General features: G+C 39.2%; 4 protein-coding genes across 7 annotated transcripts; 3 read left to right on the forward strand and 1 right to left on the reverse strand.

The window, feature by feature from the left end:
• The first annotated feature begins 10,582 nt into the window (after positions 1–10,582).
• Positions 10,583–15,028, forward strand: LOC104235768 (F-box protein PP2-A15-like). Of its 2 annotated transcripts, XM_070165351.1 has the most exons (4): positions 10,583–11,129; positions 12,024–12,138; positions 14,246–14,546; positions 14,610–15,028. In XM_070165351.1, the coding sequence occupies exons 1-4, from the start codon at positions 10,817–10,819 to the stop codon at positions 14,700–14,702; spliced, it is 822 nt and encodes a 273-aa protein (XP_070021452.1). In that variant the 5' UTR covers positions 10,583–10,816; the 3' UTR covers positions 14,703–15,028. The 2 variants fall into 2 exon arrangements, with proteins under 2 accessions (XP_070021452.1, XP_070021451.1); XM_070165350.1 differs by having other exon boundaries at positions 10,584–11,129; positions 14,246–15,028.
• A 1,525-nt stretch (positions 15,029–16,553) lies between these two features.
• On the reverse strand, positions 16,554–20,144 carry LOC104235770 (large ribosomal subunit protein eL24-like). Its single transcript, XM_009789582.2, has 5 exons — positions 20,075–20,144; positions 18,430–18,505; positions 18,201–18,302; positions 17,770–17,918; positions 16,554–16,951 (listed from the first exon to the last, which is right to left on the reverse strand). The coding sequence occupies exons 1-5, from the start codon at positions 20,083–20,085 to the stop codon at positions 16,795–16,797; spliced, it is 495 nt and encodes a 164-aa protein (XP_009787884.1). The 5' UTR covers positions 20,086–20,144; the 3' UTR covers positions 16,554–16,794.
• Positions 20,145–25,479: 5,335 nt separating this feature from the next.
• On the forward strand, positions 25,480–30,126 carry LOC104235771 (uncharacterized). Of its 2 annotated transcripts, XM_009789583.2 has the most exons (4): positions 25,480–25,989; positions 26,704–27,624; positions 29,529–29,576; positions 29,658–30,126. In XM_009789583.2, the coding sequence occupies exons 1-4, from the start codon at positions 25,762–25,764 to the stop codon at positions 30,021–30,023; spliced, it is 1,563 nt and encodes a 520-aa protein (XP_009787885.2). In that variant the 5' UTR covers positions 25,480–25,761; the 3' UTR covers positions 30,024–30,126. The 2 variants fall into 2 exon arrangements, with proteins under 2 accessions (XP_009787885.2, XP_070021177.1); XM_070165076.1 differs by having other exon boundaries at positions 29,529–30,126.
• A 2,120-nt stretch (positions 30,127–32,246) lies between these two features.
• On the forward strand, positions 32,247–41,182 carry LOC104235772 (probable glycosyltransferase At5g03795). Of its 2 annotated transcripts, XM_070165376.1 has the most exons (4): positions 32,247–32,656; positions 33,334–33,679; positions 34,213–34,788; positions 41,076–41,182. In XM_070165376.1, the coding sequence occupies exons 1-4, from the start codon at positions 32,295–32,297 to the stop codon at positions 41,166–41,168; spliced, it is 1,377 nt and encodes a 458-aa protein (XP_070021477.1). In that variant the 5' UTR covers positions 32,247–32,294; the 3' UTR covers positions 41,169–41,182. The 2 variants fall into 2 exon arrangements, with proteins under 2 accessions (XP_070021477.1, XP_009787886.1); XM_009789584.2 differs by lacking the exon at positions 41,076–41,182 and having other exon boundaries at positions 34,213–35,364.
• The last annotated feature ends 30,088 nt before the right edge of the window (positions 41,183–71,270 follow it).

The following is a 71,270-nucleotide window of genomic DNA, read 5'->3' on the forward strand; positions in this document are numbered from 1 at the left end:
GCATTTTCTGCTAAAAAATGCCTGGCAATTCTTCTCGCGACAATCTTCCTGCCGCTGATCCGGTACCGGAGAGTTCTATTCAAGTCACCGGAGGGGCAGATGTGGCAGAGGATGAGGAGATTCCCTCAGTGGTTGAGATATTACCTCGCCTAGGGAGAGAGGCGACTGACTTCAGTTTTAGCGGAGGGGCAGAACCGGAACCTGTCCCCTCCGTCATGAGGGAAAGGGGGATTGTAGAGTTGAAAGAAAGGTGGGGAATCCCCAATTACGTCAATATGCGGCCGGTGGAGGGGAACGACATAGTTCACTTCGACCGTCTAGAGTACTGTGTGTTCTAAGCCTACCCCTTTATGGTAGGGTACACACTTCCTCTTCCCATGTTGGTGGTGGATTTTTTCCGTTTCTACGAAGTGTGCCCCGCCCAACTTTCGCCTTATTTGTATAAGTTATTCCTTATGCTGCTCAAGTATGCGGAACTTGTCGGTCATGAGGTCACTTTGGACCATATGCTCAGCATCTTTGCTCCTCAACTGATCCGCGGTTCGATGATTCACATGTGTCCTCAGGGGTCGAGGAGTCTGGTGGTGAATATGGACAATAGGACCAACCGTCGTTTCTACGAGAACTACTTTTATGTGAGGACCGAACACATTGTGGCGAACCTAACGGGATTCCCTGAGAGATGGAACTTCGCACGTAAGTCTGCATCTTTAGTTAGTGAAATGTTCGACTGTTTTTTGCGAGTACTAAATTGTCTCGTCTTTGCAGCTGAGAGATTGCCCCCGCCTCCTGTCGAAGGGATTTGTGAATGAGTGGAGGCCATTCTTCCTCATATAGAGGGAATTCGCACATGGTCGACCTTTCATGAGAGGTTTGGATGCAGGCCCCTTACAGGTGAGATGACGCCTTTATCTACTGGTCTCTTTTTTTTTATTAGCCTCTTATGCATCGTTCGTCGTTGCTAGGGTGGGTGTGGAGAGCAAGGGCTCTTCAGCTAGCTTTTCGCTAGCCGGCCGCATCTGCTCTCCCTATCGCAATATCCACTGTACGACCTTCGTCGAGGGCTGCTTCAATTGAATCTTCAGCCTTGGTTACTCCAGCGAGGGCTGCTTCCCAGGACAAGGTCCCGACCAATGTCGTTCGCCCAACGGATGAGTCACCATCTACTGGAGAGGAAGAGGGCCCATCGAAGAGATGTAGAGTAGAGTTTAAGACGGCGCCCCCAACAGTAATTCATCTAGATGACTCTCCCCTGACGGGCTCCGAAGAGGGTGTTACTGCGGCTCCTCCCATATGGACGGAGCAAACCGTTGGAGTTGTTGGTGCCCGCGATCATCAATCAAAAACTCCTGCTGTCGTCTTGGCTCAATCAGAAGTCTCTGCTGTTGTTGATGATCAACACCTTGTCGCGGTAGAGAACTAGACCTCTGGGGTTGCTGTTGTGATTTCAGACGTGCCTTCATCTTCTGCAATGGGTCGTGCTTCCTCTTCAGTAGCAGAAAGGGGAAAAGATGTGGTGATTGATGACTATGAGTCTGAGTCAGACCTGGACCCCGATGATGTTAGGATGTTTGAGGAGAGTCTCACTCATTCAGTGGTTAATGCGGGGGGACTCGGCCTGTATTCTTCAGATCCCTTCCGGCGTTAATCTCTTGGAGGAGGGGGAAGATCTGGTACCGCAATTCAGCCTGTTATGCTCCGAAGCTAAGAACGAGTCCCTTCGGGATGTTCCCGATGCTGAGTTGAGGGTCGAGGTAGCCATCATGGGCTTAAGGGCACGTTACATTTTGTTTTCGCTTTATGCTTTCACCCTTTTCGAAAGTACTAGTTTAACCCCGTCTTTACGTTTTCCAGACATGCATGGTGGAAGTGGAAAGCATTCGCAGGGCCAACATTCGGGCAAGGGTTTACTTGAAAATGCTGGAGAAATACCGTCGCTACCATTACAGGTGTCGCGATATGCATGAGTGGTTGGGGACGGATCCCCATAATCGGGCTCTTGGTGAGGAGTTGGAGAAAAGAGATCAGGAATTGATGCAGGCCATCGCAGCAAGAGCGAACTCGAGGATCAACTTCGCATTAAGGACGAGGAGCTCGAGTTGGGTAAGGGGATCACAGCGAAGTGTGAGCATTTGTAGGGTAGGTTGAGGTCGATCCAGTCAGAGATGGACCAGAACTTGGTCAAGGTCGAGGCGATGAGCTCGGAGTGGATGAGAAAATTAACCGCGACTGAGAGCAAAGTCGATGGATTGGAAAACACTGAGAGTACCTTTTCCGAGGCTTTGGCGAGTGCGACGACCTTGGAGAACACCATCCGCGTACTCCAATCCGAACAGGAGTCAGAGAGAGCGATAGCTACCCTCAAGGAGGTGAGGCTCGAGGAGTGCATTTGGCGTGATTGATCAAGGGCATCAGTTCTGGGAGATCGGGGCGCAGCTCTGGAGGCAGAAAATGAGCAATTACAGGCTCAGGTTCAGTCATCTTCCGCTGCCGTTCCTCGCCAAATGCATGAGCTCTGGGTTTATGATGAAGCCCAGCGGGACATATATAAGAGTTTGTGGGAGGCAGGCACCGTGGCTGAGGCTGCTTATGAAGAAGCGCGAGCGAAAGCTCGGGAGGCTCGCATTAACTATGGATATGACGCGGCGACACCCGAAGCTAATGGGGATGCGGATGATGGTAATGGAGAACCTCTTGGAGACGGTGATGATAGTGGTGATGGTGACGGAGGTGATGACGCCGAATGAAGAATGTTGTCCTTTGTTTTTATTTTCATTTTGTTTGTCGACTGTCAATTGTTCATTTTCTTTGGTTAGCCTGGGCCATATGTAAGCGACGGTAGCCCACACTATGACTTTGCATAAATAAAAGTTCTTTTATTTGCTATTTTCCTTATACTTCACTTTTTATTTCAATTGTTCATGGTTTTGGTGCAAGATAGGGACTCGTCTGACGAGTCCCGGTTTTCCTTTTCTTTCGGTGGTTGTCGACCTTTAGGGGTGTCATTTCGAACTTATCAATATGTCGGGCCATCGTCGTTCGATTGAGGTCAAACCCTTCTCTTTTTTGGCGAAGGCCCTTGACCTTGAAGGGTGTTATTTCGAATCTTATCGAAATAACAGTCCGTCGTCGTTCGATCGAGGTCAAACTCTTCTTTTCTTCTGGCGAAGGCCCATAGCCTTAAAGGGTGTTATTTCGAACTTATCAAAATAATAGCCCATCGTCGTTCGATCGAAGTCGAACTCTTCTTTTCATTTGGAGAAGGCCCTTAGCCTTAAAGGGTGTTATTTCGAACTTATCAAAATAACAGCCCGTCGTCGTTCGATCGAGGTCAAACTCTTCTTTTATTTTGGCGAAGGCCCTTAGCTTAAAAGGGCATTATTTCGAACTTATCGAAATAACAGCCCGTCGTCATTCGATCGAGGTTGAACTCTTCTTTTCTTTTGGCGAAGGCCTTTAGCCTTAAAGGGTGTTATTTTGAACTTATTGAAATAACAGCCCGTCGTCGTTCGATCGAGGTCGAACTCTTCTTTTCTTTTGGTGAAGGCCCTTAGCCTTAAAGTGTGTTATTTAGAACTTATCGAAATAACAGCCCGTCATCGTTCGATCGAGACCGAACTCTTCTTTTCTTTTGGTGAATGCCCTTAGCCTTAAAGGGTGTTATTCGAACTTATCGAAGTAACAACCCGTCGATGTTCGATAGAGGTCGAACTCTTCTTTTCATTTGGCGAAGGCTCTTAGCCTTAAAGGGTGTTATTTCGAACTTATCGAAATAACAGCCCATCATCGTTCGATCGAGGTCGAACTCTTCATTTCTTTTGGCGAAGGCCCTTAGCCTTAAAGGGTGTTATTTCGCACTTATCGAAATAACAGCCCGTCACCGTTCGATCGAAGTCGAACTCTTCTTTTCTTTTGGTGAAGGCCCTTAGCCTTAAAGGGTGTTATTTCGAACTTATCGAAATAATAGCCCGTCGTCGTTCGATCGAGGTCAAACTCTTCTCTTCATTTGGCGAAGGCCCTTAGCCTTAAAGGGCGTTATTTTGAACTTATCGAAATAACAGTCGGTCATCGTTCGATCGAGGTTGAACTCTTCTTTTCTTTTGGCGAAGGCCCTTAGCCTTAAAAGGAGTTATTTCAAACTTATCGAAATAACAGCCCGTCATCGTTCGATCGAGGTCGAACTCTTCTTTTCTTTTGGCGAAGGCCCTTAGCCTTAAAAGGTGTTATTTCGAACTTATCGAAATAATAGCCCGTCGTCGTTCGATCGAGGATGAACTCTTCTTTTCTTTTGGCGAATGCCCTTAGCCTTAAAGGGTGTTATTACGAACTTATCGAAATAACAGTCCGCCGTCGTTCGATCAAGGTTGAACTCTTCTTTTCTTTTGGTGAAGGCCCTTAGCCTTAAAGGGTGTTATTTCGAACTAGTCGAAATAACAGCCCGTCGTCGCTCGATCGAGGTTGAACTCTTCTTTTCTTTTGGCGAAGGCCCTTAGCCTTAAAGAGTGTTATTTTGAATTTATCGAAATAATAGCTCGTCGTCATTCGATCGAGATCGTACTCTTCTTTTCATTTGGCGAAGGTCCTTAGCCTTAAAGGGTGTTATTTCGAACTTATCGAAATAACAGCCCGTCGTCGTTCGATCGAGGTCGAACTCTTCTTTTCATTTAGCGAAGGCCCTTAGCCTTAAAGGGTGTTATTTTGAACTTATCGAAATAACAGTCGGTCGTCGGTCGATCAAGGTCGAACTCTTCTTTTCTTTTGGCGAAGGCCCTTAGCTTTAAATGGTGTTATTTTGAATTTATTGAAATAACAGCCCGTCATCGTTCGATCGAGGTCGAATTCTTCTTTTCTTTTGGCGAAGACCCTTAGCCTTAAAGGGTGTTATTTCAAATTTATCGAAATAACAGCCGGTCGTCAGTCCCGGTTTCTAGAGAGTTGGACATCTTTCGTGGGAGTCCCAGTCTGTTTGGTATTGCTTGCACCAAATGGAGCAATGTTGGTGAATACGAGGTGTTGATGTTTCGTTTAGGTTCGTGTTGTGTACGCCCTATGGTTTTCTTGTCTGACTCATGCCATCTAGCTTAGAGATGTTGCCGGCACGAGGTATTTCAGCCGTGTTGAAGCAATTTGTCCTTCAATCGAGATGTTCTTGTGTATGTTCGTCCATACGGGTGTTATGTGCTTGCTCAGACAAATAGTGGGAGGTGAGGATGAGATTTTTTTTGCTCCCGCCTGGTGGACTGGTGGGGGAATACAGGTCGGTAACATCGTTTGCTTTGTTTAGTATATCGATGGTTGATGGGGCGAAGATTTCCGAGCCCGGTGATCTTGCTTGGCTCTTCTTCCTCTTCTACGCTGCTCTTGAGTCTCGCGTGGGTTGGGTTTTTCCTCCGCGTTCCTTTTTGTGAGTGATTGTATTTCTTGGTTTCGATCTGGTAGAAACTAGGAAATTTTCACTAAGAAATCCCCACAGACTGCGCCAAATTGTTTGACTCAAAATATATTAAAACCTTTTTGAACAAATCAATCAAAGATAAAGGGGTAAATCATAGTCAAACATAATTAATTCCGGATCGAAAAGTCAACAATAATGATTACATATGGGACGAAAGAGGCATGATTGTTCTTATTAAAATTCAACATTGTCGTTCTCGTCAATTGATGAGGAAGTAAATTTACTTATATTCTTCGAGGTCATTTCCTCTTTTTCTTGAAGATATAAGAAAGGAGCTTTTTGTCATCCTTTTTTGAGAGAATGGAGAAGCCTCCGAATTGAGAGCTTTTGGCTATATATAGTTGAGGCCCTTTTATCCTTTGTTTGTCTCAGCATTTTCTTGTCACTAATGTGTCCTGGTCGTGATTTTAGACATTACTCTTTTCGATTCGTCGGATATCACAGAGGAGAAATGAAGTGGGCTCTATTGACTTTCACTGCCCAGTTACTGAGGCAGGGTGTCGGACAACCTGGTCGTGGTGGTCAGATTTTGACCAATACAAGCACCAAGGGAGATATTTATCTCCGTAATTCAAAACTAATTTTAGATTACAACTATTTACAAGAGGCCATGGTGACAATTATATATTCTTTTTTGTGAAAATTATAAAGTATAGCCACTCTAAAAAGTACTAGTTGCAATTTTTTTTTATATTAGTATATAAAATACAAAGATAGGCATATTTTATCCATAATCAATGTATATTTTTTGTATATTAGTTAGCAGATATAATTATTTTTGCTTTTTCGTAAGTTCTTTTGTCACCGGTAGGTGACCTAAATGAGATTATATAATAACACATTTTCCTTAACTCAACATGTATCGGTCATTGCTCTCCAGTTTTGGGACGTGATCGTATTTTTTCGGCCTCAAAATTTTTTTTTTCCCCAAAAAAGAGGAAATATAACAGTAAAAGAATAAAACGAGAATATCAAATTCCACAAAACATACTGTTTCATTTGCGGTGGCGTACAAATTTATGTACGTAAGTTTCTTGGTTGGGTAGCAAACATATGCGAAAGCAATAATTAAATTGACAAACTATCTGCCATTGTTAAGTCCATCATACGAAGTTTAGAATTAAAGGCAAAAATGCAATTGAAATTTTTTAGAAGTCGGCACTTGAAAATTTTCAATAATAAATATATAAATACATTTGGCACAAATCACAATCACAATTAACAAACCTTTCCCTTTTCTTAATACCTTAATAGAACACGTACCCTAATAGACTCTAGCTTTAGGCTGCCATTATTGTGAGACCATAATTTTGTTTAAGGAATGAGGACCACAATTAGTCTTAATCAGTTAAAATAAAAATGTAACAGAAAAAAAGACTGTTACGTGATTGGTCAACTTTTATAAAAGTAGGACAAAGTCCAAACGTATATGTGAATTTCGTGAAATGTAGCCACAAATAATCGAGGAACAAAGTTAGTACTAGATCTAATAATTAAAAAGTTTAATTCGAAACAAAAAAAGGTGGATTTCTTTTTATTTATTTGGCAAATTGTCATTAGTAAATATATGAAAAGTAATATTTACTTGGCTAATTGTTTTTTTAAAAATAATTAAAGTAATTGGTTTTTTTGATTTATTTGGCTAATTGGTTTCTTTTATCTTCTAAAATAATTTACAACGTTCATCGCGTGAAAATAACATGTCTGCATTAAAAATTAGAGCCTATCAAACATGCTTTATTCTCAATTGAAAAATATAAAGAAAGTGAGAAAATTTAAAAACTCGTGTCAAATATCTTTACATTAGAAATTATTTGGTGCATATATCCCTGAAAAGCATGTGAAATAGGAACTTTGTGGTGATTGGAGAATGGTAATGTATTAATTTTCTTATAATTTCATTGTCATTAGTCTGTAATTTGAGCCCCCATAGGCTATACTAAGCTACCTACTTATTTTTTTAAAGTTCCATATGATACACAACTCACAAATTCTTTTCAATTAGGTTAGGAAATGGTCTATTCTTGATTTTAGTAGGCTACATTAGCTTCTTTTTTAAAAAAAAAAAAAAAAAGAATCTGAGCAAATTCTAAGATTAAGGATAAAGTAGTTTTCTTTAACCATATTATAAACCCATTTGGGAAACACTATGTGATTGATCAAGGACATGTGATATATATAGTGAAAGTAAACGAAGAAAAAAGAAATCATGAAAGAGGCATGACGATATTTTCAGAATTACTTGCATTTTTACAAGGTTTATGTATAACAAAGAAAAATAACTTATACTACGGCAAATTACTTGCACTTCTAAAAGGTTTTTATAACGAAGAAAAAATAACTTATACTACCACTTAAAGTTGATGTGAAATTACATGTTGTACTTACTCTACTCGAGCATAATAATTTTTTATATCGACATATATTTGATGGCTGTAAATTACTTATTTTTAATGTGGACATGTCGAAGATTAGTCGGTCTTACCAAGAGGCCAACAAAGTTGTTGACGGCTCACAAAATGTGAAAATTTAAATTATTATAACGACAATACAAATAGCATGTTTGCTAGGCTTTTTGGTAGCTAAAAGTACTTTTATTTTCTTTTGAAAATGCAATATTTTTGGAAATTTAATGTGTTAATTAGTCGAAAAAGGAAAAGTGATTTTGAGCTGCATCGGGGTTTTGACACAGTTACCCACAAAAACAAACTATTTACCCTTATTTACCCATTTATTTTTCTACCCATAAACTAATTATATTTTCTACCCATAGTAGTTTTTGTGGGAAATTTTTTCTTTATTATCCAATTCTTTTTTATTTCTATGCTTCTTTTCTTTTTTTTTTCTCTTTTCTCCTTTTCTTTTTTCTCGGTTTCTTCTTTTTTTTTTCTTTTTTCCTTTTCTAATTTCATTTAACTTCTTTTTTTTATATTCTTTTCCTCTTCATAATCTAATTTCATTTACTGTTTTCACTATTTTTTATTATTCTTTTTTTTATACTATTACTAAAGAAAAATCAAATTGTGTATCAATTAAATGTAGCTAATACAATAGAAAAATATTAACTGACATATGATACCAGTATAGTATATAGCTATACCAACAGGGTATACAATTGTACGCAAAGAGTTTAAAAAATTAATTCAATTATTAAACTGAAATAATATTAGTTGTCAATAAAAATTTCTAAAAGGATCTAATTGTAAGTATGATGTTACATTATATATCATACTATAATTTTATTTTATTTTGCATTTTCGGTTTGCCCCTCACGCTGGGTAAAAACTTAAAGCAAATTAAAAGAGAAAAGACAAGTGAATTTACGTGTAATAAGTATACTATTATAGTATATTGTATACTATTACAACATACTGTTATAGTATATTGCATATTATTATAGTATACTATAACACTATATTGTATACTATAATAGTACATTGTTCCATTGCAGTATAACTATATACTCCTATAGTATATTATATACTGTAGCGGTATACTGTTAGGTAAATGTGTTCTTCTTTGATTATTACCATATACCATTGTAGTATATTGTAAATTATAATAGTATACTGTTGCAGTATAGCTATATATTCCTACAACATATTGTATACTGTAACGGTATATTGTAGTTGTGTTCTTCTTCCATTTTCAACTAAAAAATTCAATCTCAATCACCTCAAATCAGCTCCAAATGCTATCAAATTTCAGTATGAACTTTCAGAAGGTACTATAAGCAATATTTAACAATACCTACTTTGAATCAAACAAGAAATCTTCAAAATAAAAATTTTAAATTCAAGGGCCAAGGCAAGAGCAAGAGTTAGGGAAAGAACAATCAAGAAAAAGTGGAGTAGAATTGAAACTAGCCAGAGGTCAACTTCTCAAATAATCATATCTAATTTATTTTTGAAGAAGGATATAAGGGAAATAGAAGAGTTTGTCCAAGTCTTCTTCACGGAGGCGAACTTTATCCAAGTCATTGATATCTGGGTGTGTCAAAAGGAAGAGTTTGTGCGCAACAACTAATTGGGGTTGTTGTGTTCCTTCTTCCGCATCCATGGCTACCTTTTTCTTTGCTATTTCTTGGTTTTTTTGCTTCAGTGTATTTCAGATTCTTTCTTGTGGAAGAGTTTATACAAAAATCGGGTAAATAGTTTGGGGCGCATGAATATGAGTAGTAAATAGTTTGGGCCTGAACATTAAAGGGTAAATAATTTGAAATTGATGGATATAAAGTGATATTTTCTCAAATAATTTTTTGATGTGGAAAAGAGAGTACAAATTACTCAAAAGGAGAAGCATAAAAAGAAAATTAATTTCAAGACCAAAATAAACTTGTTAGTAATATTATTTATAATACTACCGCTTATTGATTTCTAATGAAAAATAAACTATTAGAACATTGTCCTTAGGGGCGGAGGTAGAGTGCGGGATGCGGGTTCGGCCGAATTTAATATTTTTTTTCAAACTATGTATTTGTTTTGAAATCCATTGAATATGTACAACTTATTAATTTAAAATCCAGTAACTTAAAAGGATTATAATTCCGAACCCATAAGGTTCAAATCCTGGCTCCACCTCTGATTGTTCCATTCTCCTCCATAGTGGTTTTACCATTATCTTCGCTAACTCTTTCTTTGTGTATATCTAACCAAATCTCAAATAAAAAGTGAAACATTTTAATTATATAAATTGAAAATTTTAGTTAAAGTCCCTAATAATAAATAAGTAAAGCATTATTCTTTTAAATAATATCACTTGCAAGGTAAATATACACATGTCCTTTTTTCATAATTTGATGATTAAAATTGCATTTGAAAAGATCAGTCAAGCATAAATTGTTGTTCTAATACGGACACAAATACTTGTGTTATTTGACCAAATACAATCTATTAGAATCATTTCAAATAATTTTTATTATTAGGTTGTTGGATAAGGATGACACTGCTGGTAGTAGCTACAACTTGAGTGTCCCTTTTTATAATAGCAATATATTTTATGAGATAATTATTACTCATACATGTAATATATTCTTTAAAAAAAACAAATAAATTTAAATATTATACCCTTCTGAAAAATATCGGAAAGATATTTAGGCAGAATTCTCTGTTATAATATTCTCAAAAGAGTAATAAAAGGGAGAAAGCAAATTGTAAACTGCGGAAATCTTCCACATTACGAAAGCGGGTTGTTAAGAAAATTCTCACGCATCTCTTCCATACTGATCACCACCGCACTCGGCCATTCACCGTCTTCACTCCACCACTTTACCTCACCGGCGACCACCGCATCACCACCGGGACTAATAATGAATTGACACAATTGCCTCCCCCTCAAAACAAAAAAAAACTGCCAAATCGCATGGGCGCATCATTATCTAACCTGACGGAAAACGGGTCAGCCGACGGCAGACCAGGGCTAGGTGATATACCGGAAAGTTGCGTGGCGTGCGTTTTCATGTACCTAACGCCGCCGGAGATTTGTAACCTTGCTCGTCTCAATCGTGCTTTTCGTGGTGCTGCTTCTTCTGACGCTGTTTGGGAATCTAAACTTCCTTGTAATTACCACCAACTGCTCGACCTTTTGCCTCGGCAAAATTACGAGGGTCTCTGTAAGAAAGACATATTTGCGCTCCTCGCTCGTTCCGTCCCGTTTGATGATGGCAATAAGGCATGTTGATTTTTTTGTGAAGTTCCTTATTTCTGCTGACATTTATTTCTGAAGGATAATTTATAAATGATGGGGTTTTTGGGTCAAAATTGATGCTGGGGCTGCTCCGTAGTTGTCATTTGATGTTTTAGCTGATATATGAAGTATGTAGTATGCAAGTTTAGTTTTCAAGTTGAACTGGAGTAGTACCACCAAAGATTGTGGTGGGGTGGTAGTACCCCTCCATCCTTAACCAGATTTGGGTTTGAGCCTGGAATGGAGTTGCCTTGGTAGGGATTTCTTTACTCCTAAAAGTGGGACTTCCAATGCGAATCCAGATTAGTCGTGCCCCAAAGTAGGTATGGAGCATTTGCTGGAAAACCACACACACACACAAAAATAGAGTGGTAATATTTGTTGTGGTTAACATTCGTACTTTATGCTGCTTCCTTTGCCCTTCTGCCTTTTGAATGTGGAACAGTGATAACACTGATGAGTTATTTACTCATATTTTAATTATTTTTTTTTATAGTTTTTTTCCCATATCTTCCCTGACCAAATGGGTAAGTGGTGTTGGCTAACGATAAGTATGGTTTTCTCTAAATTGATAAAGGTTGTGTCTAGGCCAACCTGCTATGACTATTAGTTTTTGGGTACGGTATTTTTCTATTGTGTTCACTTTGCTTGTATGGGGAAGGATTATGAAATGTAAAGTTACCACTGCTTAATTTCTCTGTTTGTACTGTTCACCTCACTCTTGCTCTTGAGGTCTGGGAAAGAAAGTTTGAGGAATAAGTTGATCTTCTTGTAGCAGTTGAATTTGGTATATTTTATGAGTTCAATTTTAGCTACAATGTTTTGGAGCGATGTTTGATCTCACTAAGATGTATGTTTTTTATGGGGGAGAAAATGCAGGAAGTATGGTTGGACAGAATAAGTGGAAGGATTTGCATGTCGATATCCTCGAAAGCGATGTCGATAACTGGTATGGAAGACAGGAGACACTGGAACTGGTTTCCTACACAAGAATCAAGGTTAGATTAGTCGGTTGAAACCCTTGTGTAACAATGTTGTTTAAGCTTATTGCTGCAGTGATGAAATGATTTTGAAGTTTTGAACTGATTGGATATCCACTTCTGAAATGATATTAGTAGCTAGTTTTTTTCCTACTCAATTGGGCTAAGTACGTATTTTGGGATTTCCCCATGCATCACAGGATAAAATTATTATGAGCAATACATGTTAAAATAAGTTTTTCTTTTAATGTTTTATATGATTTTTGAAAATATTGGTGGTATCAGACCAGCTTATGCTGACCTAGACTAGTCCACCGACCACTGGGCAACCTATTTAGCCCACAAGCATAGGTTGCCAATGTAACCATGCCTACTAAGGTTGGAGCAGACCAAGTGTTATAGAAGAAATTTGGACCTAAAATTTCCAAATTGTTCCTCCCTTGCCTCAATCACTAGGCCATTCTCTTGGGGACATGTGCAAAAGAGGTCTATGTGTTCACCGAGAGGCAAAAATGGACAAAACAAACTCAATTGGAGTAGTCATTATTTAGCTTCACTTTCAGCCTTCTCTCTAAACCCGAGTGCTGGGGCGAATTTTTAAGTGGAAAATTTTCTTATTTACTTGCCAATATATGGTGTTGACATCGCTTGACTTACAATGCCCTCAGCTTTTTTGCCTGATTAGAGTTATTAGTGGGCTGCTTTCGACATCTTTTTCTACCAGATGAGGTTGTACTTGGAAGAGCAAAGTTTGACTGATTTAGCATCTTTTTCGGACAAATCATGGCAAATGCAATAAAATATTTTCCATTTTAAGTAATGATACCTCTTCCAATTTCTGGTTAGAACGAGATATCTGATGTGTATTAGTTGCATTTATGGGAAAATGGCTGTTATGTTGTCATATTTTGATTTATTTTATTGAATATGTCATTGTCTTGAAAATTCATAACTGAGAATTGGATAAATTAAGAACATTAAGATTTTAATGGATGTGTCTTATTTAATGCTCATAGTCTGGAAGTGTGCCTGGTGGTTTGGCAACTCACTTCTGTGGCAATTGAAGCCTTTAACTTGTCAAGCCTGCTCTGTTGTATAAAGCACCAAATCAATCCGTTAATTAATCTTTTCTATCAAATATACGATCAGCATTAATTCGTTTATCTTATTTACTTACTGGTGTAGCTAGAAGCAGCATGTGAAACTATGGTCTATGTATTAGCAATATGAAAATGTGGTAATGGATTTGAATGCTCAATGCCTAACACTTCCATCTTGCATCTTCTTTGCATCAATATCCATGGTATATTCCTGAATGACAGCAGACCCGTGCAACGAACTGGTCTTGTAGAGTATTTCCTTTTTCCCTCTTTAAATAAGTCATGCAGCCTTGACTCTGAGTGCATTTACATGGATTTTCATCATCAATTGATAGGTTGAAGTAGTTAGATAGAACTGTACATAATAGGGAAAAGAAAGAAAAAAATAAGATCGAATTGTGGACCCAGGATTATAAGCTGTAGTTGGGACGTTTTTCTGCTTTCGTAGCTACATGACTTTTTGACTTAGCTGTGTTAGGATTTTATTGGAGCATTTGTCTGTTCAAAATGTCAAATATTATTTTTCTGGTAAAACTGAAGTTAACTTACATATTGTTTTTTTGGCTAATTTTGATTCATACTAGCTGACTGAACAATGGCAGCAATTGCCTTCTTAGGACTCAACCTTTCGACAATGAACTCACTTTCTTGAGAATATAAACCGAACCACTAGTACCAGATTGTGGTACTACCTGCTGTTGCATGCTAATTCCTTTTTATTCTCTTCGTTGCAATATGTGATAGCTCATGAACTCCGAGCTTTCTTCTCGGTTAACCCTTCATGCTATCCTCTCTCTCTCTCTCTCTCTCTCTCTCTCTCTCTCTCTCTCTCTCTGTGTGTGTGTGTGTGTGTGTGCGTGTGGGGTTTTTTATGGGGGTGGGGGGTTGCAGATGGTCCTGCTCAAGTCTCCTCCTCTTCTCCATTGAATTATACATGAAAGTACTAGTTTTTCCTTCTTACTTTTGCACAACTGACCATTGCTGGTGATGAGGGATATCGTAAACTTTGACAATTTTTCTTGCAGGTTCCATGTTGTGGCATATTGCCAGCAGGTATGGTGGTTTGAATTAAGCGGCACGGTGAAGTTTCCTTTTCCTCCTGATATATACACACTAACATTCAGAGTTCACCTTGGGAAAATTTTCAAAAGACTCGGCCGACGTGCTTGCAACTTTGAGCATACTCATGGATGGGATTTGGGGCCAGTACGGTTTGAACTGTCTACTTCTGATGGTCAATATGCAGTTAGTGAGTGCTTTCTAGATGACATTGGGCAAGATGATGCAAATGGGAATATCAAGCGTGGGAGCTGGATTGAGTACAAGGTAGGTGAATTTATTGTCAGTTCGTCAGATCCGGTGACTGAAGTTAGATTTTCAATGAAACAGATTGACTGCACACATTCCAAAGGTGGGCTTTGTGTAGATTCTGTATCAATTACCCCCAGTGATCTGAAAGTCCATACAAGCAAAGGGGTTTGAAGTATCTGTAAGTGACATGTTTTCTTGTCAATGCTCCCAGAAAAAAATTTGTTGGGTTTGCCGCCTTAAAACCTCTCTTTTGTGGAGAATGTCATTGTAAATTTTTTGCCTTAGGTGTGTCGGTCTTTCTCCATGTAAATGTTACTGTTATGTACTTGATCCAGTTTTGTTGCATAGAATAGAATACGTTTTGCAGAAGATCAAGAAAATATACTTTGCTCATTTTCATTAGAGAAAAGTTCTAGCTGTTTTGTCATTTTATGTACAGAAAAATATGATTCATTTCTTCCACTTCTATAGAACATTTCAGCACTTTAAGTTCTCAACTTTGTAGAATCCTCCCTTCGTTCTCTCTACTACACTTATGTTGTATTATTGTTTACTATAGTCTTTCTGTTATGTGATTTTTGGTTATTATGACATCTTGATCATTAACAACCTTTTCTATGTGCTGGATTCACTTGCATTTAATGGTAAGTCAATGTGCTCTGAACTGCAGGAAAGCTGTCTCTGATTGTTACATGAGATGGCCATAGTTTTCTTCTCTTCTTATCATTCTATAGTTGGGACATTACAGGCTGCTTGACTAATCCTTGTTCCAATTTAGACTTAATGCTAGCTTATCTCCCCCTCCCCCCCCCCCCCACAAAACCAAGTCCCTTCCTGTCACATAATGTATTTACGTGGGACTTTTAAGGGATTTTGTCAAATATATGAAGAAACATCTAAAGCAAAGATTGTAAGATTGGTTTTTCTTGTTTCGGGTGGAGGGTTTATGTCCCAACAATATAATAGACAAATGTAGACAAGATCCATCTATACTTTTTGGCTTGGCGCCTTCAAAATATTCTCTTGAGGTTACTAGCATGGCCATTAGATTTTGTCTTTTATTAAGCAATCCAACAACTTCAGCATATAAGTCTACCAGAACAGTTGTTCACGCTGATAGGAAAGCAAATATAAGCTGTCACCTACTTCATAATGTAGACTAGTGGTCCTGACGAATGATATACTTCGAGTTCCTATTATTATAGGAGTTCCGCTTATTTTGATGCCCGATTTTGCTCCATTGGCGAGGGAACTCAAATCACAAGGAAGCAAAGTCGGAAGAGTCATTCTAAACCCAAAGATGTGGCCTAATAATTAATGAAGTGAGTTAAAAATTATGAGATCTCAACTTTATATCCAGCAGAGATAAAAACATCGTCTGTCTAAGCCTTCTTACTTGAGGTACACTAAGGTTGAGTATTTAAAAGGCACAAGACTTTTGTTCGTCTTTGTGTTCAATTTAGGTGAACATAAAATTGTTCTAGAATTAAATTGTGAATGGATTCCTTGAGTCATTATATTTCGGCGGAGCTTTTCCTCAATCTTATACTATTCGCACAATCTCATCCCAAAAAAAAGAAAAGAAAAAGACCTCTAATCCAAATCAAAATCAATTTTGAGAAACCAGTCACCGTTTTCGAAACCGTGTAATGATTGCCTACTCCCACCGGCTGAGAAGCAAGGAAGCAACTGCAGATGTGTCGTTTATGAAAGGGATTGGAATAATGTGATTGAAAGGTCACTTGCATTGGCCAGAAATTTATTGCGTTTTAAAAATTATTTAACCTCATCAAAATTTAGGTTATAATTTGAACTAGTAAATTATACAATCAAATTGCATATGATTTGAACTAGTAAATTAACTATACTATCAGAGCTTGCTTTAACTAAGGTTTGGTTCGCCTAAAAAAATTAGCAGCTCCAGTTAAACTAGCTAAAGAGGCCAGGTCTTGCTACCATTATCCGATTGACAAGGAATATAAGTGCTACAATATATAAAAATTGTATGAGCTATCGCACACATTTGAAGCAAATAATGATTTCTAAAACATATTGTTTGAGTGAAAAAAAGACGCCGTAACAGAGGATGCACCCACAATTGATCAGTAGTCTGCGGGGAATCAATAGCTGCATTTTTAACTAAATGCAAAATTGTATACGAGAAACTTTTGTCTGCAGATGTAACTTTTGTAAATGATGGTCGTTTACAGTGTCTTCAAACAAGCCACTCTATTGCTAACAAGGAAACAAAATGAACAGCAGCTTAACGTTTTCCTCCGCCACCGCCAAGCTTAGGACCTTTTGATGCACCTCCTTTGGGGAGGTTGCCCTTTCCTCCAGCTTTCTGGGACTTGGCCATCACCTCTGCTTTCTTAGCCTTCTTTTCATCCTTTGTCTTCTTAATCCTTTCCTTAATTTCACTGCGCAAAAGCCATAGACACAGATCAGTTTACTCCCATCTGCGCCAAAAACAAGCATCAGCTTAAACTTCAATGATTAACACCATAATTCATTTTCCCCTTGCACCAGGATGATATACCAGGTATCGCATATACGCTTTAACCCAAGGCTCTATGTGTTTTTAACACGTTAATTTTTTATCACGAGAAGAAATGTGTTACTTTCATGTTGGGCCCATATGGAGCAGAAGGTGCTTGACTGGTATCAGCACATCTGTAACGATAGACACCATTAATTTCCCAGACTAGTAACTGTATTAACCACAGGATGAAAATGTTAATACCTGACTAAGTCTGGATATCGGATTATCAGATAAGACTGCCAAAAAACACACGAACTAAATGCAAGGCATTGGTATGCACACTGGTAAACAAAATCAGGAATGTGTCTAACTTCAACTACAACGATTAACACCATAATCCATTCTCTTTGCACCAGGATATACATCAAACATTGTGACGAGGAAATAGACATCTATACGACGCTTTAGGATTTAGGTGATTCTAACACACAAGGTTTTTTTTTATCAAGAGAAGAAATGAGTTGCTTCATGTTAGGCCCATATGGAACAGAAGGTGCTTTAGTGGTATCAGCAAATCTGTAACGATAGACACCATTAATTTCCCAGACTAGTAACTGTATTAACCACATGATGAAAATGTTAATACCTGACTAAGTCTGGTACAAGATATCAGATAAGACTGCCAAAAGCTACACAAACTAGATGCACGTCGTGGGCATGCGCCCACATAAACAACAGGAATTAGTAGAAACAAACCGAAGAGCAGCCTCCCTGGCAGCATCTCGAACTTCTGGCCTTTCAGTTCTTTTCTTCTGGATAACCTCCAAGGTTGCACCCACAATGGACCTAGAGTAAGGCTTCTTGGTGGCACGTCGCCTCTTCTTGACAGCTTCTTGTGCAATATCCTAATGTAAGCAAACACAGGTTACAAAATTATATTAGCATAATAACCAAAAACAGAAAAGGCCTAGGAAAATTCAGTAGCTAATTGCATGTTTTTCAAGCAAAACAAGAGGCAACTTATGAAAGGGCATATTCCCTAGTAATAGTCTAGATTATGAGACAAAACAAAATTACCATTATTCAGAGTTAGAGGCAACTTAAAAGCAAAACAGCAAAAAAAAAAAAGGGAGTTTGAGTAAGTTATACATTCTGGTCTGAACTCTGAAGGTTTACTGAAAACTCACCTTCTTGTGTTGTTTCCTATACATAGCTGTCCAAGTAAGTTTTGATGGCTTCAGCCTGTTGTGGAAGTATCTTTTGCATTTTGAATTGAGGAATAGGAACACCTAAAAGAGTCAAAATATCATAAAGTGATTATGGAAACTAGCATGGATTTTCCTCCTGTTCCTAAGAATACAAACAAATTAATCATACCCGACTACAAATATGGCAGGTTATCTATTGAAAGAATACCTGAGAATCTGAACGAATAAATCTGATGCCCCTCCCAGGGTAAATCTTGCCACCACTGAAACGACAGAGTTCTGTCCTGCAATCAATGTAAGAAAACAATTATATTCATCAGTTCGAATTTATGTTGTAACTTGTACGATTACCAGGGGAATAGCCAAACTAAAGGAAATGAGCAAGCTCCAACAAATTCATATGAAATAAAAGTGGTGGTTACTAATCTCTCAGGAGCAATACCCATTCTGAAATTACAACACGATTTCATATGGGATTTAGTAGAACATTGAATAAAATCACCCTACTATTTTGTGTAAGCCTAGTAGAAACATCACAGATGACCAAGAAAATAACTGCAGAGTGCTGTCTGCCGGCAATGATGTTCACACCTAATGCAGGTTCATAAGCAGCATAAAAGTCAAGTACTACAATTTAGAGTACCTCATAAATAATTAAAAAAGAACTATGGAATATCATGTTCAATGGATAATGAGAAGCAATATAATGAAAATTAGAAGACCAAATCACCAGTCTCTATGCATGAGTAAACATTCAAATAAGAAAATAAATTGCAGGTAAAAATAATCCTTCAAGAGCAAGCTTCAACCTTGTCAAATCTAGCTATGAATTAGGGTGTTTGATATGATAACTTTGGGATATATCAAATTTTGGAAAATGTTCTCCACCGGAGATTATTTCCCCTAAAGGTGAACACTGCAAATATCTCAACTTTTATCCATATTACATGCACCAGTTGTCATATAAAATTGTTACAAACCTCTTTTTGTTTGTTTGATAACCATGGTGTCCGGGTCTCGCATGCTCGCATCTCGACTAATTCTATGACATACCTGCTACCTCACATGCACCATTTGTCATATAACATTGTTACAAACCTCTTTTTGTTTATTTGATAACCATGGTATTTGGGTCTCGCATGCTCGCATCTCGACTAATTCTACGACATACCTGCTACCTCACACGCACCAGGTAAAGAAACACCTAGTGGTTTTTGTCTCAATTGAACCTGAAACCTCATAATTTTCCTCCCACTTTATTGACCAATGGGCCACACCCTTGGTCGCGACATTGTTGCAAACCTTTAATACTCATAGATTATAATCAACCCACTATCCTTGTTCCTTATGCTATTCCTATTTCTATGCCTAAGCAACATTTTCTCCCTAAGCTCTCTCCATGAAAATATTTTCCCCTAAAGTCAAAATTACTAATATCTCAAACTCTTACCCATATCAATCGCTCCAATCGACATTCACATATTGTTACAAACCTTTCATCCTCAAAAGTATCATCAATCACTACGCAGTCATAACTTATTCTGCTCCTTGAATGACTAGATATATCTCCTATTTGTATATCTGAGCAACATTTTCCCCATAATTACAGATTCTCATCTACATTAATATGCATATAAATATAGATTTTGAACCGTTTCCAAAAACGTCGATTCTTCTCCACGAGCTAAATCTAGGTAAATGTAAAGGAGCATAAGATATCATTTGCAAAAAACTTACCAAGTTTTAAACACCGACAACCAGTACAGTAAGAAACCATGGCATGTATTAAAGGAATTCAAAAATACATACAGAATATACAAACAAGAGTGCGAAAGAGACGGCAGAAAATTTACTTGAGAACCATGGCTGATGCTGTTGCGTGCCCTCCCGCTCGATGAAGAGAAACCCTAATGATGTACCTACCATTATATAAGGAAAATAGAGCTTAAAAGCCCAAAAGATGGAAATTCCAGTCCAAATCATCTGCCAAACTATTGGTGGGCTTCATGGGATTAGATTGCTTATTAGATGAAAAGTCTTCACATATTGGGCCTCTCCATAAATTTTGAGGCCCAATAAAATATATGAGGAGATTCTACGGTGGAAATGACACCAGGTAGCCACTCTAAAGGGCTGCTATTTAGGAATTAGCCAATGTATCATGAATTTTAATTTTTTTTGTTCAATTTTTTATGATATAATGTCTTTAATTGTCATGAAATTAAAATTTTTAGTTTAAATTTTCAAGATAAAAAATACTGACTAATCATTAAATAACAGTTCTAAGAATGGTTGTTTGTGTACTTTCCCCTATTCTACGTTGCAAAATCTGAAGGATCGTTTGGTTCGAAAATATAGATTAAAATAATATAGGGATTACTAATACTTGAATTGTAATACAAAAATTATTTCTTTGTTTGGTGTTTGGATCACTGTATATTGAGTATACAAGATATCATTTAAAATATTTGTTTATGTTTTAAATTAATAGGTAGTGACTTTACAATTGTAGCCTCCAATGCTTAACCTTCGTAGGATTCTAGAAAAAGACCAGGGTGATTATCCGTTTGGATACTTTACTCTTATGTAAGTGGTTATAAAATAATACCTAAATTGGCAAAACAATACGCGTGACTAGGATATATATAAAACCAAAATTGATTTAACTATTACAACTTCTTTATACCATGATTATTTCTTTTTATACCTCAAACCAAACATGTTCTCGATAAATGTGAGTATGTCGTCCTGGCTGATTTGCACAAATAGCCACTTTTTTAGCATGATATTTAGAAATGGCTAATTTGTCAAATTAGATCATGAATTCTGAATGTGACCTCCTTATCTGAAAATTGGGTATACAATATACTCCATATGGTCCACTTTAATTGATTTTTTAGCCTTTTTCCTGCGGTTCAAAATATTTATTTTTTCAAGATATCAAGAAGGAATCAACTTCTTTTTTCCTAAGTTGCCCTTAGAATAAAAGGCATAGGAGTATTTGTTGTATTTCCAATAGATAAATTAAGGTTAATATGCTCAATTTTATTGTTAATTAATGTTAAAATGTGAATTTCTCAATATGTGTGAAAATCAACTAAAAAATTAATTAAAGTGCACCGAAGAGAGTATTGTTTAAATATTTATTTATGTTTTAAATTAAAAGTAATGACTTTATAATTGTACCCTTGGATGCTTGACCTTCTTAGGCTTCTCGGAAAAAGACAAGCATGATTTTATCCTTTTGGGTACTTTACCCATGTATAAGTGGTATAAAATAAATCAAAACTGGCAAAACCTTATATGCTGATTAACTATACATGAATATGATGTATAAAACCAAATTTAAATAACTATTACGACTTCTATATACCATGATTATTTATTTGTGAACATTAAACCAAACATGTTCTCAATAAATGAGGTATGCCGCACAGGCTGATTTGCACAAATAGCCACTTTTTAAAGCATAATATTTAGAAATGGCTAATTTGTCAAAATTAGATCATGAATTCTGAATGTGACCTCCTTATCTGAAATTTAAAATTCAAAACTAGTATTCAGACCACACGTCTAATTTTGAAAATGTGGATATCTGGTGTAAATAACATTGTCGATTCATCGCCTTTTTGGATCAATGGTTTTTGCGAGTTTTAGGCTAGGGAAATATCAACATTTGAATTTCATTAAACTTTGATTAATAGCTTAATCCTTCAATCATCACATAGCATCTTTCACTATCAGACTATATGTGGATGGATGAAATTCTTCGTGTGAATTGTTTACCAAAAAGATATATACACATTAAAGCCTTGAGTGATTGGTATGCAGTGTGGTCCAAGTGTTGTTCAGAACAAGTACTTGAAACTTGAAAGGAAGATTCCTACTTCCTCGACAAAAGGAAGGTTCCTACCACACTACATAACATATTATACATATATGTAATAGTATATATCACATTATATCTATGTGATTTATGAGAAAATTACGCGACACAACAATTATTTACATTGTATTTATCATTTGTAACTATACTTTCAACAAATTTATCATTATTCGTAGATATATTTGAATTTTATATCAAATCCATGAAATAAGAGATTAATTCTTTTGAACTGAAACAAAAAAGAAACAAGCTCTTATAGCTAAGTTGGTTAGAGCGCTTGCTTAGCTAGTGAAGGTTTTGGATTCGAATCTCATCAAGAACATTATTTTTCTGTATCTCTGTATTTCTGTGTTTCGCCTTAGTTGTATTCGTTGCGCGAAATACATATCGTATCTTTAGTATATGATACAAGTTGTATCATATATGATACACCCTTGTGTTTTGTTTTGGTTACAATTGATACATATTGTATTTCTTACACAAATGAATACAATTGCGTGAACGAATACAATTTATATGGGTTGCATTCGTTGCACGAATGAATAGAGTTGACATATGTTGTATTCATTGCACAAATAAATACAAGTGATATAAGTTTGTAATAATTGAACAGTAACTACAAGTGGTAATTAAACAAATTATAGTTATTAGGCTCTATAGTGATTTATGAAAAATCCTTTTTTTTTTATAGTGAAGAAGCAATTTTCATGCTAATTGATTTCTTGTGTACTCATAGTCCCACTAAAAAGAGGAAATAATTCAACCTTATCTTTACATATGAAAAGAGAGAACAATGATGATTGCTAGCCACTTGGACTTCCAAATAAAAGTGGCAAATCTCAAGTTATATCGCTCCAAGCTGGAGAAGCGTGAGAAGTGCGGAAGATGGCCGAGCCATGAATAAATGTACCATATAAGAATGAAAAAGATGATTGATAGCCAATAATAATGATTGAGTTTCAGATCTATGCACGGGATGATGTAAAAATATTTATATAATTGGGTAAATAAATTAACTAATAATCTTAAAAACAATAACTAATATGCTATTACGTGTTAAAATTCATTGGTAATGTAAAATATATTTTTTTTAAATAGATAATCGTCCGTTTGCATTTTGATACTACCATCCATATTCAATTTTATCTTACCTGCACAAGATGAAAACCAAATTACGTATTAGTTTGACTTGTCTTGAAATAAAGGTTTAATTAAAAAGTACTTCAAAAACTTCATTAGCATATATCTTTTGGTAGAATGTATAAGAATAATGCTGAATATGGTGTATTAGTATTGCTGATATTAGTTATGCTAATATGTTTCTTATTAATTGTTTGGTTTGATGTATTAAAGCATTGCACAATTTCTAAAAGAATTATTTGTTTACAAAAATACCCCATAACTAGTCCATCACTTTATCTTTAAAAAGAAAACATATGTTGAGGAATGTTTTTATATGAAAAATGTTTAAAAAAATTATTTAATTTGTCTACCTAATTATAGTATATAACTGAATATTTATTTATAAAAAAAAATATGCTAAGTATTTATTTATCTACTAAGAATATAATTTTATTTTCCACTTCTTGGATTATTAGGCAAAGAAAGTTTGAATTAAAAAAAAAAAGAAAATGAGTTGATTACAAGTGCATTCTAGTACGTAGTAGTAGAGTACAGATTTATAAATTTACAATGAAGAAATTGGCGTAGTGTAAATATAAATAGTGGGAGTAATTTGAGTATCAAACTTTACATCAAACTTGCATTAATATAATAGCATATTTTATCATACATAAAATTTTAAGAGCAATTTTATCTTTAACTAAGCTAATACATGCATTAAAATTCATTGCATTGTTAATACCATGGTTTCCTATGCATTAGTTATGCATACAATAATATCAAATAAGGTGTATAACCGATGCATAGATTCAAAAAGTATACCAAACAAAGTATTATTATTATACAAAGCATACATACATTATTTTACCTAATACATCATACCAAACAACTCCTAAATCCAGTAGTGATTGCGTTCCATCATCATTGTGCGTTCATAGATGAAGGTTAAGCGAAGGAACCTCTTCTTTTTGTAAAAGATAAGATACTTTATTTATTTATTTATTTATTTATCAGTATTGCTAATCTTATACTCCTTTTGCCGACCATTATATCTCATAGTTATTTAAAAATAAAAACAATTAGAAGTAAATATGATTTTCAAATATTTTTAATTCAAAAATTAAAAAGTTAACGAGTCATATTATTTTATGTAACTCTTTTTTTTTGTGGGCTATATTATGTAACTTACATATATAATTTTTTACGATTTCTTTTTTCAAAAGATGGAGCAGTTTCAATGAGAACAGAAACATAAGTCAATACTCGAAATCCCATCATTCAATTCGGAATAGACACATCACTCAGTAGCCAAATCAATGTCTCTAACAAGTTGTAAATGCTCATAAATAAAATTAAATTTCTTGAAATCGTCCCAATCATCTCGTCTTTCTCTTTGGTATCAATACGATTCAGTTAATTTTTGTATTTCTAAAAACATTATGCAAGTGTCACTAGTAGAAGTTATAATATGATAATATGCATACTTGCCCTAATTTCGCCAAAAACTTTCTAGATATTTTTACTGTTCAAAATATGATGAATCAAGAGATTATGAAATACTGCCAAAATAGAGATCCATAGCTCTAGTTTACAACAATGTAAAATAAATTCAGCAAAAATAAGAGAAATAAAAATCACACGAGTGAAAGATATGAATAAAACTGAGACTCAAGAACAAAATCTATTAAAAGATTAAGTAACTATAAGAGAAATTTAAATCATATTAGAGAAAAAATATCGAATATGTAGTGGCTTGCGACTCAAAACTACGTGACTTGCTACTCAAAACTGCTGGAATACCTTGTAACTTGTTATTGGAACTAAATTAGTTTCAACGTGAGTAGCAAAATAGATTTCAGGAGATACAGAAGTTTGGTGTTAATTACATGTGCACTTGTTTTTTTTTTTCCATTACCTCAAGGTCTAATGAAAAAAATTAATGCTTTATTATTTTTAATCTCAATATATAAAATATATAATTCGTATATAATTTTATTGGCTATGGTTCATTATTTTTTGGGCTTATTTTTGTAAATTTAAAAATCCAGGTAATAATTTGGTACACTTTAACATTTATACCTAAAAATTTAATATAATGATTCAATTTTTAGAGATTCATTGACCCCTTATATCTCACTGTAACAGAATAATTTATCTGCTTTTACTCCTTTCATATTTTAAAAATAAATTTTTTATCACTGAATTAATTATTGGTGATATATCTGGAGGAAGTCCACTTGTACTTGCTTCACCGTCTTCATTTCAGCCCTCTGTTTCTTCCCGACAAGACTCTAGCACAAGGGCGTTTTCGTATATGAATGCAATTTTCCCTTTTTTTAACTGCGAAAGTTCCAAGACCCACATAAATAGTTGATTATGCAATTTCAACAACGCGTCCAAACAAAGTATCACAGAAACAGAGGAAATTGGTTGAGAAAATTCTTCACCAAGCTTCACAAATTACGAGAACTCAACTAGTAAATCCACTTTAACTATTGATATACAGAATTGATTTTTGGTGCTTGATAAAAAATGGAGAGATACGGTGAGGATCAGAGGTTAGAGGATGAGATGATTGAAGAGAGTAGTGATGATTGTACTTCTTCTTCAGAAGATGAAGGCACAGATGATTACAGGCGAGGAGGTTATCATGCCGTTCGAATAGGCGATGCTTTCAAAGGCGGCCGCTATATCGTTCAGAGCAAGCTCGGTTGGGGCCATTTCTCCACTGTTTGGCTCGCTTGGGATACTCTCATGTCCGTACGTTTTTTCGCTTTCACCTTCTCTTTTTTATTCATCTTTTGGTGCTGTCGATATATCTTCATTTAATGTTAGAGATTGTGGAGTACCTCTTTTTTATGGTAATGGATACAGGCATAGTATTAATTTAAGTTCCGTGCACTGTCAGAGTGTAAAATTTTACAGCATCGGGTTATGTTGACTTACAAGGCATGTAAATCTTCATTGCGAGCTTGATATGGTAACCTACAAAATAGAGCAATTACATGTTTTAGCCGGTTAAATTGAGCTGATGGTGTAGAAATAGTTTACAGTGTCACTGTATATAACTTAAATCCCTATAAATCTTGAAAATATTTTTGAACTACATATTCATTGTTTAAACTGAAGATTCGGATTATGAGCTTTAGTGTTAATGAGTATTAGAGGATGAATAAATCCTTGAATCTTTGATTAATTGTGATTTCCTGACAGGTGTTGCTTTACATTGGGCTTCTATTTCTAGCTCTTTAATCTATTAATTGTTGTCTATTAAGTGCTCTCTTATGTTAGAATTGGCCTAGCTCACCTAATTGTGCGTAAGCATGATTGTTAGCTTATAGCTCTTGCAAAGTTCTCACTGGAAGGACTAAGGTTTGCATTTTTGACTTGATAGTCACTTTGAGTTGTACAAAATTTATTTCTATTGTGGCAAGTACTAACTTGTTTGTGTATATGTCTTTGTCAATAATGCAGCAATTTGTAGCATTGAAGGTGCAAAAGAGCGCACAGCACTACACGGAGGCAGCATTGGATGAAATAACAATTCTAAAGCAGATTGCAGAGGGTGATCCAGACGGGAATAAAAGTGTAGTGAAGTTACTGGATCATTTTAAGCACTCAGGTCCAAACGGCCAACATGTGTGTATGGTTTTTGAGAATTTGGGTGACAATCTCTTGACACTTATTAAATATACTGGTTACAAAGGACTTCCTATTCACAAGGTTAAAGAACTCTGTTTCCATATTCTAGTGGGTTTGGATTATTTACACCGACAGCTTTCTATCATACACACTGATTTGAAACCAGAGAACATTCTTCTCTGTTCCATGATTGATCCGTCTAAGGATCTGAGAAAATCAGGAGCCCCTCTTATTCTTCCTGACAATAAGGACGTGAAGGGTCATGTAACATTCAATGGGAATGTAAATAAGAACCAAAAGAAGAAGATCAGAAGAAAGGCCAAAGAAGCAGCTCAAGGTTTTGCAGGGAAGAAAGCTGTTGAGTCGTCTCTCAATGCAAAATCAAATGCAGATTTCCCAATTGATCAGCTTGTTGGTTTAGCTAGTGTTAATAGATCGTCTAATGCTGATGCTGCAACAGCTAGTGGGAAAGAACATGTGGGTTCCAAGAGAGGCAGTGGTTCTAGAAGGAGGAAGACATTGGAGTCTGTTGACCTAAAATGCAAATTGGTTGATTTTGGGAATGCTTGTTGGACATACAAACAGTTCACAGATAATATTCAGACGAGGCAGTATAGGTGTCCTGAAGTTATTCTTGGGTCAAAATATTCAACCTCAGCAGATCTTTGGTCCTTTGCTTGCATTTGTTTTGAGCTTGCCACTGGTGATATGTTGTTTGATCCTCACAGTGGTGACAACTTCGATAGAGATGAGGTATGATATTTATGAATGCATTACTCCCCGACAGTTACTACTATATCTTTTTTTTCCAAGGTCTGTTTCTATGTTTCAAGAAAGGACTATGTATTGACCTGGTACTTGGTCATTTCATACTAAAAATACAATAAGCACATTGCTATGGAGTTAAGTGAGCAAGGGAGGGCAGGAGCTGAATTCCGTCTGTTCTTTCTCTATGAGCTAGAATTATATTACCCTTCTGAAGTAAGGATATACTGGCAGACTAATAGTCTAGTCAGGAGATACTTGTTGGCGTGTAGTTCATCTGGTTTCTTCCGGAAGCTTGATTATTTAAAAGCATATATGGGGTATTAACCATCTTATGGCTAAACATGGGTTAAAACAACAAAAGAACTGTTCATCTACTTTTGCTTACAGGCACTGCCCCTACATATTTGTTTAATCCTTCTCGTTGAACATAAATTTCTATCGACTGGTACATATTCAATTTTATGTGTCTTTTTTGAGTTAAATAATCTATATTATAGTTTTGTGAGCTTTACGGACTTGCTAACATACATTTAATTTTTTGAACAGATTATTTCACAACAGAAGCTTAAACTCAATATGTTCTATAGCAGTTTTTGAGCTTTATGTATTTGAGAGTAACATTCCTTAAGTGCATTCCGCAGAATGTATTTGGTATTTGCACAAGCCAGTAGTATTTGTATGAAAAAGGAGGTCGAATATGCATTTGGTGTTTTTTTCTAGTTTCTTTATGTGATGTCATGTTGACTTTGCTCTTTTATTGCCAAATAGGGGTTAAGAGAACATGTTGTGTTTTTCATATTTTGTGGTTTTATTGAATAGAGTTACTCGGTACCTGAGCTGATGGGAAGTAGTAGGTAACCCGTGAAATTAGTCGAGGTGTGCGCAAGCTGGCCCGGACACCACGGTTATGAAAAGAAGATACTTAAATTTGTTAAAGAGCAAAAGTGAGTTCGACAAAGTCTATGCTATCTCCGAACTTGCTGCTTGAATTATCTTTCCAAAGGGTAACCAGAAAGGTTTGAAAAGAAAATTTGAAGCAAGATATTTGAGAAGTCTTAATGAGGTAGGTATACAAATTGGTCAGCAAAAACCTGGTGATACTAACTAGTAATAGGTGTTTTCCAGGTGCATCCCTTAGGCGGTGCATGCCGGAAGCAACCCAAGGATGGTAAAGGTAGGTGCAAGAATTCGTTGGACGAACACTCCAGCTGTTGGACCGATGCTCATGGCATGCCTTGCACCTTAAATGTAGAGTGACGCCCAAGAGGCTTCCTAGTTACAAGCTGAATTGGCTAATCTAACCTTAGCTTTCTTTTGCTGCTGGTGAATTTGAAATCCTACAAAAATCAAGTAAACCCGTCTTAAAATCCATGTTCTCCACTTATTCACGGAGAACTGCGTATATGAAGTTTGTCACTAAGTATTTACAATTGGGAGGGTGGGGGGAAGTGCAAGAGGTAGAAATAGGAACTTATAGATATTGCAAGGAGTTGGCGGTAGAAGATGAAGAGAAGTGAAATTGCAACTAGAAAGGGCTTAATCACGAGGATTGTGGAAACTATGCCTAGTGTATGTCAAACTATCTCGTACCTCGTGGTCTTCTCCAAGTTTTGGGAGCTAGATGGACCTAGAACTCTGTGTCAAATTGAAATACATGCGATCAAAATAGAACTTGACCAAATGTGGAGATGACCTTTATTTGGATTGACTCATAACTCAATTCCTTTTTATAATGAATTTCTAGTTTCCTTATCCTGGATATAAAGATCTCTGTATGGTTCTTTTTTGTTGATGTAATCTTGCCAAAGCCACTATTATTATGATTTAGTACTTAATTTAACATTGAGCATAGCCTACATATATTTACTCAAAGCTTCTCGGGTTGGCAGGACCACCTAGCACTAATGATGGAGCTTCTCGGAACAATGCCCCGAAAAGTAAGAGAAAGCACCTTTAACCACTTCAAAGTTATTACACTTGCGTGCAGTCATTTTATCAACATGTTATGTCCTTTCCAGATTGCCCTGGGTGGCCGTTATTCACGTGAGTTCTTCAATAGACATGGTGACTTGAGGCACATCAGACGGTTACGCTTTTGGCCCTTAGATAAGGTCCTCGTTGAGAAATACGAATTCAGCGAGCAAGATGCAAAGGATTTGGCTGATTTCCTGATCCCAATACTTGAATTTGTCCCAGAGAAACGGCCAACTGCAGCTCAGTGCCTTCTTCATCCATGGATAAACGCAGGTCCCAACAGTTCGAAACCTCGCGTGCCTGATGTACAGTCTAAAGTCACTGATACTGGAAACTCTGAGAAGATTAAGAGTGTGAAGGAAAGGACAGAGGCTATGGAGGTTGTAATGGGGAATATGGCTATTAACTAGGACTAAAAAACTGTCAAATTCCTTGGTCAAATTAATGATACTTCGATACAACAGCTTTAATCAGTTCATCTCACTAAGAAATCAAATCTATATATTATTGGTATATCGTCATGTTGTGTCTTAAGTAATTAAGCCATGTACAGTTAAGAATGCATTATAGCACCATATATTACTTGAACTCTTGAAGGGGAGTCTTGGCGTAACTGGTAAAGTTGTTGCCATGTGACCAGGAGGTTACGAGTTCAAGCCGTGGAAACAGCTTCTTGCAAAAATGCAGGGTAAGACTGTGTACGATAGACCTTTGTGGTCTGGCTTTTCCCCGGACCCCGTGCATAGCGAGAGCTTAGTGCACCATACTGCCCTTTATATTATTTGAACTCTTGGCAAGTCAATATAAATTCCATTACTTCTTTAATATGCTTATAACTCTGAGTCTCTTGAGTTGCATTTCCTTGCTTCCAACAAGATTGTTATGCAGGTTTGCATTATATTATTTGTGAAACTCCATTCTTTATTTAGTTAGGTTTAGCAAAACAAAGTTTTTAAGAATGGAAAGAAATTATATGGTAGCTCAAATTCTTTCTTCAAAAGTTAGCACCCAAACTCTCTTCTGTTTTCTACTGTTTTACTATAATAACAAAGGTAGTCTTTTCATATAATCGTGGTGGAAACACAAAGTTTAGAAATAGAAACACTCCTCGGTAAGGAATAAAGAAGCATTTAACGGATATCGCTTGAATATTTTCTCTTTTGAGTGTTCCTTAATTGTCAGTCAAACCTTTTCTCCTTGCCAGAGAAGAGATGTAGAGAGAACTCAAAATGCAATTACCAATATTATCTTATTTGGCCGTTTATTTGTAATTTCTTCGCTATATTGATGAATTTTCCACCATTTCATTTAGCAAAAAATGAGGAGTTGATGCATTTTTGGTTACAAAATTAAATTCTAGGAGGAAATAATAATTTCTTATGACCGATTATAATTTTAATAAAAGAAAATGAAGATCTTCTTTGCTTTATTTAATGATCTCATGCATGTGATGTTATATTGACCTCCCTTAGAAATAACATTTGTAATGTCACGATCCAAGCCATAACACGTATTGTGTGCTTTTGGGGAAAAGTGCACGGTTAGCCACAAATTAGAGATGTCTTTACTCTTTAACCACTGTTTAAAATATATTTACTCTTTAGCCAGTGCTTAATAAATTTGTATCCGCCCGGACAAAAATACCCTATGCTAGATATGGGTGCTGTGTAAATATTAAGGACATGTTGTCCTTAACTTCATGAATGCTGTGTAAATATTAAAGACAAAGTGTCCTGTCATGTCCTTAACTTCATATGTGCAGTGTAAATGTTAAGGACATGACGTCCTTAACTTCATGTGTGCAGTGTAAATATTAAGGACACTATGTCTTTAATATTTACACAGCACTCATGAAGAAAGGGTAAAAAAGTCTTTTCATATTAATTTTATTAGAGTAGTGGCTATTTTTGCTCAGCATTAAAAATACTGGATAAAAATTAAATACCATATTAAAAGTGGCTATCCCACGCCATTTCTACTGCTTTGTGTCTAGGCTCGTACGAATTTGTCTTTTTCGGGCTGCGCCACCTCGAGCCCTAAAAGCACGCGTAAGATGTGAACTTGTGTCATGCCTTATATAGTTCTTCACTTTCCTCTTCCATTCCGATGAGATTCGGCTAAGGTGATATGTGTACCCCTTCTTCAGAAGTTTGCCAGTCTAGAAGCCTGCCAGTCCTGCTTAACCCGCTCTCATCAGCCCTCCCTCCATCATGGGCATCACATGTAATGGATTATAAATCTAATTTTTCCCAAAATAGAAAAAAACATTGTATAGCCGCTTTTAAAATAATAGTCGAAAAAATATATATATTTTTATATATAGATATATACATTTATGTATATTATATACAAAAAATATATAAATTTTATATATACTTTTACGGCTATAGAATATAAATAGTATATGTATCGTGTAAAAATAATATTCGCCCTTTTCTTACTAGGAGTACTATTTTTGCTTGGAAAATATGCCATAAGGTGACAATTAAACTAATAACATGGAAACAAAGACGCATGGCAGGAGACATACGTCATGTGTATTTGATTGTCCCCAAGATGTGGCCGCTTCCTTTGCTTTAAATTTACCCCATAGATGTCAAACCAGAATATACGTAAACTTATGTCATGTCATTTTGTGCAAATATGAAATAATACTGAGTTCAATTAGTAACGCCAAAGAAATGGATTTTACTGCAACTTCTTCTTCTAGTAGCAGAGTTGTGTGGTTAATTTCAGTTTCATTGATTTTAGTGTCTCTTTATTTTGGTTTACAAAGTTCAAGTACTTTCCCTTTAGTCCTTTCTTTTGGCAATTTTTCTCAGTTTTTAGCAACAAATGTTTCTTCCAAGAAAGAGAGCCAACTGAATAATTCACAACCAATTGTTAAATTACAAAAGAAGTTGAGCAGTTTAGAGAGACTTGAAGCTGGCCTTGTACGAGCAAGAGCTGCTATAAAACAAGCTCAGAGTAAAAATCAAACATTTGATGATCCTGAGTATGTTCCTACTGGTCCAATTTACTGGAATCCCATTGCCTTCCACAGGTATTATTACAAGCTTTTACTATTGTTTAAAAACTTTTGACTATGGAATTAAGATTCTAGAACTTTTGTTATAGAACTGAGCTGGAGCATTGATTCTTGAAATTTTGAATATGGAATTAAAATTCTTGAAATTTTGACTATAGAATTGAGTTAGGTGCAAAGATTCTTGAATTTTTTACTATGGAATTAAAATTCTTCACTATTCTTTTTCTTTTTCAAACGTGCTGTGAATTGCTTTTCTTGCGCTGAGGACCTTACCCCTCCCACAAAGTAGAGTTAAGGTCTGCGTACACACAGTGACCGAGCCACTCATTAGCAAGGGAAGCTGATTGACACCCCTTTGTTGAAAAATTACACAAATTTTTATTGTTTTATGTATAATACTATACGTTGACTCCCCTAAGTTTCTTCGCATACTTACTTATTTATATTTTGACTCCTCTTAGTGAAAATTCTGGCTAATGCCACTGCGTACACATCACCCTCTCAGACCCTACACTGTGGGAGTATACTGATTATGTTTTTGTTGCTGTGAGGAATTAAAATTCTTGAAATTTTGACTATAGAATTGAGCTGGTGCAAAGATTCTTGAATTTTTGAGTATGGAATTGACTACTGGAATTAAAATTCTTAAACTTTTGTCTATGAAATTAAGATTCTTTATTTGGGAATTGTAGGAGCTACTTGGAAATGGAAAAACATTTCAAGATATATGTATATGAGGAAGGTGAACCCCCTGTTTTTCACTATAGTGCTAGTCAAGGAATACTGGGAATTGAAGGAATTCTAATTCATCAGCTTGAGATTAGCAAGTTTAGGACTAATGATCCTGAAAAAGCTCATGTTTACTTCCTCCCCTTCAGTGTATTGTCAATAGTAAGCTATGTTTATGTTGTCGATTCTCGGGAATGGGGTCCTATGCGGAATACAGCAGCAGATTATATTGATAATATCTCAAGAAAATACCCTTATTGGAACAGAAGCCTTGGATCAGATCACTTTATGCTTGCTTGCCATGATTGGGTAAGGAATATCTAATTTGCAGAAACTATTTTAGTCAGAATTTAAACTTGATATTTTCAATCTTTAAGTTCTTACGTTGAATATCTGTGTCGAAAATACTGGATTAGTTGAACCATGTAAAATAGGCTCCATTCGCCTCCACGTCTGTCAAAAGAATTAAAGAATAGCATAAGGTTCCTCATTCCTGGGACTGTGGCGGAGGCAGAAATTTCACTAAAGTGATTCGAAAAATTTAAAAAGTAAACATATGCTGAAGAAGCGAAGGAGATTCAAAGTTTAATATATATATAAACAATGTAATTTTATATTATATAAACAGTGTAATTTTCTGCCGAAGGGGTGAACCCACTTCCGCTACCTAGCTCCGCTCATGCCTGAGGCTTGATAGTCGATAAATGGCCTAAGAATCATGTCTCGTGATAATTGGCTATGCAGAATTTGATTACAAGTCTTTGGATTATTTTGAGGTTGTTTTCTTTGATGTTTGTGGGAGACGGTGCTTAATTCTTCTTATGTAATTTTCCATATCGCAGGGGCCTAGAATTTCGTTAGCTATTCCTTACTTGTACAAGAACTCAATAAGAGTTCTATGTAATGCAAACACATCTGAAAGATTCAATCCTTCAAAGGATGTATCGTTGCCAGAAATCTATCTCCCTCAAGGTACAACCGATGGTTTAATTGGAGGGCCGTCTCCATCACATCGTTCTGTTTTAGTTTTCTATGCTGGAGGTATTCATGGCTACATAAGGCAAGTGCTAATGGAGTATTGGGGAAAGAACGATGATCCTGACGTGCAAATACACGAGTACCTTCCGAAGAATGTGTCGTACTATGGCATGATTAGAAAGAGTAAGTATTGTATTTGCCCGAGTGGTTGGGAAGTGGCTAGTCCGAGAATGGTCGAGGCACTTTACATGGGTTGTGTTCCGATACTCTTAAAGGATCATTATGTCGCGCCCTTTAGTGATGTTTTGAACTGGAAAAGTTTTGCTGTTGAAATGACTTCGAACGATATACCTAATCTGAAGAAAATCTTGAATGCAATACCTCAGAGACAGTACATCAAAATGCAGAAGAGAGGACTTCAAGTAAGGAGACATTTTGAGGTAAATTTTCCTCCTAGAAGATATGATGTTTTTCATATGATTCTTCATTCCATTTGGCTCAGACGGCTCAATATTCATGTTCATGACACTAAGGAATAAGGATGAATTATCGATTCATGTGAAGTATACGATATGGTGTCCATCTCATTCAAATGATTTGGTAGCCAATTTTGTTGACTTGGTTTGTTTTGGGAGCCAACCTTGTTGAATTTGTATAATTTGGTAGCCAATTTTATTGACTTGGTTTGGTTTGGTAGCCAACCTTGTTGAAATTGTGAAAAGGGTGTGTAAATTGTCAAATATTGTAGGTTTTAGAAAGTGAGGTTTTGGCTATAAAATGAGAGCTTTAACTCTCATTTCTACACACCAACAAAGAGAGAAAAGAGAGAGCAAGGTATTCCATAAACTATAAGAAAATAGTTTGTGAAGAAAAATAGAGTGTGAGAGATATTGTAGTGAGGTGGAAAAAATAAAAGAGTGTTTATTTCTTTTGAGGGTGTAGTGGTCTTAGGAGTATTTTTTACTCGTTACTACACAGTGTAAAATTCTTCGCTATAGTGATATCAGTTGCTCTTCTTGGCCGTGGTTTTTTCCCTTATTCAGAAGTGTTTCCACGTAAAATCTTGGTGTCATTATTGTTGCATTTCTATTCTTGTTGATTTAACCATAACTTAGTGTTCTGCGTTTATCACTAATACCGTGAATACTATTTTTACGAGGTTTATTCCCAACAAGTGGTATCAGAGCCAAAGTTCTATTTGAGTATGCTCTGTGGTTGCAGCACAGTCTGAACTTCCACATCAGAAAAGAATTACTTTGGTCTTCTAATAAATAGTATTTGTATTTGTGATAAACGATGGAAGCCAACACTAGTAGAATGGTTACCTTGAATGGCACAAATTATGCCATTTGGAAGGGCAAAATGGAAGATTTGCTCTATGTCAAGAATTTTCATCAACCTGTCTTCGCCACTGTAAAGCCTGATAATAAATCAGATGAAGAGTGGAATCTGTTACACAGGCAGGTTTGCGGCTTTATTAGACAGTGGGTTGACGATAATGTTTTGAACCATATTTCTGGGGAGACACATGCTCGGACCCTATGGGAGCACCTTGAAAGTTTGTATGCTCGGAAAACTGGAAACAACAAGATGTTTCTGATAAAGCAGATGTTGGGTTTAAAATACCACGATGGTTCCGCGATGACAGATCATCTGAATAATTTTCAGGGGATCATGAACCAGTTATCTGCTATGGGCATTAAATTTGATGAAGAAATTCAAGGCTTGTTTCTACTTGGTTCCCTACCAGATTCTTGGGAAATTCTTAGAACTTCATTATCAAATTCTGCTCCGGATGGTGTGATCTCTATGGATCTTGCCAAGAGCAGCCTTCTAAATGAAGAGATGAGAAGAAAATCTCAGGGTTCCTCCTCATCAGATGTCTTGGTGACTGACTATAGGGGGAGAAACAAGAATCGGGGTTCTCAAAATAGAGAACATAATAGAAGCAAATCCAGAAGCAGACTTAAAGATATTGAGTGCTATCATTGCAGGAAGAAAGGGCACACAAAGAAGTTCTGCCGGATTTTGAAAAAGGAGAATAGAGACAAGGAAGAACAGAAAGAAGATGGCAATCGTGTGGCCACCGTCACTACAGAAGATCTTGTTACAGTCCTTGATGCGGATCTGATAAATATTGCTTGTGATGAGTCAAGCTGGGTTGTGGACAGTGGTGCCACATCTCATATGACATCAAGGAAGGAATTTTTCTCATCCTATACTCAAGGTGACTTTGGAACTCTGAGTATGGGTAATGAGACTGTATCTAGGGTGGATGGTGTTGGAACAATTTGTTTGGAAACTAGTTTTGGAACTAAACTAGTTTTAAACAATGTAAAGCATGCACCTGATGTTCGTTTGCACTTGATCTCTATTGGTGTTTTGGATGATGAGGGATATGTCAGTACCAATGGTGCTGGAAAGTGGAAGCTCACTAAGGGCTCCATGATTGTGGCTTGTGGGGAAAAGCGTCGTGGCCTATACTGGACTACGGCCTCTACCTGTGTTGATATGGTGAATGCCGTTGAGAGACATAACTCTTCAACGTTATGGCATAAGAGGCTTAGCCACATTAGCGAGAAAGGACTAAATGTTCTGGCCAAGAAGAAATTGTTGTCAAATTTTGAAAGTGCAAAATTAGAAAAATGTGAGCACTGCTTGGCTGGAAAACAAAAAAGAGTTTCTTTCCAGTCTCATCCTCCTTCAAGAAAGACAGAGTTGCTTGAGTTGGTGCATTCAGATTTATGTGGTCCAATGAAGACAAGAACTTTAGGTGGTGCACTTTATTTTGCTACCTTTATTAATGATTGTTCAAGGAAACTTTGTGTCTACATCTTGAAGACTAAAGACCAAGTGTTAGGTGTCTTTAAGCAGTTTCAGGCTTCAGTTGAAAGAGAAACTGGAAAGAAGCTGAAGTGTATTCGTACTGATAACGGTGGTGAATATTGTGGACCGTTTGACGAATACTGCAAACAACAGGGTATCAGACACCAGAAGACTCCTCCTAAGACTCCTCAGCTTAATGGTTTAGCAGAAAGGATGAACAGGACATTGATAGAAAAAGTCAGATGTTTGCTTTCTGAAGCAAAGTTACCGAATTCCTTTTGGGGTGAGGCTTTGTTGACCGCCGCACATGTTATTAATCTATCCCCTGCGGTTGCTTTGCAAAGTGATGTTCCAAACAAAGTTTGGTATGACAAGAATGTTTCCTATGACCACTTGAAAGTGTTTGGTTGCAAAGCGTGCCTAAAGATGAGAGGTCAAAATTAACTGCCAAGACAAGGCAATGCATCTTCATTGGTTATGGCCTTGATGAGTTTGGTTACATGCTATATGATCCAATTGAGAAGAAGGTTGTGAGAAGCCGTGATGTTATCTTCGTGGAGGATCAAACCATTGAAGATATTAACAAAGCGTAGAAGTTAAAATCTTCAAGTTCTGAAGGTTTAGTTAATCTTGATCAAGTTCCTCGTACAAATGGGGATGACACTGGTGGACTCAATGATGATGGTGATGCCCAGAACCATATTCCAAATCAACATATTGATGGTGATGGGGATAACAATGCTAATGTTGATGAGGTAGATGCTCCTACTCACGAAGCTGTGGACGAGTTAGATATTCCACTCAGGAGGTCTTCTAGACCTCGTACTCCTTCCTCCCGTTATTCACCCAATGAATATGTATTACTCACTGATGGGGGAGAACCTGAATGTTATGCGGAGGCCATAGAAGATGAGCACAAGGATCAATGGATTGAAGCCATGCAAGATGAGATGAAATCTCTGTATGAGAACCATACTTATGAGTTGGTGAAATTGCCTAAGGGCATGATAGTTTTGAAGAACAAGTGGGTGTTAAAAGTTAAAGCTGAAGAACATATTTTGAAGCCCAGATACAAAGCTAGATTGGTTGTCAAGGGATTTGGTCAAAGGAAAGGTATTGAATTTGACGAAATATTTTCTCCTGTCGTAAAAATGTCCTCAATTCGGACAATTCTTGGTTTGACTGCCAGTCTTGATTTGGAGATTGAGCAGATGGATGTGAAGACTGCTTTTCTTCACGGTGACTTAGAAGAGGAGATTTATATGGAACAACCTGAAGTCTTCAAGGCAAAAGGTAAAGAAAATCTTGTATGCAAACTTAAGAAGAGTCTATATGGATTGAAGCAAGCTCCCAGACAGTGGTACAAAAAGTTTGAGTCTGTTATGGGGGAGCAAGGCTACAAGAAGACTTCTTCAGATCACTGTGTGTTTGCATAAAGATTTTCTGATGACGATTTTATCATCCTCTTGCTATATGTGGATGATATGTTGATTGTGGGCAGGAATTCTTCTAAGATTGACGAGTTGAAGAAACAATTGAATAAGTCTTTTGCAATGAAAGACTTGGGTCATGCTAAGCAGATTTTGGGCATGAGAATTACTCGTTCGAGAAACGAAAGGAAGCTTTACTTGTCACAAGAGAAGTACCTAGAACGCGTACTGGAGCGCTTCAATATGAAAAGTGCTAAGTTGGTTCGCACACCTCTTCCTGGTCATCTGAAGTTGAGCAAGAAGATGTGTCCAACAACAACGGAGGAAAAAAAGAGAATTGACAAGATTCCTTATTCCTCTGCCATTGGAAGTTTGATGTATGCAATGGTATGCACTCGACCAGATATTGCTCATGCAGTCGGTGTTGTTAGCAGATTTCTCGAAAATCCAGGAAAAGAGCATTGGGAAGCTGTAAAGTGGATACTCAGGTATCTAAGAGGAAGCTCACGTGAATGCTTATGTTTTGGAGGATCAAATCCAATTTTGAAGGGCTATACAGATTCTGATATGGCAGGTGACCTTGATAACAGAAAATCCACTACTGGATATTTGTTTACTTTTTCAGGGGGAGCTATATCATGACAGTCGAAGTTGCAGAAGTGTGTCGCACTATCTACAATTGAAGCGGAGTATATTGCGGTTACTGAAGCTGGCAAAGAGATGATATGGCTCAAGAGATTTCTTCAAGAACTTGGATTGCGACAGATGGATTATGTTGTCTATTGCGACAGTCAGAGTGCAATAGACCTGAGCAAAAACTCCATGTACCATGCGAGAACAAAACACATTGACGTCAGATATCATTGGATTCGTGAGCAAGTGGAGAACGAATCACTTCAAGTCAAAAAGACTCACACGAGTGAAAATTCTGCAGATATGTTGACCAAGGTGGTACCAAGAGAGTTCGAGCTATGCAAAGAACTTATCGGCATGCACTCAAACTAGAAGACAGTGCTACCTCCTCTAGATGAATGAGGCTGGAGGGGGAGATTGATATGATGTCCATCTCATTCAAATGATTTGGTAGCCAATTTTGTTGACTTGGTTTGTTTTGGTAGCCAACCTTGTTGAATTTGTATAATTTGGTAGCCAATTTTATTGACTTGGTTTGGTTTGGTAGCCAACCTTGTTGAAATTGTGAAAAGGGTGTGTAAATTGTCAAATATTGTAGGCTTTAGAGAGTGAGGTTTTGGCTATAAAAGGAGAGCTTTAACTCTCATTTCTACACACCAACAAAGAGAGAAAAGAGAGAGCAAGGTATTCCATAAACTATAAGAAAATAGTTTGTGAAGAAAAATAGAGTGTGAGAGATATTGTAGTGAGGTGGAAAAAGCAAAAGAGTGTTTATTTCTTTTGAGGGTGTAGTGGTCTTAGGAGTATTTTTTACTCGTTACTACACAGTGTAAAATTCCTCGTTATAGTGATATCAGTTGCTCTTCTTGGCCGTGGTTTTTTCCCTTATTCAGAAGGGTTTCCACGTAAAATCTTGGTGTCATTATTATTGCATTTCTATTCTTGCTGATTTAACCATAACTTAGTGTTCTGCGTTTATCACTAATACCGTGAATACTATTTTTACGGGGTTTATTCCCAACAGTATATGCTAGTACTATTTGGTTAAGGGAAGTTGTGCATAAATCCACATGTATGAGTTCAGTGATTTCTGGGAAGTGGGAGAAATTAAATTAGGTCATACAATTCATATTTGTAGTTCGATTTCGGTGTGATTAATTGTTGCAGCAAATGTTGAACTATCAGAAATTAAAGTGCACGTTCCTATATTGAGAATACTTATATATAAAAATGATTTGGAATGCGTAATTAATGTTAAGGTAAAAAGAAAAAATAAATTATTTTTCTCTTGATATACGAAAGTCGAAAATGGACAAATAAAAATAAAAATTTATATTTAGAATACCTGACAACTAAAAGTGAACGGAGGAGTACTTATTAGCATTTCTTATGTCCACACTGTTGTTAGGCTTCATTAAGTATTATAGTACTTATTAGTATCCAAATGCACTTTCCGCTAACCTATGCTACATATGCATATCTCTTTGTTGCCTAAATCAAGAATAGTTAACATTTGGTTGAATAAAGGAATCCAAAGCGAGAAAAAGAAAAAATGAACATGGGATCGGATTTCAAATTGATTTATACATATATACCTAGAGTTATTCCTGCAATTACTTCAAAACTTTGGGTTCGGAATATTGTTCAATTCTTTTACATGGTATTAGACACAAATTTAAGTAAGCTCAGTTATTATATCACACTTGTATTCTTCTTGTGATCTTGTCTATTTCTGATTTTGCCACATTTTACTAATCTTAGGCTTCTATAGAAGTCTGAAAATCAGTATTTATATGCTAGCGACTAGCGTACGGTAATCATGTGCTTGGTCCTTGTAGTGCAAGAGATCTTTTGATGGACTGAAATGGACTAGTGTCACTATTATAGGACATAAGGTTTTCAGTGGCGATAATTTTTGTTGTCCCAAGTAAAGGTGAAGTTTTGAAGACTGACAAATGAATTCAGATATGGACCAAGTCCATCTTGTGAAGCACAGTTATGATCAACTCAAACATGTGAGATGCACGTGAAGGAGACAAACCTAAACCTAACTTATCAGAAGTGATATCTCCTGATCATGATCGAAAATGTTACATATTGGATAAGGAGAAAGACTCCTTACACAAGAAAATACGGCTTAGGAAAATGATAGAGTTAGTGTAGAGATCAACTAGAATTCTTCCACCATGGAAGAGTAGTATCAGTATTCTAGTCAATCTCTAATTGTTAACTCCTTAAATATCAGTGTTGTTCTCTTTTACATGTAATACACATAAGCAGAAGTTAAACGTGAATTGAGAGCAAAATAGCAAGGCAATTTTGCAAGCAATTTATGTGTGCTTCAAGCGTGCAAACCTAAAGCTACTTGAACCAGATAGAAGAACCAGTTCCACGTGTCTATCTTTTATTCTAGTTCAACTGTCGTAGGTGATTTTACATTGTACCTTTCAGCTTATTTAGAAACAATTGTATTAGGTACTTAGAGTTTTCAAGTTAGAGTTAACTTGAAATTGTCGCAACAATTGAGGCTGTGTGCCAATACAGAATTAGAATTAATCCTAGGTTTACAAAAGAGTTTTTGTAAATGCAGTTTTTGGCTCAGTGATTTTAGTGGAGAATTTGGGAAAATCCTACTGGAAGGTAGGTTGTGGTTTTTTCACTGTCACACCTCCTTTTTACCCACCCGAGGGTATATGGGAGTTTTTCCAACTAAAGTGACATTATTCGAAATGAGATTATTTATTTATCAGAGTCGCCACTTGGGATAGTTTATTTGGTGTCCCAAGTCACCGATTTATTTTAAAATCCCAAATCGAGGAAATTCAACTTTTATTTTTAAAGTCTGCGAACCAGAAATTCTAAGTAAGGAATTCTGTTAACCCTGGAGAATGTGTTAGGCATTCTCAGGTTCCGTGGTTCGAGCACGGTCGCTTAAACTATTAAAATTGGCCTATTATCCGATTTATTACATATTTTAACCTATTGTGCATTTTTTTTACCTTATAACTACTTTTATTTAATTATTGTTACATATTGCGAATCATGTCACGGGAACCGTACCCACGATCTACAACATATTTAATTTTTAACGATTAAATTATGGCCGGATCACATAAATGTACCCCCGAATTTTAGTAATTAGGCGTCACAACTACGTCACGGGAACCATACCCGTAATTATGACAATTATTAAATAACGCGCCTAAAACAAACTACGAAGGTTCAAGGCATTTCTAAACTAATTTTGTATTTATATAAGGGCCATAAATTAAAGAATTTTTATTTGTGTATGGCACACCCCAAATTATTTTAAGAAGAATTAGTTCTTGATCTAAATTTGCGAGTGCCATGTGTTATAGATTTAGGGCATGGCACACCTCAAACCTTTTATATAAGTGTTAACTCTTGACTTAATCTTATGAGGGCCATGGATTATAAATTTTGTTTGGCATGACATGCCTCGAATTATTTCAAAGGGTTTTATTATTCGAAATTGTTATAATCGGGTTACATGAAATGCACCTATGAATTTGGAAATTAGGTATCATGACTATGCCACGGAAACTGTACTCATAGCCACGATAATTTAATTACGCGCCTAAAGCAAACTAGATGTTTGAATTATTCAATTCCTATATTTGAGATAAATGGTTAAGGTTAAAGACTTAGGATTTCGTTGGTAGGATTACTGTGGTCCAGACTTTAGCTTGTATGATTATTTAAAGAATTAGGACATTCACTAGCCTACAATGGGGGCGTGGTTAAGTTAAAGTCTTCAGGTTGAAAGAATTCCAAACATATTCAAATTAAATGAGTAGGAACAAGCTAGTCATGTGATGCCTCCCAAACAAATTAGTCCAGTTACATGGTAAAAATAATAAAACAATTGGGTTATGTCAATATTTTAAAGTGAGGCTCTATTAGGCCTTATTCACAAGGCTGGGCCGAATTAAATCCAACAAGCACAAAAATCTTAGCAAAATCAAAAACTTAGTCAGATTACATACAGAAGCTTTGAATAATTTCCATTACCAATACATGATTCATTCATCCTACTACTAAAATAAAATTCATTTTTTCATACTGTTTGTCTGGCAAAGAGCAGCTTTCAAAGTTGTGAGCCTCAAATTTCTACATCATTTTAAACTAAAACATCTTTCCATTTCAAGCTAATCAGTAACAAATAGTTTCAGCAGGATCTCAGATTTTGCAACACTCGTGACTTCTCATATGAAAAACAAAAATCAACAGCCCTTTAAATATCAAGGAGAATAGCATTGCCCAAACGTAAACTACTCGGCCAATGGTGCTCTGTTCTTGTTTAAACCTTTTAATTAAGGATTTTGTCTTTTAATTAAACTAGACTAAAAGAAGTAGAGAATCAGATTTTAATAAAAAAAATCATATCATTTCCTTGCAATTTCAGCAAGTTTTTTAGCACATGAATATCCAAACAACACTTATATTTTTGAGATTTTGAGATAAATACCTCTAAACATCAGCAAATACAAGCTTAAATAGCCAAATAAAGGCTAAGAGAAAGTGAAGAAGCCCAACAAACTTGAACATCAACAATACAACAAGGAGGCACAATCTTTAAAATCAAAAGGGCCTTGAAATCCTCATGACATATATCAAAATGAGTTAGAGATTGAAGCAATCCTAACATTCAGTTTTTCTTTTGGTTGTTCTGTTTTTTCCATTTTTTATGGAAACTTTGTTTCCAGATCTTGGCTTGGCCTTTCGAAGGACCAGAAGCTCGGTCCGATGGTGAGTGTTTAATCGTGTCTCATTCGATGTGAATTTGGGAGGGGAGTCTCATTTTTTGTTGTGGATTGGTGAAAAACGAAGAAGAAGAACCCAGCTGAGGGTGCGCCGTTTTGCTCTTGTCTAAGGTTCTCTGCTTCTATCCCTTAGGTCCAGTCTGATAATGTGTGTTTTAGGGTATTAAGAAGGGAAGGGTTAATGGGTCGATCCAATTTTTGGGCTGGGTAGGAAATTTTGTGCCGAATTTGGGAATGGGTTTAGGTTAAACTTTGGGCCTGATTTGGGTACAAGAATTAGCCCATTTCGTATTAAAACCCCTCTTTCATTCCTTTTCCTTTATTTTTTTTCTTCTTCTTTAATTAAAAATCCTAGATTATCTAAATATGTAAAATTAAACTAATTACTTAATTACCAAAATTATAAAGATCACTTAGTTCTAAATTGAAAGTGAAAAATCAATAATCTAAAATTAAAAAAAGGAAAAAATGTAAAAATGAGCCATTTTTATGATTTTTATTTTTAATAAAGCAATAAATTAAAAAATTAATCCTAAGAATATTAAAACAAAAATCTAAATGCAATGCATGATATTTTTGACATTTTTTTATGATTTTTTAACAAAAATTAAACGTGCGCAAAAATGCAAACAATTAATAAAATCCTACAAAAATCCTATAAAATGACAAATAATCGGAAAAAATCTATTTTCTTTGATTTTATAGGAGTATTTCATATAAGGCAAAAATCACTTGCTCACAGCTGCCCCTCTTTGATCGGAAAAATGAAGAGTTTTCGGGCAAAGATAAAATGAGCAATTACAAGCAATTTTTGCCCGTTTGAAACTCCATGAGAAGTATTTTTTTGAAAAATTTGACCGAACCTTGCTTCAGAGGCTGCCTACATATCTTTTGCTATAAAGGAATCAGGTCAGTGTAGTTCTGAAAGTTTTGGTAGCTGAGACTTCCGGGAAGATGTGATTACTCTTCTGTTGCTGCTGTTTCTACTTGCTGAGCTCCTTATTACATCAAAATGAAAAATAAAAAGCTAAACTAGCTAAGCCTATCAACTACGAGTTACAAGATTCCTTTCTATAAATCTCTTGAAGCTTGATAATGAGTCTTGGCTGGTTCTTGCTGTAGACTCCGATCAGAATCTTGATGCTCGTCAGCCGTAACCACTGGTTCATTCTTCAGCTTTAGATCAAGGTGGGACACGCGAAACCTGTGACTTTAATCATATCTTGAGCAGTCCGCATCTTTCTCTACTTCAGCACTTTGAATCTTTTTGCTCTTTTTTCTTCTTTTCTTTATTTTGGATTGAGACTCATTCTTTTGGTCGTCTCGAACCCTATGCCTCGAGGTCAAACCTGCTCAGACACCAAAACAAACAAACAAACAAATTTTTTCTGCCCCAGGTTTAACTAGGAAAATTTCGTGAGTTATTGTAACAAAAACCCTACACTATCTCTCTACTGAAAGCAATTAAATAAGGATAATGTGTCTTCTGGAGAAAGAGATTAGGGAGTGGAGCCCTATATCTAAAATAATCTCATCTAGGGATTGGATACCCTATATTGGAAAATGTGACTAGGGAGTGGAGGCCCTATGTCTCAAAATCTCAACTAGGGGTTGGAGACCCTATGTTGGCAAAAGGCGACTAGGGGATGGAAACTCTATTGCTAAAAAAAGATCAACTAGGGGTTGGAGACCCTATGTTGGCAAAAGGCGACTAAGAAAAGGAGGCCCTATGTCTAAAATCTTAACTAGGGATTAGAGCCCTATGTTGGCAAAAGGCGACTAGGGAATGGAGGCCCTATGTCTAAAACTCTCAAGTAGGGGTTGGAGCCCTATGTTTGCAAAAGGCGACTAGGGAATGGAGGCCCTATGTCTAAAAATCTCAACTAGGAATTGGAGCCCTATGTTGGAAAAAGGCGATTAGGGAATGGAGACCCTATGTCTAAAAAAATCTCAACTAGGGATTGGAGACCCTATGTTAGCAAAAGGCGACTAGGGAAAGGAGACCCTATGTCTAAAATCTTAACTAGGGATTGGAGCCCTATGTTGGCAAAATGCGAATAGGGGATGGAGGCCCTATGTCTAAAAAATCTCAACTAGGGGTTGGAGACCCTATGTTGGCAAAAGGCTACTAGGGAATGGAGGCCCTACGTCTAAAAATCTCAAGTAGAGATTAGAGCTCTATGCAAGCAAAATGCGACTAGGGAATGGAGGCCCTATGTCTAAAAATCGTAATTAGGGATTAAAGCCCTTATGCTGGCAAAAGGCGACTAGGGAATGGAAGCCCTACGTCTAAAATCTCAACTAGGGATTGGAGCCCAATGTTGGCAAAATACGACTAGGGAATGGAGGCCCTATGTATAAAATCTCAACTAGGGATTGGAGCCCTATGTTGGCAAAAGGTGACTAGGGAATGGAGACCCTCTCTCTAAAATATCAACTAGGGATTGGAGCCCTATGTTGGCAAAAGGCGACTTAAGAATGGAGACCCTATGTCTAAAAATCTCAACTAGGGATTGGAGCCCTATATTGGCAAAAGGCGACTAGGGAATGAAGGCCCTATGTCTAAAAATCTCAACTAGGTATTGGAGCCCTATGTTGGCAAAAAGCGACTAGGGAATGGAGGCCCTATGTCTAAAATCTAAACTAGGGATTGGAGCCTTATGTTGGCAAAAGGCGACTAGGGAATGCAGGCCCTATGTCTAAAAATCTCAACTTGATATTGGAGACCTATGTTGGAAAACAACGACTAGGAAATGGAGGCCCTATGTCTAAAATCTCAACTAGGGATTGGAGCCCTATATTGGCAAAAGACGACTAGGGGATGGAGGCCCTATGTCTAAAAAATCTCATGTAGGGGTTGGAGCCCTATGCTGGCAAAAGACGACTAGGGAATAGAGGCCCTATGTCTAAAAATCTCAACTAGGGGTTAGAGCCTCTATGCTGGCAAAAGACGACTAGGGAATAGAGAGCCTATGTCTAAAAATCTTAACTAGGGGTTGAAGACCCTATGTTGGCAATAGGCGACAAGGGGATAGAGACCCTATGTCTAAAAAATTTCAACTAGGGGTTTGAGAACCTATGTTGGCAAAAGGCGACTAGGGGATGAAGACCCTATTTCTAAAAATCTCAACTAGGGGTTGGAGACCCTATGTTGGCAAAATGTGACTAGGGGATGGAGACCCTATGTCTAAAATCTCAACTAGGGGTTGGAGACCCTATGCTGACAAAAGGCTACTAGGGTATGGAGACCCTATGTCTAAAAAATCTCAACTAGGGGTTGGAGACCATATGTTGGCAAAAGGCGACTAGGGGAAGGAGACCCTATTTCTAAAAATAATCTCAACTAGGGTTTATAGACCCTATGTTGGCAAAAGGCGACTAGAGAATGGAGACCCTCTGTCTAAAATCTCAACTAGGGATTGGAGCCCTATGTTGGCAAAAGGCGACAAGGGGATTGAGACCCTATGTCTAAAAAATCTCAACAAGGGGTTGAAGACCCTATGTTGGCAAAAGGCGACTAGGGAATGGAGGCCCAATGTCTAAAAATCTAAACTAGGGATTGGAGCCCTATGTTGGCAAAAGACGACTAGGGAATGGAGGCCTTATATTTAAAAATCTCAACTAGGGGTTGGAGACCCTATGCTGGCAAAACGCGACTAGGGAATAGAGGCCCTATGTCTAAAAATCTGAACTAGGGATTGAAGCCCTATGTTGGCAAAATGAGACTAGGGAATGGAGACCCTATGTCTAAAATATCAACTAGGGATTGGAGCCATATGTTGGCAAAAGGCGACTAGGGAATGGAGGCCCTATGTCTAAAATCTAAACTAGGGATAGGAGCCCTATGTTGGCAAAAGACGACTAGGGAATGGAGACCCTATGTCTAAAATCTCAACTAGGGATTGGAGCCCTATGTTTGCAAAAGGCGACTAGGGAATGGAGACCGTATTTTATCAACTAGAGATTGGAGCCCTATATTGGCTAAAGATGACTAGGAAATGGAGGCCCTATATCTAAAATCTCAACTAGGGATTGGAGCCCTATGTTGGCAAAAGACGACTAGGGGATGGAGGCCCTATTTATAAAAAACTCAACTAGGGGTTGGAGACCTTATGTTGGCAAGAGGCGACTAGGTAATGGAGGCCCTACATCTAAATTCTTAACTAGGGATTGGAGCCATATGTTGGAAAAAGGCGACTAGGGAATGGAGGCCCTATGTCTAAAATCTCAACTAGGGATTGGAGCCCTATGTTTTCAAAAGCCGACTAGGTAATGGAGGCCCTATTACTAAAAATCTCAACTAGAGATTGGAGCCCTATGCTGGCAAAAGACGACTAGGAAATGGAGGCCCTATGTCTAAAAATCTCAACTAGGAATTGGAGCCCTATGTTGGCAAAAGGCGACTAGGGAATGGATGCCCTATGTCTAAAAATCTCAACTAGGTATTGGAGCCCTATGTTTGCAAAAGGCGACTAGGGAATGGAGGCCCTATGTCTAAAATCTCAACTAGAGATTGGAGCCTTATGTTGGCAAAAGGCGACTAGGGAAAGGAGACCCAATGTCTAAAAATCTCAACTAGGGATTGGATCCCTATGTTGGCAAAAGGCGACTAGGGAATGGAGGCCCTATTTCTAAAATCTCAACTAGAGATTGGAGCCTTTTGTTGGCAAAAGACGACTAGGAAATGGAGGACCTATGTCTGAAATCTCAATTAGGGATTGGAGCCCTATGTTGGCAAAAGGCGACTAGGGTATGGAGGCCCTATGTCTAAAAAATCTCAACTTGGAGCCCTATGTTGGCAAAAGGCGACTAGGGAATGGAGACCGTATGTCTAAAAATCTCAACTAGGGATTAGAGCCCTATATTGTCAAAATGCGACTAGGGAATGGAGGCTTATGTCTAAAAATCTCAACTAGGGATTGTAGCCCTATGTTGGCAAAAGGCGACTAGGGAATGGAGGACCTATTTTTAAAAATCTCAACTACGGATTGGAGCCCTATGTTGGTAAAAGGCGACTAGGGAATGGAGGCCCTATTTCTAAAAATCTCAACTAGAGATTGGAGCCCTATGTTGGCAAAAGACAACTAGGAAATAGAGGACCTATTTCTAAAATCTCAATTAGAGATTTGAGCCCTATGTTGGCAAAAGGCGACAAGGGGATGGAGGCCCTATGTCTAAAAATCTCAACTAGGTGTTAGATCCCCTATGCTGGCATAAGGCGATTAGGGAATGGCGGCCCTACATCTAAAATCTCAACTAGGGATTGGAGCCCTATGTTGGAAAAAGGTGACTAAGGAATGGAGGCCCTACGTCTTAAATCTCAATTAGGGATTGGAGCCCTATGTTGGCAAAAGACGACTAGGGAATGGAAACCCTATGTCTAAAATTTCAACTAGGGATAAGAGCCCTATGTTTGCATAAGGAGACTTTGGAATGGAGGCCCTATTTCTAAAAATCTCAACTAGAGATTGGAGCCATATGTTGGCAAAAGACGACTAGAAAATGGAGGACCTATGTCTAAAATCTCAATTAGGGATTGGAGCCCTATGTTGGCAAAAGGCGACAAGGGGATGGAGGCCCTATGTCTAAAAAATCTCAACTAGGGGTTGGAGACCCTATGTTTGCAAAAGGCTACTAGGGAATGGAGGCCCTATGTCTAAAAATCTCAAGTAGGTATTGGAGCCCTATGCTGGCAAAAGGCGACTAGGAAATGAAGGCCCAATGTCTAAAAATCTCAACTAGGTGTTAGAGTTATGCTGGCAAAAGGCGATTAGGGAATGGCGTCCCTACATCTAAAATCTCAACTAGGTATTGGAGCCCTATGTTGGCAAAAGGTGACTAGGGAATGGAGGCCCTATGTCTAAAAATCTCTAGTAGGGATTGGAGCCCTATGCTGGCAAAAGGTGAGTAGGGATTGGAGCCCCTATGCTGGCCAAAGGCGATTAGGGAATGACGGCCCTACATCTAAAATCTCACCTAGGGATTGGAGCCCTCTGTTGGCAAAAGGCGACTAAGAGATGGAGAACCTATGTCTAAAATTCTCAACAAGGGATTGGTGCCCTATGTTGGCAAAAGACGACTAGGGGATAGAGGCCCTATGTCTAAAAAATCTCAACTAGGGGCTGAAGACCTTATGTTGGCAAAATGTGACTAGGTGATGTAGACCCTATGTCTAAAAATCTCAACTAGGGGTTGGGGACCCTATGTTGGCAAAAGGCGACTTGGGGATAGAGACCCTATGTCTAAAAATCTCAACTAGGAGTTGGAGACCCTATGTTGGCAAAAGGCGACTAGGGGATGGAGATCTTATGTCTAAAAAATCTCAACTAGGGGTTGGAGACCCTATTTTGGCAAAAAGTGACTAGGGAAAGGAGGCCCTATGTCTAAATATTAAATAGGTATTGGAACCCTATGTTGGCAAAAGGCGACTAGGGAATGGAGGCCCTATGTTTAAAAATCTCAACTAGGGATTGGAGCCCTATGCTGGCAAAAGGCGACTAAGGAGTGGAGGCCTTATGTCTAAAATCTCAACTAGGGATTGGAGCCCTAAGTTGGCAAAAGGTGACTAGGGAATAGAGGCCCTACGTCTAAAATCTCAACTAGGAATTGGAGCCCTATGTTGGAAAAAGGCGACTAGGTAATGGAGGCCTTATGTCTAAAATCTCAACTAGGGATTGGAGCCCTATGTTGGCAAAAGGTGACTAGGGAATGGAGGCACTATGTCTAAAATCTCAACTAGGGATTGGAGCCCTATGTTGGCAAAAGACGACTAGGGAATGGAGGCCATATGTCTAAAAATCTAAACTAGAAATTGTATCCCTATGTTGGCAAAAGGCGACTAGGGAATGGAGACCCAATGTCAAAAATCTCAACTAGGGATTGGAGCCCTATTTGGCAAAATGCGACTAGGTTATGGAGGCCCTATGTCTAAAATATCAACTAGGAATTGAAGCCCTACGTTGGCAAAAGGCGACTAGGGGATGAAGGCCCAATGTCTAAAAAACTCAACTAGGGATTGGATCCCTATGTTGGCAAAAGGCGACTAGGGAATGGAGGACCTATGTCTGAAATCTCAATTAGGGATTGGAGCCCTATGTTGGCAAAAGGCGACTAGGGGATGGAGGCCCTATGTCTAAAAAATCTCAACTAGGGTTTGGAGACCCTATGTTGGCAAAAGGCTACTAGGGAAAGGAGACCCAATGTCTAAAAAACTCAACTAGGGATTGGATCCCTATGTTGGCAAAAGGCGACTAGGGAATGGAGGCCCTATTTCTAAAAATCTCAACTAAAGATTGGAGCCTTTTGTTGGCAAAAGACGACTAGGAAATGGAGGACCTATGTCTGAAATCTCAATTAGGGATTGGAGCCCTATGTTGGCAAAAGGCGACTAGGGGATGGAGGCCCTATGTCTAAAAAATCTAAACTTGGAGCCCTATATTGGCAAAAGGCGACTAGGGAATGGAGACCATATGTCTAAAAATCTCAACTAGGGATTAGAGCCCTATATTGTCAAAATTCGACTAGGGAATGGAGGCCTTATGTCTAAAAATCTCAACTAGGGATTGGAGCCCTATGTTGGCAAAAGGCGACTAGGGAATGGAGGCCCTATTTTTAAAAATCTCAACAAGGGATTGGAGCCCTATGTTGGCAAAAGGCGACTAGGGAATGGATGCCCTATTTATAAAAATCTCAACTAGAGATTGGAGCCCTATGTTGGCAAAAGACGACTAGGAAATGGAGGACCTATTTCTAAAATCTCAATTAGGGATTGGAGCCCTATGTTGGCAAAAGGCGACAAGGGGATGGAGGCCCTATGTCTAAAAATCTCAACTAGGTGTTAGAGCCCCTATGCTGGCATAAGGCGATTAGGGAATGGCGGCCCTACATCTAAAATCTCAAATAGGGATTGGAGCCCTATGTTGGAAAAAGGTGACTAGGGAATGGAGGCCCTACGTCTAAAATCTCAACTAGGGATTGGAGCCCTATGTTGGCAAAAGACGACTAGGGAATGGAAACCCTATGTCTAAAATCTCAACTAGGGATTGGAGCCCTATGTTTGCATAAGGAGACTCTGGAATGGAGACCCTATTTCTAAAAATCTCAACTAGATATTGGAGCCCTATGTTGGCAAAAGACGACTAGGAAATGGAGGACCTATGTCTAAAATCTCAATTAGGGATTGGAGCCCTATGTTGGCAAAAGGCGACTAGGAAATGGAGGCCCTATGTCTAAAAATCTCAACTAGGGGTTGGAGACCCTATGTTTGCAAAAGGCTACTAGGGAATGGAGGCCCTATGTCTAAAAATCTCAAGTAGGTATTGGAGCCCTATGCTGGCAAAAGGCGACTAGGAAATGGAGGCCCTATGTCTAAAAACCTCAACTAGGTGTTAGAGCCCCTATGCTGGCAAAAGGCGATTAGGGAATGGCGGCCCTACATCTAAAATCTCAACTAGGGATTGGAGCCCTATGTTGGCAAAAAGGTAACTAGGGAATGGATGCCCTACGTCTGAAATCTCAACTAGGGATTGGAGCCCTATGTTGGCAAAAGGCGACTAGGGAATGGAAACCCTATGTCTAAAATCTCAACTAGGGATTGGAGCCCTATATTTGCATAAGGAGACTCTGGAATGGAGGCCCTTTTTCTAAAAATCTCAACTAGATATTGAAGCCCTATGTTGGCAAAAGACGACTAGGAAATGGAGGCCCTATGTCTAAAAATTTAAACTAGGGATTGGAGCCCTATGTTGTCAAAAGGGGACTAGGGAATGGAGGCCCTATGTCTAAAAATCTCAACTAGGGATTGGAGCCCTATGTTGGCAAAAGGCAACTAGGGAATGGAGGCCCTATGTCTAAAATCTCAATTAGAGATTGGAGCCCTATGTTGGCAAAAGGCGACTAGGGAAAGAAGACCCTATGTCTAAAAAGCTCAACTAGGGATTAGAGCCTTATGTTTGCAAAAGGCGACTAGGGGATGGATGCCCTATGTCTAAAAAATCTTAACTAGGGGTTGGAGACCCTATGTTGGCAAAAGGCGACTAGGGAATGGAGGCCCTACGTCTAAAATCTCAACTAGGGATTGGAGCCATATGTTGGCAAAAGGTGACTAGGGAATGGAGGCCCTATGTCCCAAATCTCAACTAGGGATTGGAGCCTTATGTTTGCAAAAGGCGACTAGGGAATGGAGGCCCTATTTCTAAAAATATCAACTAGAGATTGGAGCCCTATGTTGGCAAAATACGACTAGGAAATGGAGGCCCTATGTCTAAAAATCTCAACTAGGGATTGGAGACCTATGTTGGCAAAAAGGCGACTAGGGAATGGAGGCCTTATGTCTAAAAATCTCAACTAGAGATTGGAGCCCTATGTTGGGAAAAGGCGACTAGGGGATGGAGACTCAATGTCTAAAATTCTCAACTAGGGATTAGAACCCTATATTGGCAAAAGGCGACTAGGGGATGGAGACCCTATGTCTAAAAATCTCAACTAGGAGTTGGAGACCCTATGTTGGCTAAAGGAGACTAGGGGATAGAGACCCTATGTCTAAAAAATATCAACTAGGGGCTGGAGAACCTATGTTAGCAAAAGGCAACTAGGGGATGAAGACCCTATGTCTAAAAATCTCAACTAGGGGTTGGAGACCCTATGTTGGCAAAAGACGACTTGGGGATGGAGACTCTGTGGCTAAAATCTCAACTAGGGATTAGAGACCCTATGTTGGCAAAAGGCTACTAGGGGATGGAGACTCTATGTCTAAAAAATCTCAACTATGGATTGGAGACCCTATGTTGGCAAAAGGCGACTAGGGGATGGAGACCCTATGTCTAAAAATCTCAACTAGGGGTTAGAGCCCCTATGATGGCAAAAGGCGATTAGAGAATGGAGGCCCTAGGCCTAAAGATCTCAACTAAGGATTGTAGCCCTATGTTGGAAAAAGGCGACTATAGAATGGAGGCCCTATGTCTAAAAATCTCAACTAGGGATTGGAGCCCTATGTTGGGAAAAGGCAACTAGGGGATGGAGACTCAATGTCTAAAATTCTCAACTAGGGATTAGAACCCTATATTGGCAAAAGGCGACTAGGGGATGGAGACCCTATATCTAAAAATCTCAACTAGGAGTTGGAGACCCTATGTTGGCAAAAGGCGAGTAGGGGATAGAGACCCTATGTCTAAAAAATATCAACTAGGGGCTGGAGAACCTATGTTAACAAAAGGCAACTAGGGGATGAAGACCCTATGTCTAAAAATCTCAACTAGGGGTTGGAGACCCTATGTTGGCAAAAGACGACTAGGGGATGAAGACCCTATGTCTAAAATCTCAACTAGGGTTTGGAGACCCTATGTTGGCAAAAGGCTACTAGGGGATGGAGACCCTATGTCTAAAAAATCTCAACTAGGGGTTGGAGACCTTATGTTGGCACGACTAGGGGAAGGATACCCTATTTTCAAAAATAATCTCAACTAGTATTTAGAGACCCTATGTTGGCAAAAGGCGACTAGGGAATGAAGACCCTATGTCTAAAATCTCAACTAAGGATTGGAGCCCTTTGTTGGCAAAAGGCGACAAGAGGATTGAGACCCTATGTCTAAAAATTCTCTACTAGTAATTGGAGCCCTACGTTGGCAAAAGGCAACTACGAAGTGGAGGCCTTATGTTTAAAAATCTAAACTAGGGGTTGGAAACCCTATGCTAGCAAAAGGCGACTATGGAATGGAGGCCCTATGTCTAAAAATCTTAACTAGGGATTGGAGCTCTATGTTGGCAAAATGCGACTAGGGTATAGAGGTCCTATGTGTAAATTATCAACTAGGGATTGGAGCACTATATTGGCAAAAGGCGACTAGGGGATGGAGACCCTATCTCTAATAATTCTCAACTAGGGGTTGGAGACCCTATGTTGGCAAAAGGCTACTAGGTAAAGGAGGCCCAATGTCTAAAAATCTTAACTAGGGAATAAAGCCATACGTTGGCAAAAAGGTGACAAGGGAATGAAGGCCCTATGTCTAAAAATCTCAACAAGGTGTTGGAGACCCTATGCTGGCAAAAGACGACTAGGGTATGGAGGCCCTATGTCTAAAATATATCAACTAGGGATTGAAGCCCGACGTTGGCAAAAGGCGACTAGGGGATGAAGGCCCTATGTCAAAAACTCTCAACTAGGAATTGGAGCCCTATGTTGGCAAAAGACGACTAGGAAATGGAGGACCTATGTCTGAAATCTCAATTAGGGATTGGAGTCCTATGCTGGCAAAAGGCGATTAGGGAATGGAGGCCCTATGTTTAAAAATCTCAACTAAGGATTGAAGCCCTATGTGGGCAAAAGGAGACTAGGGAATGGAAACCCTATATCAAAAATCTCAATTAGGGATTGGAGCCCTATGTTGGCAAAAGACGACTAGGGGATGGAGGCCCTATGTCTAAAAAATCTCAACTACGGGTTGGAGACCCTATGTTTGCAAAAGGCTACTAGGGAATGGAGGCCCTATGTCTAAATATCTCAAGTAGGGATTGGAGCCTTATGCTGGCAAAAGGCGATTAGGGAATGAAGGCCCTATGTCTAAAAATCTAAACTAGGTGTTAGAGCCCCTATGCTGGCAAAAGGCGATTAGGGAATGGCGGCCCTTCGTCTAAAAATATCAACTAGGAATTGGAGCCCTATGTTGGCAAAAGGTGACTAAGGAATAGAGACCCTATGTCTAAAATCTCAATTAGGGATTGGAGCCCTATGTTGGCAAAAGGCGACTAGGGAATGGAGACCCTCTGTCTAAAATCTAAACTAGGGATTGAAGCCCTATGTTGGCAAAAGGCGACTAGGAAATGGAGACCCTATGTCTAAAAATCTCAACTAGGTGTTAGAGCCCCTATGCTGGCAAAAGGCGATTAGGGAATGGCGGCCCTACATCTAAAATCTCAACTAGGGATTGGAGCCCTATGTTGGCAAAAAGTGAGTAGGGAATGGAGGCCCTACGTCTAAAATCTCAACTAGGGATTGGAGCCCTATGTTGGCAAAAGGCGACTAGGGAATGGAAACCCTATGTCTAAAATCTCAACTAGGGATTGGAGCCCTATGTTTGCATAAGGAGACTCTGGAATGGAGGCCCTATTTCTAAAAATCTCAACTAGAGATTGGAGCCCTATGTTGGCAAAAGACGACTAGGAAATGGAGGCCCTATGTCTCTCATCTAGGGATTGGAGCCCTATGTTGTCAAAAGGGGACTAGGGAATGGAGGCCCTATGTCTAAAAATCTCAACTAGGGATTGGAGCCCTATGTTGGCAAAAGGCAACTAGGGAATGGAGGCCCTATGTCTAAAATCTCAATTAGAGATTGGAGCCCTATGTTGGCAAAAGGCGACTAGGGAAAGGAGACCATATGTCTAAAAAGCTCAATTAGGGATTAAAGCCTAATGTTTGCAAAAGGCGACTAGGGGATGGAGGCCCTATGTCTAAAAAATCTCAACAAGGGGTTGGAGACCCTATGTTGGCAAAAGGCGACTAGGGAATGGAGGCCCTACGTCTAAAATCTCAAGTAGGGATTGGAGCCATATGTTGGCAAAAGGTGACTAGGGAATGGAGGCTCTATGTCTAAAATCTCAACTAGGGATTGGAGCCCAATGTTTGCAAAAGGCGACTAGGGAATGGAGGCCCTATTTCTAAAAATCTCAACTAGAGATTGGAGCCCTATGTTGGCAAAATACGACTAGGAAATGGAGGCCCTATGTCTAAAAATCTCAACTAGGGATTGGAGCCCTATGTTGGCAAAAGACCACTAGGGAATGGAAGCCTTATGTCTAAAAATCTCAACTAGGGATTGAATCCCTATGTTGGAAAAAGGTGACTAGGGAATGAAGGCCCTATGTCTAAAATCTCAACTAGAGATTGGAGCCCTATGTTGGCAAAAGGCGACTAGGGAAATGAGACCCTATGTCTAAAAATCTCAACTAGGGATTGGAGCCCTATGTTGGCAAAATGCGACTAGGGGAAGGAGGCCGTATGTCTAAAAAATCTCAACTAGGGGTTGGATACCCTATGTTGGCAAAAGGCGACTAGGGAATGGAGGCCCGATGTCTAAAAATCTCAACTAGGGATTAGAGCCCTATGCTAGGAAAAAAACGACTAGTGAATGGAGGCCCTCTGTCTAAAATCTCAACTAGAGGTTAGAGCTCCTATTCTGGCAAAAGGCGATTAGGGAATGGAGGCCCTATGTCTAAAAATTTCAACTAAGGATTGAAGCCCTATGTTGGCAAAAGGAGACTAGGGAATGGAAGCCTTATGTCTAAAAATCTCAACTAGGGATTGGAGCCCTATGCTGGCAAAAGGCGACTAGGGGATAGAGAACCTATGTCTAAAAAATCTCAACTAAGTGTTGGAGAACCTATGTTGGCAAAAGACGACTAGGGGATGGAGACGCTATGTCTAAAAAATCTCAACTAGGGGTTGGAGACCCTATATTGGCAAAAGGCTACTAGAGAATGGTGGCCCTATGTCTAAAAATCTCAACTAGGGATTGGAGCCCTATGCTGGCAAAAGGTGACTAGGGAATAGAGGTCCTATGTCTAAAAATCTCAATTAGGGTTTAGAGCTCCTATGATGGCGAAAGGCGATTAGGGAATGGAGGACCTATGTCTAAAAATCTCACCTTGGGATTGGAGCCCTATGTTGGCAAAAAGAGACTAGGGAATGAAGGCCCTATGTCTAAAAATCTCAACTAGGGGTTGGAGAACCTATGTTGGCAAAATGCGACTAGGGGATGGAGTCTCTGTGGCTAAAATCTCAACTAGGGGTTAGAGACCCTATTTTGGCAAAAGGCTACTAGGGGATGGAGACTCTATGTATAAAATATCTCAACTATGGGTTGGAGACCCTATGTTGGCAAAAGGCGACTACGGGATGGAGACCCTATGTCTAAAATCTCAACTAGGGTTTGGAGACCCTATGTTGGCAAAAGGCTACTAGGGGATGGAGACCCTTTGTCTAAAAAATCTCAACTAGGGTTGGAGACCTTATGTTGGCACGACTAGGGGAAGGATACCCTATGTCTAAAAATAATCTCAACTAGTATTTAGAGACCCTATGTTGGCAAAAGGCGACTAGGGAATGGAGACCCTATGTCTAAAATCTCAACTAAGGATTGGAGCCCTATGTTGGCAAAAGGCGACAAGAGAATTGACACCCTATGTCTTAAAATTCTCTACTAGTAATTGGAGCCCTACGTTGGCAAAAGGCGACTACGGAATGGAGGCCTTATGTTTAAAAATCTAAACTAGGGGTTGGAAACCCTATGCTAGCAAAAGGCGACTAGGGAATGGAGGCCCTATGTCTAAAAATCTTAACTAGGGATTGGAGCTCTATGTTGGCAAAAGGCGACTAGGGAATAAAGGTACTATGTGTAAAATATCAACTAGGGATTGGAGCACTATATTGGCAAAAGGCGACTAGGGGATGGAGACCCTATCTCTAAAAAATCTCAACTAGGGGTTGGAGACCCTATGTTGGCAAAAGGCTACTAGGAAAAGGAGGCCCCATGTCTAAAAATATTAACTAGGGAATGGAGCCCTATGTTGGTAAAAAGGTGACAAGGGAATGGAGGCCCTATGTCTAAAAATCTCAACAAGGTGTTGGAGACCCTATGCTGGCAAAAGACGACTAGGGTATGGAGGCCCTATGTCTAAAAAATATCAACTAGGGATTGAAGCCCGACGTTGGCAAAAGGCGACTAAGGGATGAAGGCCCTATGTCAAAAACTCTCAACTAGGAATTGGAGCCCTATGTTGGCAAAAGGCGACTAGGGAATGAAGGCCCTATTTCTAAAAATCTCAACTAGAGATTGGAGCCCTATGTTGGCAAAAGACGACTAGGAAATGGAGGACCTATGTCTGAAATCTCAATTAGGGATTGGAGTCCTATGCTGGCAAAAGGCGATTAGAGAATGGAGGCCCTATGTTTAAAAATCTCAACTAAGGATTGAAGCCCTATGTTGGCAAAAGGAGACTAGGGAATGGTAACCCTATGTCTAAAATCTCAATTAAGGATTGGAGCCCTATGTTGGCAAAAGGCGACTAGGGGATGGAGGCCCTATGTCTAAAAAATCGAAACTACAGGTTGGAGACCCTATGTTTGCAAAAGGCTACTAGGGAATGGAGGTCCTATGTCTAAATATCTCAAGTAGGGATTGGAGCCCTATGCTGGAAAAAGGCGACTAGGGAATGGAGGCCACATGTCTAAAAATCTGAACTAGGTGTTAGAGCCCCTATACTGGCAAAAGGTGATTAGGGAATGACGGCCCTACGACTAAAAATATCAACTAGGGATTGAAGCCCTATGTTGGCAAAAGGTGACTAGGGAATGGAGGCCCTATGTCTAAAATCTCAATTAGGGATTGGAGCCCTATGTTGGCAAAAGGCGACTAGGGAATGGAGGCCCTCTGTCTAAAATCTAAACTAGGGATTGGAGCTTTATGTTGGCAAAAGGCGACTAGGGAATGGAGACCCTATGTCTAAAAATCTCAACTAGGGATTGGAGCCCTATGTTGGCAAAAGGCGATTAGGGAATGGAGGCCCTTTGTCTAAAATCTCAATTAGGGATCGGAGCCCTATGTTGGCAAAAGACGACTAGGAAATGGAGGCGCTATGTTTAAAAATCTCAACTAGGGATTGGATCCCTATGTTGGCAAAAAGTGACTAGTGAATGGAGGTCCTATGTGTAAAATCTCAACTAGGGATTGGAGCCCTATGTTGGCAAAAGGCGACTAGGGAATGGAGGCCCTATCTCTAAAAATCTCAACTAGGGATTGGAGCCCTATGTTTGCAAAAAGTGACTAAGAGATGGTGAACCTATTTCTAAAATTCTCAAAAAGGGATTGGAGCCCTATGTTGGAAAAAGGCGACTAGGGAATAGAGTCCCTATGTCTAAAAATCTCAACCAGGGGTAGGAGACCATATGTTGGCAAAAGGCGACTAGGGGATGGAGGCCTTATGTTTAAAAATCTAAACTAGGGGTTGGAAACCCTATGCTAGCAAAAGGCGACTAGGGAATGGAGGCTCTATGTCTAAAAATCTTAACTAGGGATTGGATCCCTATGTTGGCAAAAGGCGACTAGGGAATAGAGGTCCTATGTGTAAAATCTCAACTAGGGATTGGAGTACTATATTGGCAGAAGGCGACTAGGGGATGAAGACCCTATCTCTAAAAAATCTCAACTAGGGGTTGGAGACCCTATGTTGGCAAAAGGCTACTAGGGAAAGGAGGCACTATGTCTAAAAATCTCAACTAGGGAATGGAGCCCTATGTTGGCAAAAGGTGACAAGGGAATGGAGGCCCTATGTCTAAAAATCTCAACAAGGTGTTGGAGACCCTGCTGGCAAAAGACAATTAGGGTATGGAGGCCCTATGTCTAGAAAATATCAACTAGGGATTGAAGCCCTACGTTGGCAAAAGGCGACTAGGGGATGAAGGTCCTATGTCAAAAAATCTCAACTAGGAATTGGAGCCCTATGTTGGCAAAAGGTGACAAGGGAATGGAGGCCCTATGTCTAAAAATCTCAACAAGGTGTTGGAGACCCTGCTGGCAAAAGACAATTAGGGTATGGAGGCCCTATGTCTAAAAAATATCAACTAGGGATTGAAGCCCTACGTTGGCAAAAGGCGACTAGGGGATGAAGGTCCTATGTCAAAAAATCTCAACTAGGAATTGGAGCCCTATGTTGGCAAAAGACGACTAGGGAATGGAGGCCCTATTTCTAAAAATCTCAACTAGAGATTGGAGCCCTATGTTGGCAAAAGACGACTAGGAAATGGAGGACCTATATCTGAAATCTCAATTAGGGATTGGAGCCCTATGCTGGCAAAAGGCGATAAGGGAATGGAGGCCCTATGTCTAAAAGTCTCAACTAAGGATTGAAGCCCTATGTTGGCAAAAGGAGACTAGGGATTGGAAACCCTATGTCTAAATTCTCAATTAGGGAATGGAGCCCTATGTTGGCAATAGGCGACTAGGGGATGGAGGCCCTATGTCTAAAAAATCTCAACTACGGGTTGGAGACCCTATGTTTGCAAAAGGTTACTAGTGAATGGAAGCCCTATGTCTAAATATCTCAAGTAGGGATTGGAGCCCTATGCTGGCAAAAGGCGACTAGGGAATGAAGGCCCTATGTCTAAAAATCTGAACTAGGTGTTAGAGCCCCTATGCTGGCAAAAGGCGATTAGGGAATGACGACCCTACGTCTAAAAATATCAACTAGGGATTGGAGCCCTATATTGGCAAAAGGTGACTAGGGAATGGAGGCCCTATGTCTAAAATCTCAATTAGGGATTGGAGCCCTATGTTGACAAAAGGCGACTAGGGATTGGAGGCCCTCTATCTAAAATCTAAACTAGGGATTGGAGCCCTATGTTGGAAAAAGGCGACTAGGGAATGGAGACCCTAAGTCTAAAAATCTCAACTAGGGGTTAGAGACCCTATGTTGGCAAAAGGCTACTAGGGGATGGAGACCCTATGTCTAAAAAATCTCAACTAGGGGTTGGAGACCCTATGTTGGCAAAAGGCGACTAGGGGATGGAGATCCTATGTCTAAAAATCTCAACTAGGGGTTAGAGCCCCTATGATGGAAAAAGGCGATTAGAATGGAGGCCCTAGGTCTAAAGATCTCAACTAGGGATTATAGCCCTATGTTGGAAAAAGGCGACTAGAGAATGGAGGCCCTATGTCTAAAAATCTCAACTAGGGATTGGAGCCCTATGTTGGGAAAAGGCGACTAGGGGATTGAGACCCAATGTCTAAAATTCTCAACTAGGAATTAGAACCCTATATTGGCAAAAGACGACTAGGGGATGGAGACCTTATGTCTAAAAAACTAAACTAGGGGTTGGAGACCCTATGTTGGCAAAAGGCGACTAGGGGATAGAGACCCTATGTCTAAAAACTCTCAACTAGGGGCTGGAGAACCTATGTTCGCAAAAGGCAACTAGGGGATGAAGACCCTATGTCAAAAAATTTCAACTAGGGGTTGGAGACCCTATGTTGGCAAAAGACGACTAGGGGAAGGAAACCCTATGTCTAAAAATAATCTCAACTAGTGTTTAGAGACCCTATGTTGGCGAATGGCATTTAGGGAATGGAGGCCCTATTTCTAAAATCTCAACTAAGGATTGGAGCCCTATGTTGGCAAAAGTCGACAAGGGGATTGAAACCCTATGTCTAAAAATTCTCTATTTGGGATTGGAGCCCTACGTTGTCAAAAGGCGACTAGGGAATGGAGGATTTATGTTTAAAAATCTAAACTAGGGGTTGGAAACCCTATGCTGGCAAAAGGCGACTAGGGAATGGAGGCCCTATGTCTAAAAATCTTAACTAGGGAATGGAGCCCTATATTGGCAAAAGGCGACTAGGGAATAGAGGTCCTATGTGTAAAATCTCAACTAGGGATTGGAGCACTATATTGGCAAAAGGCGACTAGGGGATGGAGATCCTATCTCTAAAAATCTCAACTAGGGGTTGGAGAACCTATGTTGGCAAAAGGCTACTAGGGAAAGGAGGCCCTATGTCTAAAAATCTCAACTAAGGAATGAAGCCATATGTTGGCAAAAGGTGGCAAGGGAATGGAGACCCTATGTCTAAAAATCTCAACAAGGTGTTGGAAACCCTATGCTGGTAAAAGATGACTAGGGGTTGGAGGCCCTATGTCTAAAAAATCTCAACTAGGGATTGAAGCCCTACGTTGGCAAAAGGCGACTAGGGGATGGAGGCCCTATGTCTAAAAATCTCAACTAGGGATTGGAGCCCTATGTTGGCAAAAGGCGACTAGGGAATGGAGTCCCTATTTCTAAAAATCTTAACTAGAGATTGGAGCCCTATGTTGGCAAAAGACGACTAGGAAATGGAGGACCTATGTCTGAAATCTCAATTAGGGATTGGAGCCCTATGCTGGCAAACGGCGATTAGGGAATGGAGGCCATATGTCTAAAAGTCTCAACTAAGGATTGAAGCCCTATGTTGGTAAAAGGAGACTAAGGAATGTAAACCCTATGTCTAAAATCTCAATTAGGGATTGGAGCCCTATGTTGGCAAAAGGCGACTAGGGGATGGAGGCCCTATGTCTAAAAAATCTCAACTAGGGGTTGAAGACCCTATGTTGGCAAAAGGCTACTAGGGAATGAAGGCCCTATGTCTAAAAATCTCAAGTAGGTATTGGAGCCCTATGCTGGCAAAAGGCGAATAGGGAATGGAGGCCCTATGTATAAAAATCTGAACTAGGTGTCAGAGCCCCTATGCTGGCAAAAGGCGATTAGGGAATGACGGCCCTACGTCTAAAAATATCAACTAGCTATTGGAGCCCTATGATGGAAAAAGGTGACTAGGGAATGGAGGCCCTACATCTAAAATCTCAATTAGGGATTGGAGCCCTATGTTTGCAAGAGGCGACTAGGGAATGGAAACCCTATGTCTAAAATCTCAACTAGGGATTGGAGCCCCATATTGGCAAAAGGTGACTACGGAATGGAGGTCCTCTGTCTAAAATCTAAACTATGGATTGGAGCCTTATGTTGGCAAAAGGCGACTAGGGGATGGAGGCCCTATGTCTAAAAAATCTCAACTAGGGGTTGAGGACCCTATGTTGGCAAAAGGCTACTAGGGAATGGTGACACTATGTCTAAAAATCTAAACTAGGGATTGGAGCCCTATGCTGGCAAAAGGTGACTAGGGAATGGAGGTCCTATGTCTAAAAATCTCAATTAGGGATTGGAGCCATATGTTGGCATAAGGCGACTAGGGGATGGAGGCCCTATGTCTAAAAAATCTCAACTACGGGTTGGAGACCCTATGTTTGCAAAAGGCTACTAGGGAATGGAGGCCCTATGTCTAAATATCTCAAGTAGGGATTGGAGCCCTATGCTGGAAAAAGACGATAAGGGAATGGAGGCCCTATGTCTAAAAATCTGAACTAGGTGTTAGAGCCCCTATGCTGGCAAAAGGCGATTAGGGAATAACGACCCTACGTCTAAAAATATCAACTAGGGATTGGAGCCCTATGTTGGCAAAAGGTGACTAGGGAATGGAGGCCCTATGTCTAAAATCTCAATTAGGGATTGGAGCCCTATGTTGGAAAAAGGCGACTAGGGAATGGAGGCCCTCTGTCTAAAATCTAAACTAGGGATTGGAGCCCTATGTTGGCAAAAGGCGACTAGGGAATGGAGACCCTATGTCTAAAAATCTCAACTAGGGATTGGAGCCCTATGTTGGCAAAAGGCAACTAGGGAATGGAGGCACTATGTCTAAAATATCAATTAGGGATTGGAGCCCTATGTTGGCAAAAGACGACTAAGGAATGGAGGCCCTATCTCTAAAAATCTCAACTAGGGGTTGGAGACCCTATGTTGGCAAAGGGCGACTAGGGTATGGAGACCCTATGTTTAAAAAATCTAAACTAGGAGTTGGAGACCCTATGTTGGCAAAAGGCGACTAGGGAATGGAGACCCTATGTCTAAAAATCTAAACTAGGGGTTCGAGACCCTATGTTGGCAAAAGCCGACTAGGGAATTGAGACCCTATGTCTAAAAATCTTAGCTAGGGGTTGGGGACTATATATTGGCAAAAGGCAACTTGGGAATAGAGGTTCTATGTGTAAAATTTCAACTAGGGATTGGAGCACTATGTTGGCAAAAGGAGACTAGGGAATGTATACCCTATGTCTAAAATCTAAATTAGGGATTGGAGCCCTATGTTGGCAAAAGGCGACTAGTGGATGGAGGCCCTATGTCTAAAAAATCTCAACTAGGGGTTGGAGACCCTATGTTTGCAAAAGGCTACTAGGGAAAGGAGGCCCTATGTCTAAAAATCTCAATTAGGGTTTAGAGCTCCTATGCTGGCAAAAGGCGATTATGGAGTGGAGGCCCTATATCTAAAAATCTCAACTAGGGATTGGAGCCCTATGTTGGCAAAAGGAGACTAGGGAATGGAGGCCCTATGTCTAAAAATCTCAACTAGGGGTTGGAGACCCTATGTTGGCAAAAGTCGACTAGGGGATGTAGGCCCTATGTCTAAAAATCTCAACTAGGGATTGAAGCCCTATGTTGGCAAAACACGACTAGGGGATGGAGGCCTTATGTTTAAAAATCTAAACTAGGGGTTGGAAACCCTATGTTGGCAAAATGTGACTAGGGAATGGAGGCCCTATATCTAAAAATCTCAACTAGGGATTGGAGCCTTATGTTTGCAAAAGGCAACTAGGGAATAGAGACCCTATCTCTAAAATCTAAACTAGGGATTGGAGCCCTAAGTTGGCAAAAGGCGACTAGGGGATGGAGACCCTATCTCTAAAAAATCTCAACTAGGGGTTGGAGACCCTATGTTGGCGAAAGGCTACTAGGGAAATGAGGCCCTATGTCTAAAAATCTCAACTAGGGAATGGAGCCCTATGTTGGTAAAAGGTGGCAAGGGAATGGTGACCCTATGTATAAAAATCTCACCAAGGTGTTGGAGACCGTATGCTGGCAAAAGACGACTAGGGGTTGGAGGCCCTATGTCTAAATAATCTCAACTAGGGATTGAAGCCCTACGTTGGCAAAAGGCGACTAGGGGATGTAGGCCCTATGTCTAAAAATCTCAACTAGGGATTGAAGCCCTATGTTGGCAAAACGCGACTAGGGGATGGAGGCCTTATGTTTAAAAATCTAAACTAGAGGTTGGAAACCCTATGCTAGAAAAAGGCGACTAGGGAATGGAGGTCCTATGTCTAAAAATCTTAACTAGGGATTGGAGCCCTATGTTGGCAAAAGGCGACTAGGGAATAGAGGTCCTATGTGTAAAATCTCAACTAGGGATTGGTGCACTATATTGGCAAAAGACGACTAGGGGATGGAGACCCTATCTCTAATAAATCTCAACTAGGGGTTGGAGACCCTATGTTGGCAAAAAGCTACTAGGGAAAGGAGGCCCTATATCTAAAAATCTCAACTAGGGAATGGAGCCCTATGTTGGCAAAAGGTGACAAGGGAATGGAGGCCCTATGTCTGAAAATCTCAACAAGGTGTTGGAGACCCTATGCTGGCAAATGACAACTAGGGTATGGGGGCCCTATGTCTAAAAAATATCAACTAGGGATTGAAGCCCTATGTTGGCAAAAGGCGACTAGGGAATGAAGGTCCTATGTCAAAAAATCTCAACTAGGAATTGGAGCCCTATGTTGGCAAAAGGCGACTAGGGAATGGAGGCCCTATTTCTAAAAATCTTTACTAGAGATAGGAGCCCTATGTTGGCAAAAGACGACTAGGAAATGGAGGACCTATATCTGAAATCTCAATTAGGGATTGGAGCCCTATGCTGGCAAAAGGCGAATGGAGGCCCTATGTCTAAAAATCTCAACTAAGGATTGAAGCCCTATGTTGGCAAAAAGAGACTAGGGAATGGAAACCCTATGTCTAAAATCTCAATTAGGGATTGAAGCCCTATGTTGGCAAAAGGCGACTAGGGGATGGAGGCCCTATGTCTAAAAAATCTCAACTAGGGGTTGGAGACCCTATGTTTGCAAAAGGATACTAGGGAATGAAGGCCCTATGTCTAAAAATCTCAAGTAGGGATTGGAGCCCTATGCTGGCAAAAGGCGACTAGGGAATGGAGGCCATATGTCTAAAAATCTGAACTAGGTGTTAGAGCCCCTATGCTGGCAAAAGGCGATTAGGGAATAGTGGCCCTACGTCTAAAATATCAACTAGCGATTGGAGCCCTATGTTGGCAAAAGGTGACTAGGGAATGGATGCTCTACGTCTAAAATCTCAATTAGGGATTGGAGCTCTATGTTGGCAAAAGGCGACAAGGGAATGAAAACCCTATGTCTTAAATCTCAACTAGGGATTGGAGCCCTATGTTGGCAAAAGGCGACTAGGGAATGGAGGTTCTCTGTCTAAAATCTAAACTAGGGATTGGAGCCCTATGTTGGCAAAAGACAACTAGGGGATGGAGGCCCTATGTCTAAAAAATCTGAACTAGGGGTTGGAGACCCTATGTTGGCAAAAGGCTACTAGGGAATGGTGGCCCTATGTCTAAAAATCTCAACTAGGGATTGGAACCCTATGCTGGCAAAAAGTGACTAGGGAATGGAGGTCCTATGTCTAAAAATCTCAATTAGGGTTTAGAGCTCCTATGCTGGCAAAATTCGATTAGGGAATGAAGGCCCTATGTTTAAAAATCTCAGTTTGGGATTGTAGCCCTATGTTGGCAAAAGGAGACTAGGGAATGGAGGCGCTATGTCTTAAAATCTCAACTACGGGTTGGATACCCTATGTTGGCAAAAGGCGACTAGGGGATGAAGACTCTATGGCTAAAATCTCAACTAGGGGTTAGAGACCCTATGTTAGCAAAAATCTACTAGGGGATGAAGACCCTATGTCTAAAAAATCTCAACTAGGGGTTGGAGACCCTATGTTGGCAAAAGCCGACTAGGGGATGGAGACCCTATGTCTAAAAATCTCAACTAGGGGTTAGAGACCCAATGATGGAAAAAGGCGATTAGCGAATGGAGGCCCTAGGTCTAAAGATCTCAACTAGGGATTGTAGCCCTATGTTGGAAAAAGGCAACTAGAGAATGTAGGTCCTATGTCTAAAAATCTCAACTAGGGATTGGAGCCCTATGTTGGGAAAAGGCGACTAGGGGACGGAGACCCAATGTCTAAAATTCTCAACTAGGTTTTAGAACCCTATATTGGCAAAAAACGACTAGGGGATGGAGACCCTATGTCTAAAAATATCAACTAGGGGTTGGAGACCCTATGTTGGCAAAAGACGACTAGGGGATAGAGACCCTATGTCTAAAAACTCTCAACTAGGGGCTGGAGAACCTATGTTCGCAAAAGGCAACTAGGGGATGAAGACCCTTTGTCTAAAAATCTCAACTAGGGGTTGGAGACCCTATGTTGGTAAAAGGCGACTAGGGGAAGGAGACCCTATGTCTAAAAATAATCTCAGCTAGTGTTTAGCGACCCAATGTTGACAAAAGGAGACTAGGGAATGGAGACCCTATGTCTAAAATCTCAACTAAGGATTGGACCCCTATGTTGGAAAAAGGTGACAAGGGGATTAAGACCCTATGTGTAAAAATTCTCTACTAGGGATTGGAGCCCTATGTTGGCAAAAGGCAACTAGGGAATGGAGGCCCTATGTCTAAAATATCAATTAGGGATCGGAGCCCTATGTTGGCAAAAGGCGACTAGGGAATTGAGGCGCTATGTTTAAAAATCTCAACTAGGGATTGGAGCCCTATGTTGGCAAAAATTAACTAGGGAATGGAGGCCCTATGTCTAAAAATCTCTACTAGGGATTGGAGCCCTATGTTGGCAAAAGGCAACTAGAGTATGGAGGCCCTATCTCTAAAAATCTCTACTAGGGATTGGAGCCCTATGTTGTCAAAAGGCTACTAGGGGATAGAGACCCTATGTCTATAAAATCTCAACTAGGGGCTGGAGACCCTATGTTGGCAAAAGGCGACTAGGGGATGGAGACCCTATGTCTAAAAAATCTAAACTAGAAGTTGGAGACCCTATGTTGGCAAAAGGCGACTAGGGAATGGAGACCCTATGTCTAAAAATCTCAAATAGGGGTTCGAGACCCTATGTTGGCAAAAGCCAACTAGGGAATGAAGACCTTATGTCTAAAAATCTCAGCTAGGGGTTGGGGACCATATATTGGCAAAAGGCGACTTGGGGATAGAGACCTTATGTCTAAAAATCTCAAATATGGGTTAAAGACCCTATGTTGGTAAAAGGCGACTAGGGGATGGAGACCCTATGTCTAAAAATCTCAACTAGGGATTGGAGCCCTATGTTGGCAAAATGTGACTAGGGAATGAAGGCCCTATGTCTAAAAATCTCAACTAGGGATTGGAGCCTTATGTTTGCAAAAGGCAACTAGGGAATGGAGACCCTATCTCTAAAATCTAAACTAGGGATTGGAGCCCTAAGTTGGCAAAAGGTGACTAGGGAATAGAGGCCCTACGTCTAAAATCTCAACTAGGGATTGGAGACTTATGTTGGAAAAAGGCGACTAGGGAATGGAGGCCCTATGTCTAAAATTTCAACTAGGGATTGGAGCCCTATGTTGGCAAAAGACGACTAGGGAATGGAGGCCCTATTTCTAAAATCTCAACTAGGGATTGGAAACCTATTTTTGCAAAAGACGACTAGAGAATAGAGGCCCTAGTCTAAAATCTCAACTAGGGATTGGAGCCCTATGTTGGCAAAAGGCGACTAGGGAATGGAGGTCCTATGTCTTCAAATCTCAACTAGGGATTGGAGCCGTATGTTGGCAAAATGAGACTAGGGAATGGAAGTCCTATGTCTAAAAATCTCAACTAGGTGTTGGAGACCCTATGTTGGCAAAAGGCGACTAGAGGATGGAAACTCAATGGCTAAAATCTCAACTAGTGGTTAGAGACCCTATGTTGGCAAATGACTACTAGGGGATGGAGACCCTATGTCTAAAAAATCTCAACTAGGGGTTGGAGACACTATGTTGGCAAAAGGCGACTAGGGTATGGAGACCCTATGTCTAAAAATCTCAACTAGGGGTTAGAGCCCCTATGCTGGCAAAAGACGATTAGAGAATGGAGGACCTATGTCTAAATATCTCAACTAGGGATTGTAGCCCTATGTTGGCAAAAGGTGACTAGAGAATGGAAGACCTATGTCTAAAAATCACAACTAGGGATTGGAGCCCTATTTTGGGAAAAGGCGACTAGGAGATGGATACCCAATGTCTAAAATTCTCAACTAGGGATTATAACCGTATATTGGCAAAAGGTGACTAGGGGATGGAGACCCTATGTCTAAAAATTTAAAGTAGGGGTTGGAGACCCTATGTTGGCAAAATGCGACTAGGGGATAGAGATCTTATGTCTAAAAAATCTCAACTAGGGGCTGGAGAACCTATGTTGGCAAAAGAAGACTAGGGGATAATGAACATATGTCTAAAAATCTCAACTAGGGGTTGGAGACCGTATGTTGGCAAAAGACGACTAAAGGATGGAGACCCTATGTCTAAAATCTCAACTAGGGTTTGGAGACCCTATGTCTAAAAAATCTTAACTAGGGGTTGGGGAACCTATGTTGGCAAAATGCAACTAGGGGAAGGAGACCCTATGTCTAAAAATAATCTCAACTATTGATTAGAGACCCTATGTTGGCAAAAGGTAACTAGGGAATGGAGGCCCTATGTCTAAAATCTCAACTAAGGATTGGAACCATATGTTGGCAAAAGGCGACAAGGGTATTGAGACCCTATGTCTAAAAAATCTCTACTAGGGATTGGAGCCCTACATTGGCAAAAGGCGACTAGGGGATGGAGACTCTATGGCTAAAATCTCAACTAGGGGTTAGAGACCCTATGTTGGCAAAAGGCTACTAGGGGATGGAGACCCTATGTCTAAAAAATCTCAACTAGGGGTTGGAGACCCTATGTTGGCAAAAAGCGACTAGGGGATGGAGATCCTATGTCTAAAAATCTCAACTAGGGGTTAGAGCCCCTATGATGCAAAAAGGCGATTAGAATGGAGGCCCTAGGTCTAAAGATCTCAACTAGGGATTATAGCCCTATGTTGGAAAAAGGCGACTAGAGAATGGAGGCCCTATGTCTAAAAATCTCAACTAGGGATTGGAGCCCTATGTTGGGAAAAGGCGACTAGGGGATTGAGACCCAATGTCTAAAATTCTCAACTAGGAATTAGAACCCTATATTGGCAAAAGACGACTAGGGGATGGAGACCTTATGTCTAAAAAACTAAACTAGGGGTTGGAGACCCTATGTTGGCAAAAGGCGACTAGGGGATAGAGACCCTATGTCTAAAAACTCTCAACTAGGGGATGGAGAACCTATGTTCGCAAAAGGAAACTAGGGGATGAAGACCCTATGTCAAAAAATCTCAACTAGGGGTTGGAGACCCTATGTTGGCAAAAGACGACTAGGGGAAGGAAACCCTATGTCTAAAAATAATCTCAACTAGTGTTTAGAGACCCTATGTTGGCGAATGGCATTTAGGGAATGGATGCCCTATTTCTAAAATCTCAACTAAGGATTGGAGCCCTATGTTGGCAAAAGTCGACAAGGGGATTGAAACCCTATGTCTAAAAATTCTCTACTAGGGATTGGAGCCCTACGTTGTCAAAAGGCGACTAGGGAATGAAGGATTTATGTTTAAAAATCTAAACTAGGGGTTGGAAACCCTATGCTGGCAAAAGGCGACTAGAGAATGGAGGCCCTATGTCTA

Source organism: Nicotiana sylvestris, chromosome 12 (assembly GCF_000393655.2).
Source record: "Nicotiana sylvestris chromosome 12, ASM39365v2, whole genome shotgun sequence".
NCBI lineage: Eukaryota > Viridiplantae > Streptophyta > Magnoliopsida > Solanales > Solanaceae > Nicotiana > Nicotiana sylvestris.

Excerpts from the sequence above, each read along its gene's own strand:
- LOC104235768 (XM_070165350.1), top strand. The coding sequence starts at position 10,817 with ATGGGCGCATCATTATCTAACCTGACGGAAAACGGGTCAGCCGACGGC. Across the intron at positions 11,130-12,023 it reads TGATGATGGCAATAAGGCAT|TATGGTTGGACAGAATAAGT; the intron begins GTTGATTTTTTT and ends AAATGCAGGAAG. Across the intron at positions 12,139-14,245 it reads TTTCCTACACAAGAATCAAG|GTTCCATGTTGTGGCATATT; the intron begins GTTAGATTAGTC and ends TTTTTCTTGCAG.
- LOC104235770 (XM_009789582.2), bottom strand. Across the intron at positions 17,919-18,200 it reads ATAGGAAACAACACAAGAAG|GATATTGCACAAGAAGCTGT; the intron begins GTGAGTTTTCAG and ends TGCTTACATTAG. Across the intron at positions 16,952-17,769 it reads GCCAGGGAGGCTGCTCTTCG|TGAAATTAAGGAAAGGATTA; the intron begins GTTTGTTTCTAC and ends GCTTTTGCGCAG.
- LOC104235771 (XM_070165076.1), top strand. The coding sequence starts at position 25,762 with ATGGAGAGATACGGTGAGGATCAGAGGTTAGAGGATGAGATGATTGAA. Across the intron at positions 25,990-26,703 it reads CTTGGGATACTCTCATGTCC|CAATTTGTAGCATTGAAGGT; the intron begins GTACGTTTTTTC and ends TCAATAATGCAG. Across the intron at positions 27,625-29,528 it reads ACAACTTCGATAGAGATGAG|GACCACCTAGCACTAATGAT; the intron begins GTATGATATTTA and ends TCGGGTTGGCAG.
- LOC104235772 (XM_009789584.2), top strand. The coding sequence starts at position 32,295 with ATGGATTTTACTGCAACTTCTTCTTCTAGTAGCAGAGTTGTGTGGTTA. Across the intron at positions 32,657-33,333 it reads AATCCCATTGCCTTCCACAG|GAGCTACTTGGAAATGGAAA; the intron begins GTATTATTACAA and ends TGGGAATTGTAG. Across the intron at positions 33,680-34,212 it reads TGCTTGCTTGCCATGATTGG|GGGCCTAGAATTTCGTTAGC; the intron begins GTAAGGAATATC and ends TCCATATCGCAG.